At 50.0% G+C, this 70368-nt stretch overlaps 2 protein-coding genes and 1 long non-coding RNA gene across 3 annotated transcripts; all 3 read right to left on the bottom strand.

Annotated features, from left to right (window-relative positions):
* Positions 1–5659: 5659 nt before the first annotated feature.
* On the bottom strand, positions 5660–13673 carry LOC311593595. Its single transcript, XR_014777773.1, has 3 exons — positions 13598–13673; positions 11501–11691; positions 5660–6067 (listed from the first exon to the last, which is right to left on the bottom strand). It is a non-coding gene; the product is annotated as an uncharacterized lncRNA (long non-coding RNA).
* Positions 13674–26186: 12513 nt separating this feature from the next.
* On the bottom strand, positions 26187–51136 carry LOC311594628 (transcriptional repressor CTCFL-like). Its single transcript, XM_084776513.1, has 10 exons — positions 50526–51136; positions 48164–48383; positions 45664–45834; positions 44522–44655; positions 40538–40658; positions 39692–39841; positions 37946–38106; positions 34644–34826; positions 27904–28039; positions 26187–27366 (listed from the first exon to the last, which is right to left on the bottom strand). The coding sequence occupies exons 1-10, from the start codon at positions 50844–50846 to the stop codon at positions 27218–27220; spliced, it is 1746 nt and encodes a 581-aa protein (XP_084632639.1). The 5' UTR covers positions 50847–51136; the 3' UTR covers positions 26187–27217.
* On the bottom strand, positions 48425–50607 carry LOC311593229 (transcriptional repressor CTCFL-like; the record flags this gene model as incomplete). The annotated part of the gene is made up of 2 exons (XM_084774424.1): positions 49490–50607; positions 48425–48457 (listed from the first exon to the last, which is right to left on the bottom strand). The coding sequence occupies exons 1-2, from the start codon at positions 50015–50017 to the stop codon at positions 48425–48427; spliced, it is 561 nt and encodes a 186-aa protein (XP_084630550.1). The 5' UTR covers positions 50018–50607.
* Positions 51137–70368: the final 19232 nt, after the last annotated feature.

The raw sequence follows: 70368 nt of genomic DNA, 5'->3' as shown, positions 1-70368 counted from the left end.
ACAAAACAAAAAACCCCAAACCAGAAAATGTAGAGCCTCAAATTCAAGACAATTAGGAATTTCAAGAACTTCCCAGACAGCAGGAACTTCAGAGGGTAGAGTGCTTGCCCAGGATATAGCAAGCCCTTGGTTTGATGGCCAGCACCACACAAACAGGGTGTGCTGTCACATGGCTATAATCCCAGCACCTTGGTGGTGGGAGGGTTAGGAGTTCAACGTTATCCTCAGCTACAAATTGACTTCGAATCCAGCTTGGGCCACTTGAGAGCCTGTCTCCAAAAGTAATCCAGGGGCAGGAGAGATGGCTCAGAGGTTAAGAGCACTGACCGCTCTTCCAAAGGTCCTGAGTTCAATTCCCAGCAACCAAGTGGTGGCTCACAACCATCTATAATGTGATCTTATGCCCTCTTCTGGCCTGCAGGTGTACATGCAGGCAGAGAACTGTGTCAGCACAGAGGGGCCTGGGTTGGCAGAGCCTGGATCCGTTGTGGCTGTTGTCATTTAGCAGCTGTTTGCATCCAGGGAGAAGGTTCTGTCTGACCCCAGGCTCCTCCTCTATAGATATATAGGCCCCTGGCTAGCCACAGTGACTGTTAGAGTTTTGCATGATATGGAATGCAGGTGACCAGCAGTCTGTCTGTCTGGGCATTATGCAAATAAGCCACCTCAGGAAGTTCAGGCTTGAGGTGAGAAGTTAGGCTCTGGCTTCCTGTTCCCTTGTCACCCTGCCACCCCACCTCCTGCCCTCTCCAGTGACCGTGACAGGCTCCTTTTGCTTTGTCCCGAGGTACTCAGTCCTGGGACCGTCTCTAAACCTCCAGTGCTCACCCAGTTCCCAGCATCCCCCTGAAGCACAGCAGGGTGAGTGAAGAACACGGACAATTCACCAGTGGTCTGAGTGGGTGTGCCTGACTATGGGCCACTCTTTTCGCAGGCCACTGGAATCAGAGAGGTGCTGTGGTACATGGCAACTTGCTGTCTGATAATGGCTTTATCTCCAGTAGCCATCTGATGGCAACTTGGCTGTTCCCAGAGCTCCCTCCCCGCTCTCCGCCTGTCGCTTTCCACACTGCTGTGGGCCACTCTTGTGACCTTTAAATGTTTTGCACTTTGACCCAGGGAAGCCCTGGGAAGGCCGAGGGCTAGGCTGTTGCTGCTGCTGCTGCTGAAGATGTCTGTAGGAGCTTTTAGATTCTGTTCCGAAGGGGCAGGCCTGTGATGGGGGAGTTTGTGTCCTCTGAGGACAACTCTGGGGCAGAGGGGCTGGCTGCTCTGCTGATATTGTCAGTTCTCTCCAACAAAGTCCTCAAGCTTTGGTTCCCACCAGGCCCTGAGGAATGTGCAGGGGTTGCTCCCAAACCCTGGTGGGGTAGCACCCAGGGTATCCTGAAGGAATCCAGGAGTCCCCTCCTCTCCCAATAGGTGTCCCTGTGGAGGAACAGCATTCCTGGGATGGCTCATTGATTTTGGTCCCTCTGGGAGTCATCTCGGAATTCTCATTACTGTGTCACACCACCACTGCGGTTCACATCGGAAATGTCACCCGTGGACATGATCTCATGATCCCCCTCAAAACACTCAAAACACTCAGATGTGACACTGCCTTGGGAGGTCCTGGAAACGTATGTGGGACCTGGCTAGAGGAAGTGGGTTCCTGGAGGTGTGGACCTCCCCACTTCCTGTCTGCCCTGAGTCCCTGGACCGACCCTCCCTTCTGCACTTGGCCTTGAGGTGAAAAGCCACCTCAGCCACAAGCTTCTGTCTCCATGCTGCCTAGCCTCCATGAACTAATTCACCCCCCCCCCCCCGAAACCAGAAGCTTCTTTGTTTTGTCACACAGTTTTGTCACAGTGATGAGAAAGGTAGCCGACGCGGCCTCATGTTGGGTTTCACGCTCTGGGCCGTCTTCACAGTAGCTGGGGTGATGACAATGATCTGTCACACAGATAGAGTCCAGGCGGGAAGTACACACAGCGATGTGCCAATGCCGGGCTTGCGAGAGGCACAGATGCCCAGACTCTGGCTGCAAAGCTGGATCCTCACTGGTCCCACCGTGGTGAAGACTCCTGCATGTTCTGGGTCTACACCCTGATCCCTCACCCACAGGTTCCCTCGCTTGCTTTCTGTTCAAGAAGGCATAACTCCCGAGATCGTGTGGAAATCGGGCCCCCTGTGGGACCTCTTGTGGTTAGAACTTGGACTGGCCAGGCCTCTGTACAGTGGCTTTCTAGGGCCTGTTCCAGGCCACAAGAGGAAGAGGCCTATGAGGTAAATGGATGAGGCCAGAGGCCCAGGGTTCATGGCTGGTTCTGCCTGGCCCTTCCCTGTCCTCTGGAGTCAGTGGTCTAGGAGCTCTCAGGGGCCACAGGACTGTGCGGCCATCCACACCCAGGAACTGTTTTTAATGCACTTGACTCTGAGGCCATGCTTGCCCCGGCAGCTCCCACCTGTGCAGTGGCACCTGCAGTTCCCTGCTGCTTTGACACTTTGAGAGACAAGGCTGTCCAACCAGACCTGTCCTATAGACGGGGCTCAGAGGACAGCTGCCTGGGCTACTCAGAGCTTGTTTGGGCAGATTCCCAGGCTGCAGCTGATAGAAGAGGGTCTGCCAACCTCCCCAGCAAGCCTCTGGGGATTCTGTGCTTGCCCAGGAGTGCTGCTGACTTTGATCTCTCCTCTGGTGTCACGCTGGCAGAGCTTAGGAGCACTGGAGTGGGACTGCTGAGTCAAGGAAGAAGGCTTTTAAGCTCTGTTTCAGATACTGGTGGATATGTCGAGGGTCTCGAAGCCCCCACAGACTTAACCCCCACCCCCATTCCCTGAGACAGGGTCTAGGTATGGAATCAAGATTGTTCTATATACAGCCCAGGCTGGCCTCAAGCTCACGGCAGTTCTCTTGCCTCAGCTTCTCCAATGTTGGGATCCCAGGCATAAATCATCGTGCCTGCTTTGGTTTCCTCTTCAATGTAAGTTTCCACTTGCTGTGGTGTCATGAGAAGATGGGATCTGGGACCCAGGATGCTCAGGCCAGTGATGCCATTCAGCTTTCCAGAGAATCCCCATTCAGGACTCTTCCTCAGAGACGGTCTAGCATCAGGGATTCTTTCAAAAGATTCCCAGAAGAGGAAACACATCTCACAAGATGTGGGAAACGCATCCCACAAGATGGACTATAAGGGCTTCCAATCTCTGGGGCATGCTTGTGTGTGAGGTGTGTGTGTGTGTGTGTGTGTGTGTGTGTGTGTATGTGTGTGTGGTGTGGGGGATATGTATGGTGTATGTGTGGGGGTGTGTATGGGTGTGAGTGTCTGTTTGGTGTGTGTGTGTGTGTGGTATGTATGGTGTGGGGGGGGTGGTGTGTGGAGTGTGCATGTGTGTGTGGTGTGCTGTGTGTGTGTGTTTGGTGTGTGGTATGTGTATGGTGTGTGTGTGTGTCGTGTGTGTGTGGTGTGGTGTGTCTGTGTTTGATGTGTGTGTGGTGGGGTGTGTGTGTGGTGTGGGGGTATGTATAGTGTGTGTGTGTGGGGTGTATATGGGTGTGGGTGTCTGTGTTTGGTGTGGGGGTGGTATGTATGGTGTGTGTGTGTATGTGTGGTGTGAGTGTGGTGTGCTGGGTGTGTGTTTGGTGTGTGGTATGTGTATAGTGTGTGTGTGGTGTGGTGTGGTGTGTCTGTGTTTGATGTGTGTGTGGTGTGGTGTGTCTGTATTTGATGTGTGTATGTTGTTCTTGTGTCCTTGAACTTTGAAAGTTTCATCACCAGCAGAGGAAAACTGGGGAGAGCCCCTCCCTGGGTTTGGTGGTCATCTTCTGTTATCTTCCTGTATGACCAGGTACATTTGTGTCCCAGCCAAGAAATCACCATGAGCTCATGACTGGATATGGAGTTCCAGGACTAGCAAGATTGCTAGTGGATAAGGACACTTGCCCATAGCTTAGCAACCTGAGTTTGGTCCCCGGGACCTACATGGTGGAAAGAGAGAACTGACTCCCACAAGTTACCCTCTGACCTCCACAGTTCCATGGCATTGAGTACCCACCCATGTGTCACACACACACACACACACACACACACACACACACCAAAGTGTAATAAATGCTTAGAGATATCAGAGATGGAGTCCCAGGCTTGCAATAGCTTTTTTCTGTGGATCTCTGTCTCCTGTGCAGTCTGTGATGGCCGTTGCTGATGGCCACTTGGGAGGACACAGACTCTGAGTACAGCTGGGACAGAGTTTCTAGTCCATTTAGTTGAGGTGGGAAGACCCACCCTGAGTGTGGGCAGCACCGTTTTGTGGGCTGGGTTTCCCAGATGAAGAAAAGGGAAGGTAAGCAGAGCAGCCGTGTTCATCCCTCTCTGCTTCCTGACTGTGGTTGCCATGGGAGCAGCTGCCTCACGCTCCTGCTGCGGCACCTTCCCACTATAGCAGACTGGACCCTGGAGCTGTGGGCCAGAACTAACCCTTCCTCACTTAAGTCACCTGTGCCATCCAGCTGTCACCTGTCCCACCCTTCTAGGTCTCACTGTACTCTCTGCAAAGGGGATGATGTCACAGTCAGTTGCACTGGGTGTCAGGAAGAGCCAGTGAGACTCTCGGCTATTTTGGGGGGAGCACAGTTCAGGGAGTGACTTGCTTTACAAGCTATGACTGTCTGACGCCTTTTGGGAGCCCTAGAAGGCTTCAGGATTTGAAAAGAAGCAGGGAGAAGCGAGGGTCCAGCTTCACCTAATGTGATTTTAAACATTCAATGTGTGTGCATGCATACATGATCGCAACAGGGTCCGTGTACAGGTTAGCGACAACATGTGAGAATAAGTTCCGTCCTTCCGCAATGACAATTCCGGAATATTCAGGTTGTCAGGCCTGGTGGTAAAGTGCCTTTACAAGCTAAGCTGTCTCCCTGCCTGTGCCCCCTTCTCCCCACCCCCTTTTTTCTTTTGAGACAGGCTCTGTTGTGGCCCAGGCTGACATCAAACTTACTATGCACCCAAGGATGACGTTGCAATCCTGGTTCCCCTGCCTCCACCTCCCACGTGATGGGATTCTAGGTTGTGGTAGAGTTGCTACTGCTGTGATGAAACACCATGACCAAAAAGCAAGTGGTGGAGGAGAGGATTCATTCGGCTCACACTTCCTCACTGCAGTTCATCAAAGGAAGTCAGGACGGGAACCCAGGCAGGGTAGGGACCTGGAGGCAGGAGCTGATGCAGAGTCCACAGAGAAGTGGCTTGTTTCCCAAGGCTTGCTCAGCCTGTTTTTGTTCTTCTTTTTTCTTTTCTTTTCTTTTCTTTCTTTCTTTCTTTTTTTTTTTAAGATTTTTATGTATTTATTATTATGTACACAGTGCTCTGCCTGCATGTACTCCTGCAGGCCAGAAGAGGGCTCCATGCCACATTACAGATAGTTGTGAGCCACCATATGATTGCTAGGAATTGAACTCAGGACCTCTGGAAGAGCAGTCAGTTCTCTTAACCACTGAGCCCCCTCTCCAGCCCCTCAGCCCGTTTTCTTAGAGAACGCAGGACCACCAGGCCAAGGATGGCACCAGCCACATGGCCTAGACCTCCCCATCAATCACTAATTAAAAAAAAAAAAAAGCCCTACAAGCTTGTCTACAGCCTGATAGTATGGAGACATTTTCTGAGTTGAAGTTCCCTCCTCTCAGCTGACTTTAGCTTGTGTCAACTTCACATAAAACTACCCAGCACATAGATGTATGCTTTTATGTCCTCAGTGTCTTCCGTAGGATCCTGGCTTTCACAGGCGCCACACAGCAGCTTGGCCTCCATTGCTACATGATTTTTAAGGAAGCTTTTTCTTACATCTTCACTCTGACTTAACCAATTTCTTGCTGAAATCCACACTGGGTCACAACCCTGAGCTGCACACTGTGGTCTGACTTCCTTGAAGTCCCCTCCTCCCACAGGGCTGTGTAGAAAAACGCTGAGTTCAGATGGGTGAGCTGTCCTGAGCATTTGGTCTGGGTGCCTCCTTGCAGACACCATCCCCTCTCATAGGCAGGAGGAATCCATGGAGTGCGTGGGAGGTGTGTTCCAGAAGGATTCGGCTGAGAGAGAGAGAGAGAAAAGAAGACAGGTTAAGGAACTGCCTGGCGGGCAACAAACCAGGGCTGACCACTGATGTTGAACAAGCTGCCACCTGTCCCAACTCTCTGGGTCTCACTGTACTTAGAGCAAAGGGGATGACATTTCGGCCGACTGCACTGGGCACTGGGAAGAGCCAATGAGGTGGTGCTGGTGATGTGGTGACACCAGCATTGGGACCCTGGTGCTGGGCAGGGCAAGTTTCTCCAGACTGTCTGGGAAGCACCTTTTAGGCTCCCCTTGGGAGTGTGGGTGGCCCTACCCATCCTGGGAAAATCCGCAGCTGTGTCCCCCAGAGATCAGTTTGCAGAACCATCTAGAAGAGGCCTAGGCTCCTGAAGGTGGGGCCTCAGAAGCCGAATGTTCCTCAGGCATCGGCCACTGGCTCTGTCTCCCCTGAGCCCGCAGCCAGATCTTGTATGTGGCACTTTCTCCTGCATTTTGTGTAGGAAGGCCACAGTGAACTGTTGTCCCTCTGGGCCGGGACCCTAGGGAGCTCACATTCTTCTCTCCCGTTATTGCACAGTGTTGCATCTGTTGTGACTGTGTGCAGAACATCTCCTTCCTTTACCTTGCGTGTGTCCCCAGCTGCAGCTAATGCTGTTGTCACAGGTGTCCACCTGGGTCACAGTGACTTCAGACTCTAGTTTGTACACACTGAGCTCCAGTTGTGAGCTCTTCCCCTGCCTCTGTGCAGCAGTCTGGGGCCCAGCTGCCCCGTCAGTCTTGCCCCTGAGCTCGGCACTCTAAGGCACCCCTCACAGAAGGACTTTCCAGATCTCCTCTTCAGTGACCTGCTCAGCCCTTGTCACCTCTGCCTGGAGCTTCTTAGCATCTGTGGCATTGTTGGAACTTAGCCTTGCTCTCCAATAGAAGATAACTAAGCTCACAAGCTTCTATTTGTGTTATCTCCCCTAACTCCAATGGCATCTCTGTCAGATGGTTGTATTAGTGTTACTGAGACCCACTGTCTAGGGGAAACTGAGGCCCAGCACAGAGGGGAGGGGTTGCCTAAATCCACAAGACAGTGGGGGCAGTAATGATAGTTTTAAAAACTTAAATTAGCCAGGTGGTGGTGGCACATGCCTTTAATCCCAGCACTTGGGAGGCAGAGGCAAGTGAGTTCAAGGCCAGCCTGGTCTACAAAGTGAGTCCAGGGCAGCCAAGATAACATAGAGAAACTCTGTCTCGAAAAACAAAAAAACAAACAAACAAAAAACAAAAACAAAAACAAAAACAAAAAAACAAACTTAAATTGTTTTTCAAGTCAGGGTCTCACTATGTAGCTTTGTGTGTCCTGTAGACCAGACTGGCTTTGGATTCACAGAGATCTGCCTATCTCTGTCTCCTGAGTGCTGGGATTAAAGAAGTTCCGCCACCATGACTGACTTTAAACAAATATTTTTATTCTCTCTCTCAAAAATAATTCACTGAGTCTAGTGACTGTCCATGGGAGCACGGAGAGCCGACCAGTGACAACACCCCTACAGGAGACTCTTGCTCTCCTAGCACCCATCTCCTCTCAATATCTCCTCAGCTGGAGGTAGGGGCTTGGGTGACCCTCCTGCATCCGTGCTGAGATGTTGGCTGCCTTAATCTTGGACGGATGTCCACAGCTGCGAAGTCATGAGTTTCTGACATGCTCAGTGGATACTGCCCTCCCGGCCCTTCCTGATCTCTGGCTCCTATCTTTCCATTTCCTCTTCCTGGATGGTCCCTGGGCTTTGCAAGGGTCGGGGAGGTGACACAGATGTCTCACTTGTGCCTGAGTACTAAAGGCAGAGCCTAGGCTGGCCATCTGTTTCTGCCTCTTCAGCATGTCCTTCCAGCATGTAGCATCACAATCGGGTCGACCCCTACAACCCAGACCAGCCAGGTCTGATGTATCTCAGGCTGGCCTGGAACCAGCAGGTAGCTGAAAGATGATCCTCCTGCCTTACCTCTCTGAGTGCTTGGTACACGTTGTGCTCCCATGGCTGGACCCTGCGGTGCTGGAAAGCAAGCCTGCGGTTTAAGGTATGCTAGGCAAGCACCCCACCAGCACAGTGACATCCCCGGCCTGGAAGTGGGCTTTGGTGTAGGAGAGTGTCTTTGTGATCCAGGGTCTGTTACATCGGGTCTATAGCCTTTCTTGAGCCCTCAGGAGTTACGAGATGGTTAGGCTATTCCCTCAGTTGCTATAGCTCAAGATAAACACCATTTGAATTAAAAAAAAAAAAAAAAAAGCAAATAGCGGCTTGGCAAGATGGCCCAGTAGGTAAAATTGCTGAGTTTGATCCCCCTGACAACCCAGAGCTGAAGGGAAAAACTGACTTCTGAAAAGCTACCCTCCACACCTAACAATAACATTTAAAAAAAAAAAAAGAATAAAATAGTAGCATATGGGGGTATGGGCCTGCAAACTTCACACTCGGGAGGCTGAGGCAGTGGGATTGCTGTGAGTTCAAAGTCAACTGGGACTGCTTAGTAAGCTCTTGTCTCTAAAAACTAAACCAAACCAAACCAAGTAAAGAAAGAAAATACCGAAATGAAAAATTCCGAAGTTCTCAGCTCAAAACAGCAGGTGTTAAAGACAGCTCATAGCCCACAGCCCCTGTTGGTCAGGGCATGCCTTACTCTTCCTGTTCCCCAGCTTGGCTCACACAGAAAGCTGCTTATCAGAACGGACAGCTGGCCTGGCCTGGAAGTTCAGTATTTGACTTTCAAATCCAAGGTACATTGCTGGTCTTGCCAAGCCCCAGGTAAGCGGGAGAGGGGACAGATGGAGGACCACACGCAGCTGCCCGGGAGCTCGGTGTGCACAGAGGACAGAGGACCTGAGGGCATTGCTCCTTGGCCTACAGGACGAATCATGCAGACAGCGCCCCCTGCACATTCTTAGGAGCAGTCAAATCTGAGGCAGGCTTCCATGCCACAGGCCTCGCCAACACGGGACTTTATATAACCCTTTAGACAACCCAGTGGTGGCTATATCAGTGGCTGCTTTGGCTCATCAGGGGATAGCTCCAGCAATATTTGGGACATGCTTCCACTAAGTATTTATCTGAAATGCATTTTTCTTTTCTCTCACTGAGACAAGGTCTCACGTTAGCCCAGGATGGCCTTAAAGTCACTATGTAGTGAAGGGTAGCCTTGGACTCCTGATCCAGTGAACTGGCCCAACCATTTTTCAAATTCCAATTTAACCGAGTGACCACCATGTTACCTGCAACCTATAACTTGCTTCTTGCACACACTTCTCTATCCTCGGCCTTCTTGCTTTAGAATTATTTTTTGTTACATTTGTTCTCTCTCTGTTCCCTCCCTGCCTCCTTCTCTCCTCCCTCACTTCCTCCCCCTGACCCCCACCATGTGTGTGGTATGTGTGTAGGTATGCACGTGTGTATCTGAGTGCGTGCGTGCGTGTGTGCGTGCGTGCGTGCGGTGTCCCAGCACATGTGTGGAGGGCAGAGAACAACTTGGGAAAGTCTGATTTCTCCTACTATCACGTCTGTCCTGAGAACTAAAGCCCAGGTCATCAGGCTTGGCAGCAAGCACCTTTGACCCAGCGAGCCTTATGGCTTTATAACCGAGTCTATTGACGTATAAAAACAGACATACAGAAAAGTGTCTAATACTTAGCTTGCATGAGTTGCCACAAAGCGAACATACCCCCCAGGTAACCAGGGCCCAGATTGAAAGACAGAGACAAAATGTGACCCCAGAAGCCACCATGCCCCGTTGCTCTCCACTGTCCACCCTAGGGCAACCATGGTTCTCCTTCTGAACCCTTCTGAGTTCCTGCACTCACTTCAGATGCCCATGTGTAGAAGCTTATGGAAACTTCCGTGGCCGTGCAAACTGTGAAATCTCGTTCTGTCTACTCTCTGTGCTCATTGAGTCTCATACAGATGCTGCTGGTGAACATTTGATCAAGGCTATGCCAAATATACTGACAAGAACATTCTGGAACAATCTTCCTTTAAACGCCACCCCAGGACTTAGTGCTGTTCTTGTCACCATGGACAGACATCTAGGTGGTTCACATCGGCCTGGCATTGACAGCTGATAAGAAACCTGGGTTCTAAGCTGGCCGGTGGTGTCGCACACCTGTAATCCCAGCACTCGGGAGACAGAAGCAGGTGGCTATCTGAGTTCGAGGCCAGCCTGGTCTACAGAGTAAGTTCTAGAGCGGCCAGGGCTACACAGAGAGACCTATCCCCCAAACCAAAAAACAAAGCAAAACAAAACCAGTCACAGTTCTATCCCCTAGAAATGTGGCCCTGAACGTTGTCTGCAGACAGTAGAGAAGTCCTATGCATCTGGGAGAGGAAAGGCAGCGGCTCTCTCTCCTGGGCTGTCTCCATTAGGACTCTAAGGCCTGGGTTAATCCCAGGTGCAGCACTTGTCTTTGCATGTGCTTTGGCTAAGACCCCAGCAACGGCCAGGCAAATGTCAGGGAAATGGACTCTGGTCTCGAGGACCAGCCCATTGGTTGGGGGTGCTGGAGGGGTTGCCACCTCCCCAAAGACTGCCTGCCCTGCCCATCACCTGCACGGGATGTGCTATTTATAGCCGTCCACGCTACCCTGACTGCTCCCAGGCAGCCTCCAGCAAGGACATTCCTGGGGCTTTCCCAAAGCCTCCAGCCCCTCTTCTTGCAGTTCTGGGCTGGTTGCAGAAGGATTCCTGCCCTGTTCTGGCTCCTCAAGGCTTACTGTCAAAATCCTACAAGAACAGAGGGCTTCTGGCTGTCCTGCATCTTAGGCCACCACAGGGAGACAGGCTGCCCTAAAGGAGGTGAGAGAAGACCCAGGACAACCAGTCCAGAGGGGACACTGAGGCTTACAGCAGCCACAGAAGGGGTTTCCAGCAAGCATGGTGTTCCTGCTAACACAGGTATTCCATGTCAACAACCCAGACATTTCTGTTAGCCGGGCGTGGTGTTGCACTTCTTTAATCCCAGCACTCGGGAGGCAGAGGCAGGCGCATTGCTGTGAGTTTGAGGCCAGCCTGGTCTACAAAGCAAGTTCAGGACAGCCAAGGCTATACAGAGAAACCCTGTCTCGGAAAAAAAAAAACAAAAAAGAAAGAAAAGAAGGAAAGAAAAAGAAAAAGGAAAAAAAGAAAATCCTCAGACATTTCTGTTAGGCTGGCGGAGGAACCAGCACATGCCAAAGCATGTATCTTGGCAAGGACATGTGGACCCAGGTGGTTCCAGGTGGCCAGACATCTCACATGTGATGATGAATATGAATATTCATCAGGCCGTACTTTATTTCCTCCGTCTCATCCTCGTTCTCCATTTCGAGGGAGGGGGTACCTTGCCACACAACAGTGTGCTCACTGCTCTGGGTTGTCCAGGGCCCCTCAGTGTCTAGACAGGCACAGGCCTGAGGTGCACATGGCAATCACACCTGATTCTCGATGCTCCTGGACTTTGCTGACTGTGTGCTGGGTCACGGTCCTCTTTCTGCCCTCCATCTGTGGACCAGGATGATGCGTCCCTCCCAGGCGGCTGCACAGACGCCATGAAGGGCTTGTAGGAGGGCATTCCAGGGACATCCTGCCCCTCCCCTTCTTCTTATCTTCCCATCCAAACAGCTCACTTTAAAAACAAAAAAGGCCGGGCGTGGTGGCGCATGCCTTTAATCCCAGCACTCAGGAGGCAGAGGCAGGTGGATCTCTGTGAGTTCGAGGCCAGCCTGGTCTACAAAGTGAGTCCAGGACAGTCAAGGCTACACAGAGAAACCCTGTCTCAAAAAACGAAACGAAACAAAACAAAACAAACAAACAAACAAAAAACAAAAAACAAAAAACAAAAAAAAGAACAGAGCAGGGTCTCGTGTCCTTGTATAGCCGGGAATGACCTTGGACTCTTCATCCTCCTAGTACGCCCATCACACACGTTGTGCTGTGGCTGGAACCAGGACCCCGTGCATACCAGGCAAGCACTGTCGACAAGTGACATGCCTCCCCAGCTGTGAGACCCTCTTTTTCAGGTCCTCTTAAATGTTGCTTTGTAATGGTGACAGCCATGTAGCTCGGCCTCCCCCTTCCCCTCCCCCTGTTCCTCCCTCCCTCCTTTCTTGGACACCCCTCCCCCCCCTTTCCATCTTTCCTTCTCCTTCCCTCTGGCTCCATCTCCCTGCTGTCAGCTCCAAGGCAGTTGCCGCTGACAGTGCCCAGTGTCCCATAGGGGGAGTGGAAACCTCTGAACTCTCCACATCGACGTGTAGAATGGACAAGGTAGGACTCTGTCCCCCAGGGGGAGTGGGGGGTAACTGGACTGTCCTGTAGGTGAATGGTGATGTGACAAAGACTTGCATCTGTGGCTGACAGACCTTGGTCTCCATTGTTTTCACAGTGTGCTAGTGGCCAGGGCTGGCCATGAGGTCCCATGGGCAGGACAGGCCTATGGAGCCTGGCTGTGGCCACCTGTCTCTCAGGCCTTCTCTTATCTCTTATCACCAGAGGGGCTCCAGGATGGAGTGAAAGGGACACCCCAGGTTCCCATCAAAGTTAACCATTCAGATTTTGAGGCAGAAGGAAACAACACCCACACATTCCACTACCCATAATGCCTTGTTCCTGTGGGAGATTCTGGACCAGGTGGTAACTGGACAGTGGGGAGCCCCGATGTCTGTCCCTCCTGAAGGATAACAATGGAAAGCCTTGTGGCCTACCCAGGCTTCTAGTCCCCTCTTCCTGGACAGTGGCTCCGACATCCCCCCACCATGGGTCTATGGAGCTGGTGAGAAGCCAGCACTCATTATAACTGAGGGGCCGTGAGAGAACTGTTAACCTGGGGAGGGGCCTGGCTACACTCAGGGTAGGACAAATTGAAGCCGCCACAGCCTGGGCTTTGGCTTTTGTTCCAGACTGCCGTCTCCTAAACACCACAAGTTACTCAGCCTCCTGAGCCTCACCGTCTGTGAGGTCATCCTTCACCCACCCTTGACCTTAGGGTGCTGGGGTATTGTAAGCATCTCACCCGTTTTCACGAACCTTCACACAGGATGTTCCCCTGCTGGGTCCTCCTACCTCCTAATTCTATATTTTCTATAGGCACCTAATTTTTTGTTTTGTTTTGCTTTTCGAGATGGAGATTCTCAGTGTGATAGCTGTGGCTGTCTTGGACTTACTTTGTAGATCAGGGTGGCCTCGAACTTACAGGGATCCACCTGCCTCTGCCTCCTGAGCAGCCACCTATTCTTTTTTTTTTTTTTTTTTTTAAGATTTATTTACTTTATTTATTGCATGTGAGTGCTTTACAGAAGAGGGCAGTGGCAGATCTCATTATAGATGGCTGTGAGCCACCATGTGGTTGCTGGGAATTGAACTCAGGACCTCTGGAAGAGTAGGTGGTGCTCTTAACCACTGAGCCATCTCTCCAGCCCCAGCCACCTATTCTTATGTCACCCTGAAGCATACCCATTGCTCACTAGGCACTCTATGTATGTCTTTAGATCCTGTTTCTGTCAGGAGGCTGCGCAGGTCTGTGTCCTACTCACATGCTCCTTAGAATGTTACCAACACTGTCTCTGTCGCACCTGCCTGCACTGAATCCATGCCCACATTCACTGGCTGCGTGGCTTTTGCTCACCACTAGCAATGGAACCTAGTCGCAAGTTCTAGAACTTTCAAAGAGCAGAAAGGAATGAGGCCACTCAGACAGCCACAGAGGGTGTCACGTGTGCCCCTTTGTTCTGTGAAGCTGAGAGTCTAGAGAGCAGGGTGCTGTGTGTCCCCCACAGTGGCTAAGGAAACCCTTGCTTGCTACTGAACAGTCCGGTCTGAGTGCTGACAGCTTCTGGAGGGTCTAGCAGGCCTCAGGCACCTGCAGCAGGAAGCGGATGTGTGTGCACTGCCGCCAATGAGTTTCATTGATGGTTTTGCAATGTCTGGGCTCGCCTGTCTTCCTCTGTGGTGTGCCCCTCCCCCCTTCCCTACCCACTCCCTCCTTCCCTCTCCCTCCTCTCTTCCTTCCTCCCCCACCTCTCCTTTGGGACCTGAGCTAGGTCCCTGCGTGGTGCTCACCTGTAACCCCAGCCCTGAGGGAGGAAGGGAGGGAGACTAGGAGCTCAAGGGTCGCTTTGGCTACCTAAGAAGCTGGAGACTGTTTCAGAAAACCACAACCATGGGCTGGCAAGATGTTTCAGCAGGTAAAGGCCCTTGGTGCCAAGCCTGATGGCCGGAGTTCTATCCCTGGGATCCACATGGTGGAAGAAAAGAGGCCAAGCCGGGCACCGAGGCACACGCCTTTAATCCCAGTGCAGAAGCAGGTGGATCTCTGTGAGTTTGAGGCCAGCCTGTGAGTTCCAGGACAGCCAGTAATACTTAGTGTGATTTTGTCTTGAAGGAAAAAAAAAAAATGAAAGAGAACCCATTTCTACAAGCTGTCTTCTGACCTGCGTGTCACACACACACACACACACACACACACACACACACACACACACACGCACACACACACTTTTTTCTTTAACCTTCCCTGGGGGATTCTAACACCCACTCAAGCTTGCAGAGCACAGTGGCTTGTAGATACAGTAGGCTTTCAGCGAGTTGACATAGCCGGAAGCCCTTTATCAACTTTATCAGGCATCTTTCACTGGCTGGGAGCTCCCTCCAGGGGCCAGGAAGGGCAGGTCACTGAGGGAGCAGAGTAAGAGAGAAAAGGAAACAGGATGGGCTGTGCAGAAGTGGGGAGCCCCTCTGAGGTTGCATCGCTTTCTGGTTCACTGGCCCTTCTGACCCTGTGCACTGCCTGCTGCCTCTGCCCAGATCCATTCACTGATATGAATGAGAACGGCCCCTCCCATAGGCTCATGGCTTTGAGTATTTGGTCCCCAGTTGGTAGAACTGTTTAAGGTTAGGAGGTGTGGCCTCTGTTGGAGGAAGTGTCACTGAGGTGGACTTTGAGGTTTCAAAACCCCCCACCAGGGAGCTAGAGAGATAGCTCAGTGGTTAAGAGCACTGGCTGCTCTTCCAGAGGTCCTGAATTCAATTCCCAGCAACACATGGTGGTTCACAACCATCTGTAATGGGGTTTGATGCCCTCTACTAACTTTCAGGTGTACATGCGGACAGGCATTCATAAAAATCAATAAAAAAATTTAAAGCTCCCACCATTCTCAGTCATCAGTCTCCCTACCTCCCGCCCTGTCATCTACTTGTAGAAAAGAAGTAAGCTCTGAGCCAGGAGCTGCTGCACATGCCTTTAATCCCAGCCAGTGGGTGGAGTCAGGCAGATGTCTGAGTTCGAGGCCAGCCTGGTCTACAGAGTGAGTCCAGGACAGGCAGGCTCCGGGCCTCTGTTATACAGAAACCCGGTCTCCAAAAACCAAGGAGGAGGAGGAGGAGGAGGAGGAGGAGGAAAAGCTGGGTTTGGTGGTATACACCTTTAATCCTAGCACTTGGGATCACTGTGAGTTCCAGGACAGAAGCAAAAACAGAAGAAGAAGAAGAAGAAGAAGAAGAAGAAGAAGAAGAAGAAGAAGAAGAAGAAGAAGAAGAAGAAGAAGAAGGCGGCAAGTGCTTAGCTGCTGCTCCAGCACCCTGCCTACCTACCTGCTGCCATGTTCCCTGCCATGGTGGTCATGTATTCTCCACCTCAGGACATGGACTCCCAAATTAAATGCTGTCTTTTATACATTGCTTTGGCCGTGGTGTTGTGTCACAGAAATAGAGTGGTTGTGGAGAGTGGCTACCTGATGCCCATTGTAGACCCCGTGGAGACAGAAGAACTGCCTTCCAGAACAGTCACAGTCATGTGTGGGGCCTCGTAAACCATGTCATGCCACACAACCATGCTCTCTCCACATGGCCCTCAGGTGACCTGGCACTAGCTGTGGCTTGTTTTTTCATACAGTGGCATTTCTTAATTTTTTAAAAAATTAATTAATTTATTTATTTATTTTTATTTTTTAATTTTTTTTTTTACTTTTTATTTTTCATTTTTTCATTTTTATTTTTAGCATTTCTTAATCTTTTCTCACTCAAGATAATTTTTTTTGTCCAAGAAATTTTTATATGACTGGGATTATATAAATATATAAAATAGGTATACAAATAAACATTAACTGATAATGAATCATAAAGACATTTATTTTAAGGCAATTCTTTGGTATTCATGTAATTTTACACCCCTCCCCACCCCTGCCCCCATAAAGACAAGTCTGACTATGTTCTCCTGGGTGACCTGCTGCTCTCTGTAGGCCAGGCCTGCCTCAGCCTTCTCAAGTGCTGGGCCTAAAGGTGTGCACCACCACGCCCAGGGGTTACCAGTTACTCTTCATAATCAACTCAACCTCAGGCACCATCCTTTACTTACTGTTTGCCTTATTTTTGAGACTGAGTCTCTAGCTGGGGTTTGTAGTTTACCGAGTAGGCAAGTCTGCCTGGCCACCGGGCCCCAGGCATCTGCCCACTGCTGCCTCCCAGTGCTTGGATCACAAGCAAGATCAGCTTTTTTCCATGTGTGCAGTGGTCAAACTCAGGCCCTCACGCTTCAAGGCAGTCACATGCTGACAGCCATTCTCCAGGCCCTGTGAGCTTTGTAATGTGACAACAGAGGCCGAAGAGGATGTGGCTAATATGGCCTCACCCTCCCCATGCTGGCATGCCCAGGGAAAGCTCCCCCTACCCCTGCCAGGTGACTCAGTAAGGTGTGGATTGAGTACTGTGATGGCTGTGTTAGACTGGATCTTACATCTCCCTCAAAAGGCCCATGAAGTTAATGGCAGATGGTAGAACCTTCAAAAGACAGGGGCCCTTGGCCACACATGGTGCCTCATGCCTTTACTTGCAGTGCTTTGGAGGCAGAGGCAGGATGATCTCTGTGAGCTCAAGGCCAGCCTGGCCTATAGAGCAAGTTCTAAGCCACTCAGGAAGACTCTGTCTCAAATAAGGTAGAAGCCAGTGCTCACTGGGAGGTCTTTGGGACATTAAGGGTGTGCCCTTGAAGGGATGTGGATCCTGTTTCCTTCCTCAAGAGGCAGGGAGGGCAGGGGATTATACAGCTCAGGCTGGCCTCGAACTCACTATTTGGCTGATGATGACCTAGGCCTTGAAACCCTCCTTCCTCTGCCTCCCAGTGCTGTGGTTACAGGTGTGCACCACCACACCTGATTTTATGAGGCATGGGGGTCAAATCCAGTGCATCCTGAATGCTAGGCAAGCACTCTACCGATTTGCTCACATGCCCAGCCTGGGTTTTACTCAAGAGGAAAGCTAGTTTGCATATTAATGAGACGAATGTGCTTGTCTAGTACAGTGCAATCCAAAGACTGGGCCGAGTGAGCAAATGGAGAAAACACAGGAAGCAAGTTCAGGCTGAGCCACTTGGGGTGGGGCCTTTCCCTGAACATGCCAGGGCAAAGTGAGTGGTCCCTTCTTGACCACACCTTGAACCACCTCTGCTGTCCCAAGATTCATAGGAGCATGGAGAGATGGCACAGCCAGGAACCTGAGTGTCTTGCAAGCATGAAGGCATGACTTGGACCCCAGCACTAGTATACAAGCTTGTAATCCATCATCTGGAAGGCAGAGACAGATCCAGAGCCCTTGTCATTCTTGCAGAGGATCCAGGTTCAGTTCCCAGCACCTACCTCTGTGGGTAGCTCACAGCTGCCTGTAACTCCAGTCCTAGAGGATCATGGCACCTTTTCTGGCCTCCAGGGAATTTGTACACATGTGGTGCACATAAATTCATACACACACACACACACACTCACATATACCATCATAAATGAATAAATAAATCTGAAAATTAATAACTTAGTTTGTGAACCATTTAAAAAGAACCAACCAAAGCTGGGCGTGGCGGCGCACACCTTTAATCCTAGCAGTTGGGAGGCAGAGGCAGGTGGATCGCTGTGAGTTTGAGGCCAGCCTGGTCTACAAAGTGAGTCCAGGACATCCAAGGGTACACAGAGAAACCCTGTCTCAAGAAAACCAAAACCCAAAAACCAAAAAAACCCCAATCAATCAAACAAACAAAAAACCAACCACTACCACCGCCAACAAAAAAACTCAAAACAAAACCCAAAAGAACCAACCAACCAGCCAAAGGCAGAGAGCACAGGAGGAGACACGGAGGTTGACCTCTGGCCTCTTTTGTGCGCACCCACCCACCCACCCACCCACCCACATGCACACCCACCTACACGCACACCCAGACAAAGTGAGAGGGTGACAGGCTTGCAGGAGGCAGGGACACCATTGTGCCTCACTCATGGGTGAGGTCAGGGAGGTGACACTGCAGAGTTGCAAAAGCCCCTGGCCTAGAGAAATGCTCAGGCGTGCCAGTCACCACTAGCAATGACAACACTTATTAGCCCTGCTGCTCAAGTCATTATCTACCCAGCTGTTGTCCCTTCAGACAAATGACACTGGCTTTCCAAGCAGTGTTTGGTTGTACCATTTTATTTTTTGAGACAGGGTCTTTCTTGTGTTTCCCAGGCTGGTTTTGAACTTACTATGTAGTTGAGGACGACCTTGAACATCTGATGCCCCGGCCTTTACCTCCTGAGATTACAGGCCTGGCCACAACACTTGGTTTATGAGATGATTGGGATGGAGCTGGGGCTTTGTGCATGCCGGGCAAGCACTCCGTCAACTTGCTAATGTGTAGCTCGGGCTGTCCTCAGACTCACAATCGTCCTTCCTCATCCTCGTCAGCATTTACCTCCTGGGCTGCGATACAACCTACTGAGTTTGTTTGGGGTTTTCTTTCTTTCTTTCTTTCTTTTTTTTTTTTTAGACAGGGTTTCTCTGTGTGGCCTTGGTTGTCCTGGACTCACTTTGTAGACCAGGCTGGCCTCGAACTCACAGACTGAGTTATTTTTTAAAGAAACTAATTGAAGGTAAATCTCAGAGCTGGTGACCCCCAGGTACAGTTCAGATCTTGGAACTAAGCCGAGTGCCTGATCCTTAGCGAAGGCAGCTTCTGTGACCCACAGCTTGCCGCTTAAGGCAGTCATGGCCGGCCACTCACAGTGTAGGTGCCATTTAGACAGTGCAGGCTGTCGGGGAGAACAGGACACGCTGTCTGCATTCCGGAGATCCCCTCACCCGTCCCCCACCCGTGTTGTGTGCAGATTCCACCCAGACCTGCCTGGTATTTTTAGCTCACAGGCACCCTGCACAGCCCTGCACACTGACCAAATTTAGCAATCTCAAGAGTCTCATTTGGACGGTGCAATGAATGAACAGGCTCCAGTGAGTGAGCTGCAGCTGCCAGGATTGCTGCTGACGGTGGGGAGGCCTGGAGACCCTGAGCAGCCAGGAGAGAATCAAGACCCCCGTCGCCCCTGTGGTCCTGTCAGCCTTGAGTACAGCAAAGCTAACCCCATATGCGCGTGCACCAGAGCCTGGCAGGGGTAGAGATATGGGAGGTGATCTGACAGGGCGTGGGGTACTGGTGAGGCTGTAGGGCAGTGTGGGGGAAGATGGTAGGACATGGTGACGTTCAGCCCTCATGACACATTTTATGTTCACTTGTCAAAGTTAGTGTATATTATATCTGAAAGTAGAAAACTTGGGACTGGGACAGAAAAGGTTTAAATATCCCAAGACCACACACTAACACTCGCTCTCTCTCTCTCATTCTCTCTCTCTCTCTCTCTCTCTCCCTCTCTCTCTCTCTCTCTCTCTCTGTCTCTCTCTCTCTCTGTCTCTCTCTCTCCCTCCCTCCCTTCCTCCCTCCCTCTCCCTATCTCTCTGTCTTCCTCTCCCTCTCCCTCCTTCTCCCCTTCCCCTCCCCTCCCCCTCCCCTCCCTCACTCCCTCTCCTTCCCCTCCTAGATAGATAATACACAAATTACCTATCGAGCGGATAGATACCTTTAGCCCCCACATTGCCAATGCTCACAGACAGGCCAGTTACTTTTTGCTCCCTGATGATGCAGCTCCCAGTTGGAGAAGGGACTTTTCCACCAGGGCATGAGGTTCAAGGTTCAAGGGGTCCCCAGTGAAGAAGGCCTAGGGCTCCTCCCATTGTCTTCTGCCTCCATGGTTACTACTGTCGCTGGGGCTGGGGATGGCATAGCATATGCTAAGCTCGACCACTGAGCTACCCACACCCCCGCCCCCGTGCTATGTTACAGCTTTTCATAGTTCAGGCCTCAGAATATAGTTATAGTCACTGTCTTGGAAGTCTTAATTACTTTTGGATTGCTCTGCGCATGTACAGCCACCTCACAAGAGGTGACATCGCAGCAGGCCACCCTCGAAGCTCAGTTACCCCTAAGAGAGCTAGTTTTAAGTTTTTTATTTAGATTTATTTTTATTTTATGTGTGTCTTTTGTCTGCCTGTATGTCTGTGCATCATGCGTGTGCCTGGTGCCTGTGGAGGGCAGAGGAGGACATCAGACCCCTTGGAACTGGAGTTACAGACAGTTGTGAGCTGCTATGTGGGTGACGGGAATCGAACCCGGGTCCTCTGGAAGAGTAGCCAGTGGTCTTGACTGTGAGGCCATCTCTCCAGCCGCAAGAGAACTAGCTCACCAGAGCTGTTTGTATGATGTCTCTTGGCCAGTTCTTGTCCATAGGAGACCTTTGGGGCACTTTCTGCTGTGGCCAGCACAATGGGCCTCCTGCTCTGTCTTCAGCGCTGGGTGGGAGCAGGGGCAGGCACCCTTTGGAGACACTAGGTTGTGCGGCTTATAGTGACAGCCGCACCTTGGCCCTGGTGGGGCGACTGCTACAAGCATCTCACACCAGTCGCTCAGCTACAAAGCAGCTGCCATGAAAGCCTGGGGAGAGTGAGAGCCCCATGAGTGCCACACCCCGAGACGTCAGTCACTATGTTTAAGTAGCGGTAACAGGCTTCAGAGACTACACAGGACAACTGAGAGCGGCTGCCCGAGCCCTGTCAAGGGCATCAGAAGAGTGAAACACTTACCCTGAAGACAAGAGCTAGGAAAAAAGCCACTCTTGCCACTTTCTGAAAGTGGGCCATGAGGGCGTGGGTGCCCACAGCACTGCCTGCCACCAGTGGACCTCAGATCTCAGGCACAGCTGTTGTCGCCTTGTAACCATGTTTTCTCTAGGTCTCAGGGTTTTTGTTTTTTTGTTTTTTAATGGTCTTTGTGCCAGGTGGTGGTGGCACATGCCTTTAATCTCAGCATTCAGGAGGAAGAGGCAGGTGGAATTCTGAGTTCAAGCCAAGCCTGATCTACAGAGTGAGTTCCAGGACTGCCAGGTCTATATAGAGAAACCCTGTCTCAAGAAACCAAACCAAAGCAAACTAAATAAAATGTCTTTCTTTGTAGGGGAGAGCTGATGTCAACTGAAGTTGCCATTTAGGTACAGCCTCCTGGCAAAACAGGCATTAACTGGGGCAGAGGTGCCTTCCAGTCATGCTGCTGAACTTCCAAGCAACCCTTCCCAGGCAGCTCCCCTTCCTACCACCTTCACCAGCAGGTTCTCTGAACATCCTTAACTTACCAGCCACAACCTCATTTCTCCTTTGCCCTCTCTTTGGGCACAAAGTAAGGTGCCAAGACTTACTTAGGACTTGGTGTGTTTACCAAAGAGCCTGGAATCACCGGCAATGATACTGGAGAAAGGAGACGCCTGCCCTCTGGCGGGCACTGTGGGCACTGCCGCTACCTCAGAGCCTCAGGCGCTGAAATCTGCCACAGTTCTAGAGGCACCTGTGTTGACTGACTGTGTGATCCACACAGTGGAGGCAGTCAACACAAGCAACACATCCCTGGCAAACTTTGGTGCCTGATTTAAAAGTCTGTTTATAAGGAGATTTTTTTTGACTGCTCTTTAGAGATCTTCTAGGCTCGTTTTGTTTTGTTTTGTTTTGGTGTGTGTGTGTGTGTATGTGTGTGTGTGTGTGTGTGTGTGTGTGTGTGTGTGTGTGTGTGTTTTGAGACAAGGTAGTCCAAGTTGGCTTCGAACTCACTATGTATCTGAAGATGGTCTTGAACTCCTGAGTCTCTTGTCTCCACAATGCTGGGAGGCTCAATCTCAGGGCTTCGTGCTTGACAACCACTCTAATGAGTGACAGCCCCGCCCCAGCCCCAGCCTCATAGGCTAGCATTTTATTAATTAATTAATTAATTAGATTTACATCCTGGTCACTGCCCCCTCCTTCCCCTCCTTCCAGTTCCACCCTCCCCCCATTCCTCAGAAAAGGGGAGACCCCCTCACCCCAGCTCATCAAGTCACATCAGGACTGAGCTTGTCCTTCTCCCCTTTGGGCTGGCAAGGCAGTCATGCCAAGGGGAAGTGATAAAAAAGCAGGTAACAGAGTCCATGTCAGACACAGCCCCCGCTCCCCTCACTAGAGGACCCACATGAAGCCTGAGCTGCCCATCAGCTACATCTATGTAGAGGACCTGGGTCCAGTCCATGCATGGTCCTTGGTTGGTGCTTCAGACTTGACAAGCCCCCTTTGAGCCCTGTTTAGTTGGCTCTGTTGGTCTTCTTGTGGAGCTCTTGTCACCTCTAGGCCCTTTTATACTTTCCCCCATGTTTCCACTAGACTCCCTATGCATCGCCCAATGCTTGGCTGTGAGTCTCAGCATCTGTTTCAAGCTGCTGCTGGGTGGAGCCTCTCCGAGAACAACTCTGCGGGGCTCCCTGCAAGCACAGCCAAGAATCCTTAATAGTGTCTGGGGTTGGCTCTCTCCCATGGGGTGGGTCTTGGGTTGGGCCAGGCATTGGCTGGACAATTCCCTCCATCTCTGCTCTATCTTTATCCCTACATGTCTTATAGTCAGGGTAAGTTTTGGATCCAAGTTTTTGTGTGTGGGTTGGCGCTCTCCTTCCTCCACTGGGAGTCTTGTCTAGTTAGATGGTGTCTTCTTCAGTCTCCACGGCCCCTGCTACTAGGAGTCTCAGCTAGAGTTCCCCTCATATCCTCCCAGAGGCTTATCCAAACTTAGCTCTCTAGCTTGTCACAGAGAAGCCCCTGCTCAGTTTTTTTTTTTTTTCCTCTGCAGGCCCATAGGTGAACATCTTAAGAACACTTTTTTTGCCGGGTGTGGTGGCACACACCTTTAATCCCAGCACTCAGGAGGCAGAGGCAGGCGGATCGCTGTGAGTTCGAGGCCAGCCTGATATACAAAGCAAGTCTAGGGCAGCCAATGCTACACAGGGAAAACTTTTAAAAAATCCAAAACAAACAAACAAACAAACAAACAAAAACTTGAAAAAAGCCAAAAAAAAAAAAAAAAGAAAAGAAAGGAAAACCTTTTTTTTCCCTTGCATGTTATTTAAAAAGGTCTATTTTTATTTTATGTTAGTGTTTTGCCTGTATATGTGTCTATGTACCATGAGTGTACAATGTCTCTGAAGGCAAGAAGAGGGAGTTACTAATGGCTGTGAGCTGCCATGTGGGTGCTGGGAACTGGGTACCTCTGCATGAGCAGCCAGTGCTCTAACCACTGAGAACCTCTCCAGCCTTATTAGTTCTTAAGCTAAGAGCAGCAAGCTGCTGTAAAGTGCAGAAAAGAGTTTCCACTGTGAGAACTTCTCTAAAATAACAATTATTTGTGTGCACATACACACATTCATGTGATATACACATGGTGATTTGTGTGCACACACACATTCACATGTGCCATAATATACACGTGGTGAATTGTGTGCATATACACACACTAGTGTGTGCCATGATATACACATGATAATTTGTGTGCACATACACATACACACTAGTGTGTGCCATGATATACACAAGGTGATTTGTGTGCACACACGAGTGTGTGCCATGATATACACAGGGCACTCAGAGGACAGCTTTCAGGTTACCCTCTGTTCTTTCCCAGGGATTGAAGTCAAGTCATTAGGCTTTGGCAGCAAGCACCTTTGCCTGCTGACCCTTCTTGCTGGCCCCACGACAGCTATTTTACATGTACCATCCAGAGGTGTAGCCACCATGACCATTCTAAAGTCTTCATGCTGAAAAACTGTTCAGTGGGTGTTTAAATGTCCCCATTGAACACCATCTCTCTACGCTCCCCTCCTCTGCTGACCACTGTTCTCCTGTCCCTCTCTAGGACACTGACTCCCCTCGTGAGCTCCCATCATACCCCTCAGCAGAGCTCAATGTTCACCCAGGATGGTGCATACTTGCTTTTTAGGACTGCCTCATAGGTCACTGCATGTATGGACCACATTGTTTTTTCCTTCACCCACTGCTGGGATCTCGCTGCTGGGGTGCCACTTGAGTGTGGGTGCACACATCTCTCTCGGGAGGGAGCCCAGCGGTGAGCTGTGGAACCACGTGGAGATGTCACACTCTGAGGAACTGCTCATTCTCTTCACACGACACCATCTAGATGTTTCCACGCGTAGAGCACCAGGTCCTCCGAATCCTCATTGCACAGAGATGACACATTGTGTGCACGTGCTTCTGCGTGTGCATGAGTGTGGGTGTCAGAGGTCAACACTGAGTGCCTTCCTTACTCCTTTTCTCTCCACCTTACATGGCGCATCTCACCCTCCACTTGGGTATGGGGAGCTAAGGTGCCCGTGCTTGCACAGCGAGCACTCTACTTACTGAGCCTCCCTCATTAATCAAGAAGATACTAAGATGTTTTAAAAAATATTATGTCTGTGTGTATGTGAGTGTGTGTGTGTGTGTGTGTGTGTGTGTGTGTGTGTGTGTGTACCACACTACCATGTGCAAGTTACAGGACAACTTATCAGAAGTTGGTTTTCTTCTTGGACAATGTGGGCCCTGGGGATTGAACTCAGGTCATCAGGTTTGGTGACCAGCCATCTCACCGGCCCAACAAGACATTAAAAACAAAAGCAAAAACAAAAACAAACAAACAAAAACTTAAACTAGCTGGGCGTGGTGGTGCACCCCTTTAATCCCAGCACTTGGGAGGCAGAGGCAGGTGGATCTCTGAGTTTGAGGTCAGCCTGGTCCACAGAGAGCATTCCAGACCAGCCATGGCCACACCAAGAAACCCTGTCTCAAAACAACAACAACAACAATAAAAATAACAGCATAATAAATTAAACTGTATGTATGTGTATGTCTGTGTGGAGTTTGCACATGCAGTGCAGTACCTAACAAAGCCAGAAGAGGGAGTTAGATCCTCCAGAGTTGGAGTTGTGAGCTGCCTAGCATGTGTGCTGGGAACCTAATTCAGGTCCTCTGCAAGAGTGGCGTGTACTCTTAACTGCTGAGCCGTCTCTCCAGCTCCCCAGAACATTTTAAAGACCATTATTAGCTGGGTTTCTGGTGCAGATGTAACCCCAGTTACTCAAGGGGCTTAGGGCTGAGAATTCAAGATCTGAGCTACACAGAGTGAGGACAGGGCCAGTCTGGACAAGTTTGTTAAAATAGAAAATATAAAGATGGCTGTAGTGTACCCCGTGGTAGAGCCTTGCTTAGCAGGCCTGAGGCCCTGGGTCTAATCTCTAGTACAACAAAAATGAAAAAGACAGCCATTTGCATATAACAATGATAGTTTTTAAAATTAATTTCATTTTATTGAATAGTGCGAAAGTTCTTCCAACAGTCAAAAATCAGAAAATATAAAAATCAAAACATTACAGACCACAGAGTAAATCCTGTCACATGTCATGTATAAATGGAATTCATTTTCGGCAGGGAGGGAACACAGCGCCCCACACAGCTGGGGGCTGCTCTGGTGTCCACACCGCAATGGCATCACTCATGAAATGTTTTGAACAGATCAACACTTTGCAAAATTGAGCTTGTGGTCTACGGGTGACTCAGAGGCATGGCGGTGTGTAGGGGCCACAGCAGAAGGGCACTGAGTGAAGCTAGGAGCGTGGCTTCTGTGGCTGGGCCCTGGCTAACCTCGGCTGCACAGAGACGCCGCAGACACTGCGTGCCAGAACAAGGGCTGGATAAGGATATTCTCCCCAGCTAGTGAGAATTACAAACAAAACAAAACAAAACAAAAAACAAACAAACAAACAAACAAACAAAAACCTCAAATTCTTCACAAAATATACATTTCATTATCAGATTTTCAGGTTTCTTCTCATAGCCAATCATTTTAAATTATAAACAAATACTTTTAGCAAAACAAAAGGATCAGAAACGTAAATACTAAGAAGTCACACACACATACATACATACATATATATATATATATATATATATTTTTTTTTTTTTTTTTTTTGAGAGACAGTCTCATGTAGCCCAGGCTGGTCTGGTGTTTGATATGTAGTTGAGGATGACCTTGAACTCCCCATCCCTCCTGTCTCTACCTCCTGAATTCTGGGAAGACAGGTGTGAACCATCATACCTGGCTAAGGATCAAAAATAATGCTAGGAGCAATGCCAGGGCAATTTCATAGCTGGCAAGGGATATAATTAAAAGAGAATACAAGTGAGGCCTGGTGGCAAAGGCTAGTCATTTCCAGCTACTTGGAAGACTGAGGCAGGAGGATGGACAGTGTGGCAGGGGTACAAAATTAGTTCAAGTCCAGTCTGGATAAATTTAATGTTTTTTTAAAAAATTGTGTCGGAGCTGGGGGTGTAGTCTCATGGTGGAGCACTTGCCCATCTTGTGCCAGATCCTCAGTTCAATCTACAGGGGCCAAAACTTAAAGGTGAGCCTTGCTCTATGCCAAAGTAAATCTAGTATATATCTTTTCTAGTTAAACGAGCTATTTGCTGTTTTCTACAACTCCATCTTTTCATAGCATTAAGATCCTTGGGTTGGATTTAGAATTCATTAAAAGCATCAGGGTAGGTTTAAACATTGTGGAAAATTCATAGGTGTGAAAAAGGTATACAATTCATTTCAGTGTTTAAAATCATAGTAGCCGAAATATCAAGGGCAGACATAACAACTCAAAAGATTTCCTGTTCTAACCGCCTGAGGCGCTAACCAGTCTGAGCTCACGTGGAAGTAAGTATTACCTAAAAACTGTCCCTGGCTCATGGTGGGCCACCCTGCCAGTGCCCAGAAAATGAGCCCATGGGGTTGCGGTGTGCCCTTCACCCCAGGCTCTGACTCTAGCCCTTAGGGAAAGGCTGCAGTGTTGTTGTTGTTGTTGTTTCCCTTCAAACATTTCTACACACTACCTCAAACTGTGGGAACACGGAATCATCACGGCTGGGAACTCATTTCTAACTTGTCTCCCCCCCTCCCCCCAGAGGCCGCAGCATGGAGCGGCCGGTCACTTATCCATCATGTTAAAGATCATCTCGCAGGTCAGCTCTTCATCCTGGCTCTTGCTCCTGGCTGCACTTTCGCCTTGGTGGTCCTGAGCTGGCTCCCCAGGGCACTGTGCCTCCCGGAAGGTGGTGCCTTCCTGGGCAGCAGAGTCTTGGGAAAAAGATAGGGAGTGAGAAAACGTGAGAGAAAGCCAAGACATCCAGATGGGGGGGGGGGGACCAGAAAGTATACATCGCTGTCAACCAATGTGGTTTGAACCCAGCAGTAGCCACCCACGCCAGAGACACAACAGTTGTCACTCTCCTGTCTCTAGGCAGGACTGCTCAGCCCATGGCAGCCGAGTCAGGGGCTCCTTTGTGGGGACCCAGCAGGTACTATAGGAGACCAGCAGCTTCTCATCCATGAGATAGATGCCTGTGGCACACGTCTCTTCAGATGTGGCAAGCAAAAACGTCACCAGACATCACCCAGGAAATGGCTCAGCAGGTAAATACTGTAAGCCTGAGCCTGACGCTCTGAGAGGGGCGAGTGTGGGTGACCTTGCAGAGGTATAGCTGCACATAGCCACTTGGATAATGTTGACAATCCTCCAAGTGACCTGTCCCCTCCCTCACTGACTCTCTGGCTGGGGTTACTAATGGGACAAATGCTACCAAGATTAAAACTAAGTGGTCAAAAAGGACGTACCGTTGTCCGGTGCTGCTCCCCCCTCCACTGCCTGCATCTTCTGTTCCTGTCTTTGTTTTCTGGAGGTGGCCAACTTCTCAGTCTCCAACCGCTCAGTTTCTGGGTCACACTTCTTCCTGTGTCTCTGCAGGTTACTCTGTGGACGATGGCATGGGCTACATCAGTGTCCTCGTGTGCAGTTTATGTCTCAGAGTTGAGGCAACTCAGCAGGTAGAGGCACGTGTCACTAAGCCCGCTGGCCTAAGTGGGATCCTGGGGACCCACAGATGGAAGGAGAGAGCTGACTCCTGTAAGTCGTGCTCTGAGCTCTGCATGTGTGCTATGGAACGCTATGCCCCCGATACACCACAAAATATGTCAGTAATTGCACACACACACACACACACACACACACACACACACACACACAGGCTTCAGGAAGTCAGAAATGTACACCTTTTAGATTTTGGGCCAAACCCAAGAAACAAACCCAAACCAAAATGACTTTTGAAGTGTGTGTGTGTGTGTGTGTGTGTGTGTGTGTGTGTGTGTGTGTGTGTGTGTCTGCACCTGGGTGAAGGTGTCTCTGGGGGCCAGAAGGGGGCATCAGATACCCTGGACTGGAGTAGTGGATGGCTGTAAGCCATCGGATGTGGGTGCTGGGCACCTAAGTGAGGTCCTTTTGCAAGAGGAAAACATCCTCTTCACCGCTGTCTCTCCAGACCCCAAATGACCTTTTAAAAGGTGCCCTCCCTCTTACAATTAGCAAATAGCTAGCTTGTTTTCGTTTTAAAATAAGAGCTTTCAGGCCGGGTGTGGTGGCGCATGCCTTTAATCCCAGCACTCGGGAGGCAGAGGCAGGCAGATCTCTCTGAGTTCCAGGCCAACCTGGTCTACAAAGTGAGTCCAGGACAGCCAAGGCTACACAGAGAAACCCTGTCTCAAAAAACAAAAAACAAAAACAACAACAAAAGCTGTCACAGAGAAGATTGAATTTATCTTTCCACAAAGCTTCTACTCAGAAAAGAGAGGCCTGCCACTAAGCCAGACTCTCAAGGCATTGCCTATTTCTATGCCCAGCATCATGTAGAGACCTATCAGCCACTTGGTTACAGAGGCCTGTCACCTGGCTGCTCTGCTGAAAGCTGGGTTCAGGACCCAGGCAGTTAGTGTTTGCATCACCCTGGAGCTCAGAAAGGAAGGCTGGGTGTGGTGGCTCATGTCTGCAATGCTAGCTGAGGAGGGAAGCCAGAACTAAGATATCAGGTATAAAAGACGGGACCTGGGGGCTGGAGAGATGGCTCAGTGGTTAAGAGTACTGGCTGCTCTTCCAGAGGACCCAGGTTCAATTCCCAGTACCCACATGACAGCACACAACTGTCTGTAACTCCAATATCTGACGCCCTCACGCAGACATACATGCAGGCAAAACACCAAAGCACATAAAATAAAAATAAATAAATTATATGTATACAGGACCCACCCTGACTGAGTGTACTTGAGGCCCAGCTTGGGATTTGGTGACCTTTTACCAACAGAACCTGCCTTGCCAGGGTGTCTTAGTTTGTGTGTTCCTTTGTATGACACGGAAAACAATCTGGGGGCTCATCCAGGGCCTACTTGTGGAAGTGTCTAGATCCCCTGACTTGTGGGAGTACACCCTACTCCTACTGTGATGGCCCCTGGGTCTCTGGTGAACAACATCCTTTTGGCTCATGATCTCAGGAAATTAAGTTTCCTGGCAACAAAGGGAGGGCCAAGAAAATTCCACAGGGAGCCAGGAGGGAAATACAGAGAGTGGCAAAGTACTCCTTGGTGCTTGGGTAACCCTGGAGGTTGAGTAAGGGTGGACAGGACATCTTGCTGACCTACAGCTCCACGTGGTTCCTCAGTGGCTTTTTCCTTTTTTTTTTTTTTTTTTTGGTTTTTCGAGACAGGGTTTCTCTGTGTAGTCTTGGCTGTCCTAGACTCGCTTTGTAGTCCAGGCTGGCCTCGAACTCACAGCGATCTGCCTGCCTCTGCCTCCCGAGTGCTGGGATTAAAGGTGTGCGCCACCATGCCCGGCGGCTTCTTTTTTTTTTTTTTTTTTAAGTATTTTATTTAATTTTAATTTATGTGCATTGGTGTGAGGGTGTCAGATCTTGGAGTTACAGCCAATTGTGAGCTGCCATATGGGTGCTGGGAATTGAACCCGGGTCCTTTGGAAGAGCGGGCAGTGCTCTTAACCACTGAGCCATCTCTCCAGCCCTCCTCAGTGGCTTCTGATGGCGAGGACACACCTAACAGAGGGCCTGCCCCACAGGGGAAACAGCTGAAGGACTCAAAAGCAGAACACGGAGGTCTCCACTACCTGAGGCTGAGATTCGAGAAACCTCTATGTGTGGGGTTGAAACCAACAGATTAACACTCAGGAGTCCAGGATAGGAAACAATTAGGTCAAATAAGACTCTGAGGAAGCAGATCCCCTAGAAAGGGGGCAGCCATTTCCTTTAGTAAGGCCTGAGGCACCTTCACTCATTCAGTATTCACAGATCCATCTGATGCAGCCCGTCCCAAAGCCATTTCTCTTTCCCAGTTTCTCCCTGTGCTCCCAAAATCACAGTGCCACCTACGGACTCTGGGACACACTTCCTGTTTTCTCTACTTCACCTGGGGTTCCCTTCCTAGTGCCAGCTTGTGCTTACTAGGGAGATTAAACCAAGGCCCAGAGAGTGTCCGTTAGCATTCAGTTATGTCTGTGCAGTGAGAGCATGGGATGTCTTCCTTTGTTTAGTTGCGTTTTATTTTATTTTGTTTTAGGAGCCTGTGTGCCTTGGCCACAGGTACTGCCTCCTCTTATACCCATGTTGACCTAACTTGGCTCTTAAGGTTTTTCTATTGATGTGATAAAGAATATGACCAAAAACAACTTGGGGAGAAAAGAGTTAATTCCAGCTTACAACTCTGTGACCACACTTCATCACTGAGGCCAGTCAGGGCAGGGACACAGCAGGATCCTGGAGTCAGGAGCTGAGGCAGACGCACCATGGAGGAGTGCTGCTTACTGGCTCTGTATGGCTTGCTCAGCCTGCTTCCTTATACAACAGGACTGCCTGCTTAGCCCTTCTACAACAATCTAAGAAAATGGCCTCCAGACTTGCCTATAGGCAAACAGGTGGAGGCATTTCTTAACCGCAGTTCACCCTCCCAGATGACTCTAGTTTGTGTCAAGCTGACAAGCAAAGAAAAACAAAGCAACATCCAAGTGACTCCCATGGAGACTTGTGCCCCCGCCCCCATGAGGGATGGGCTAACTTTATCATGGAGCTGAGCACACCAGAAGTAAAAAAAAAAAAAAAACCAGGTTTCTCTGTTACTCTCTTGGCTGGTGACCTCATTAAGAGGGAGACAGCCATGTGACCTGGCCACCGTCAAGATTGTGGTGACCCCGAGACCTCACCACCATCTTAGTTAATCCATCTCAATGGCATAAGCCAAATTGGCAGCATCCATAAAACATCTGGGACCACTGCATCCCGGAGATTGGTCTTCCCGTCTGCATCCCTGGAGACCCACCCCTGGTCCACAGGCAAGCAGTCACACACCCCAGTCCTATTTCTTTCCTCTTTGTTTTCACTTTCTTAGATGCCTAACAGGATCATCGAAATGGGAGACTTGGAGGCTGCTGACTCCTCCTCACATAGACTGCACAGGGAGGTGGGAGGAGCCAAAGGTTCTTCTCTTCTCAGGCCCACGTGACCCCTGACAACACCTGAGGACAAAGCCTCTCTTGGCCTTAACAGTAAAAAGGAAGTGGTTACTTCTGGCCACTCTCAGGACCTTAAACACCTGTAAGAGAGTTGTAATCGACACTGAAATAAGACACATGCTTCCTCAACAGCCCTGTTATCCCACTCCCTAGACATCAGGCCCGGATGCAGACTTGGTACCATATAGACAATGATTTCTCACTAGTGCCTTTCTCCTTGATAAGTAAAACTGCCACCCCGGGATCGTACTGTAGACCTTGATTCGTGGCTACCTACAGCCAAGAGATGCAGGCTGCCCACTACTGTTTTAACCTAAATTTACCACTGGCTAGATTTCGTTTCTCTCCTTATCTAGGAGCCACTGGTGGGACCTCACAGCGATTCTAGGCAATGTCACCAAATAGCCTGAAAGCAGACCCTGTGACCAGCCTTTAGGCCAAAGGAGAAACAAGGAAGAACCCGACAGATGCGAAGCAAGTTCAGACATTTAATGATTATCCCCTACTCTGACTTCCCCTGGGGCCTGCTACTTATAATGCTATTCGGGGCTGCCCTCCCCTCTCCCTCATCTCTTTCCAGGGGCCAGTCAGGACTTCCTTCCCTCCACACACTGGACGTTACACAAATAAAACTACCGACGCACCTTTGTGGTCTTTCAGATAGGGCCGCTGAAGAGGTGACCCTAAATGCCATTACAGGATTGGGGTGACAACCAATCCAGTTCCTTCCAGCTGGAGAGGCTCTCTGAATATGGCACCTAGGGTGCTCCTTCCACCCATGGGGCGAGGTGCAATCACCACGTATGTCTGGGATAAAAGATGAGGCCATCTTGAATGAGTATGCTCACTATCCCAGTTTGGGTTCTGGCACACCCTTTTTACATAAAGAAATTCCCTTGTCAAGAGATTTTAACTAAAAAAAAAAAAGATTTTAACTTGGCTCATGTGTTCCTCTGGGGATGGGATACGCTGAGATTATTCTTTTCCCAACATAGTCGCTCATAAGTTGTCTGTCCATGTCTGCCATGAGGCTGCCTGAAGCTGGGAGTATTTATTCTACGTACGGCGCCTGGTTCTGCATAGCTTTGTATAAAGTAAAGCTTGATTTTAGTCATGGAGGTGGTAGGGTCAGGAACCCTCCAAGCATCCGAGACAAGTCATGGGCTGCTCCCACCTACCCCACCCTACCCTACCCTCCGCCAGCAGTGTAGGAAGCAGCAACTGACTTGCCTGCCCAGCATAAAGATTAGGGCTGGGTACATCTGGTATATAAGCTGAGTTAAAACACATGAACACAGATGTGCGAGCCTTCAAAAGGCAGCAGGCCAAGGATAGTAAGCACAGCACGCTTAGACCCGTTTATAAACAGAGACAGTGGCATGTGACAAATCCCTAAGCATCAGAGATGTCACCTGGGTCAGGATTAGGGCCTTCACTGGAAAGGGAGTCATGTTGCTGGCCGGTGACATTCTGATGCAAAGACAGAGTGATGTGTGTGTGCTAGCAAGCAGAAGTTTGTGAATGCTTTTAGATTAAGGTCAGGACGAATCAGGGCGCACTTGCCTGTGGCCTTCTGCCTTGGATCAGCATCCTGTCAGAGAGCAACCTGTGACCCTATAATGGGCTTCTGGTGCCAGGGCTCCAGGGAAGAAATGTTAGCTCCCAGATGAGGCAGCTGCTTAGGTCGCCCATCTACAGTTCTTCATCCTCATCCTCATCCTGGACTCCCTACTGCCCCAGAGACAGACAGACACCCTACAGAGAGCCTGACACCAAAAGGCCACCAGTGGGTGGGCACAATTAGACAATGCCCCTCCTCCCCACATTAGAGAAAACTGGCACAGGCTGTGACACTTCCCCTTCCTCCGACTCCTGTAAGAAGGGGCTCCACTCTTTTATTATCAGACCCCCCACCATGCTGTCTGTCTGTCTGTCTGCCCATGGCATTAACAACTCTTCAAATAAACTTCTTATCCAAAATCCCAAGACTGTTCTCTTAGCCTGAAGGTAAATAGGATTCACGTCTCCAGCTGCGCTTTCATTTTTAACAACCAGAACCACCCAGCCACGCCGCTCCCCAGTTCCAGACTCACATATGCTGTGATGTGATACTTGTTTGTTAAAGCCTGACATTTTTGAAGTCATTCGTTATGCAGAAATAGAAGATGAATACACCAACTGACAGCATATAAAGTGAGTGTGACTCGCTGCTCGGTTTTACACCCTGGAAGCGCCTGAGAATGGAAATCGCTCTGTGAAGATGCCTGCGTTTAGCTCACAGGACAGTTGTCAACTACCACGCTTTGAAAACCAGGTCCCGCCCAACATGAGGCCTACAAACCTTTAATCCCTACACTCAGGAGGCAGAGGCAGATGGATCTCTATGGGGTTGAGGCCAGCCTGGTCTACATAGCAAGTCCCAAGACTAGCCAGAGCTACATACTGCGATCCTGTCTCAAAAATGAAACCAGAAAACTAGGTTCTCTCAGGAGTCAGAGAACTCCCAAACTGTTTTCAATACATTGTGTGGACAATCTGCCTCAGGGTCCTCCAGAGCTGGGCCTGGTGGGGCAGTAGTTTTACCTAGATGTAAAAATAAAGGTTAGAAACAGAAAATGCTCTTAAGTAACTGCCACACAGCAATTTCTTACCCACCAAAGAATACAGCTAACAGACCATAGAGCCTGGCCTGGTGGTCCAGACCTGCCTTCCCAGCTACTCTGGACACTAACACAGGAGGAGCACAAGTTCAAGGCCAGAGTGGACAATTTAGCTAGAGTTGGTCTCAAAATAAACAAATAAATAGGGGGCCTGGTGGAGTGCTTGCCTGGCATGCACCTGGCCCGGATTCGATCCCCCAAAGGCTGTGTGTATGGGCTTCCCTTTTGCCTGCCAAGGGAGAGTGTTTATAAAAATGCTTGAGTTTTCTGGATCCAAAGACTAGCAAAACCTTCCTCAGAGGAGGTGGCGGCTGTTTGAAGTCCTGGTAACCTTTGAGGCAGAGGGTGCTTACCCAGCGGGAAAAGCATTTGCCACACTTGAGGCACAGGTGCACATCCGGGGTGACGCTTGCATCATGGTACTTCCGCAGGTGCAGGGTAAGCAGCTGCTTCTGCTGGAAGTGCTGGTCGCAGGCAAGGCAGGAGAAGAGCTTCTCTCCTGTGTGCATGCGCATGTGCGCTGTCAGGCACCGCTCCTGAGGGAAAGCAGGGACACAGCTGACACAGGAAGGTTCCTCAGAACTGTGTGCTAAGGGACCAGGGGCATCCTTGGCTGCACGTGGAGCTCTGAGCCAGCCTGGGTTACAAGAGACCTACTCAAGAAACCAAAACAAAAATTTTCTACGCTCACACTTTGAAGATTTATTTTATTTTTGTTTATGTGTGTGTGAGTGAGTGAGTGAGTGTGTGTGTGTGTGTACACGTGGGTGGGGCTACCAGAGGAAGCTAGAAGAAGGTGTTGGATCCCCCTGGAGCTAGAGTTAGGGTCAATTGTAAGTCACCTTATGTGGGTTCTGGGAACCAAACTCTGGTCCTCTGTAAGAGCAGCCAGCACACTTAACCACTGGTCGTCTCTCAGCCCTGAGCTGGCCTACACTCCGAAAGGCAGTGTGTGTGAGACCCTGCCTCTTATGTCCACTGATGAGGCAGTCACAGAGCGCTGAGGCACAATGAGGTCGCTGCACACTCCACAGGGCTTTTGTATATGTGGGTGAGGCGTAGCAGTATTTATTTCGAGAAACCCAAAGTGAGTGATTGGCGAAACCTTTTTGAAAAGTTAAGAAGAAAACCAATACATTAAAAACCAACACTACATCCTAATGTTACAATATGTATTGGGGCTGGAACTATGAGTTAATTGCCCCGTAATTCTTCTGCCGAGTCTGAAAACCCACTTCAGGGAACTCAGGAGAAGCCTCCCTCTGTTTCTCCCTGATCTATGGGGTGTTTGTTAAATATACAAGAACCCAGGAGTGCAGACACATTGTTAAAAAAAAAAAAAAACCCAGAGGTTCCCGGGGAGAAAGCTCAGTGTGCTTCCCGGCAAGCACAAATGTCTCAGCGTTGGGTCCCCAGCACTCCCATATAAGCTATGTGTGGTGGCGCATCTCAGCTCTGGGAGGAGACAGTCAGGTTCCTGGGGCTTTCTGTCCCCCTAACCTAATCATGGGGCTCCCAGATCTGCAGGAGAGTAATGAGGAAAACGCTGGGTGCTGAGCGCCGGATGTGGGCTCATCCCACAGCCGAATGAAAGCCTGCTTCCCAGAGCGCCCGATCCTATCCGATCAGGAAGCAGCAAAATTTGATGCAGTGACGACAGTGTTTCCAAAATCCGAACTCTAATGTTCTTCTGGAAGGTGCAGTTTTATCAGTGGCAACATGACTCCCCTAGATCGCCCACCGTGCCATCCATTTGTCAAGAGAATGTCCCCCGGGGCGCTCATCACTACATGCAGAATCTGTCGCCCAGTATTGTTCAAATGAAAGTGATGACCACGGGAAAGTGGCTAGTAGGCCTGGCAACTCAAACTACCCCTACTCCCTGGACTACAGAAGACAGGGGAGGTGCCATTTACAGCATCCATCTCCCCCAACCGGACATTAGAAACTGTTGGGTTAAGGTTTACTATGACGACAACCTTGACTGTATCACTGAGGACACTTAAAATCATTTGTGTGTGTGTGTGTGTGTGTGTGTGTGTGTGTGTGTGTGTGTAGTGTGGGGGCTGTGTCTGTGTGTGTGGGGGGGGCTGTGTCTGTGTGTGTGTGGTGTGGGGGCTGTGTGTATATACTATGTGGGAGCTGTGTGTGTGTGTGTGTGTGTGTGTGTGTGTAGTGTGGGGGCTGTGTGTATATACTATGTGGGAGCTGTGTGTGTGTATGTGTGTGTGTGGTATGGGGGCTGTGTGTGTATGTGTGGTCTTTGTAGGCTGTGTGTGTGGTGTGAGGGTAGTGGGGGCTGTGTGTGTGGTGTGGTGTGTGTGTGTAATGTGGAGGATGTGTCTGTATGTATGTGTGGTGTGTGTGGGCTGTGTGTGTATGTGTGTATGTGGGGCTGTGTATGTGTGTGTGTGGTATGGGGGCTGTGGTGTTTGTGGGCTCTGTGTGTGTAGTGTGGGAGTATTGTGTGGTGTGGGAGTAATGTGGGGGCAGCTGTGTGTGGTGTGGTGTGTGTATGTGTGTGTGTGTGTGGTGCATGTATGTGTGGTGGTGGTGGGATGTGTGTGTGTGTGTGTGTGTGTATGTGGTGTGGGGTTAATGTGGGGGGTGCCTGTGTGTGTGTGGTGTGTGTATGTGTGGTGTGGTGGTGGTGGTGGTGTGTGTGTGTGTGTGTGTGTGTGTGTGTGTGTGTGTGTGTGTGTGTGTGATGTGAGAAGTTGGAAGACGTCTTTGTGGAAGTGGTTCTCTCCTTTCACTTTACAGTGCTCTGGGGATGGAGCTAAGGTTGTCAAGCTTGCTGGAATGCCTCACTGACTGGCAGAGGTAGCATTTAACTGCCGAGCCATCTCACAGGGCCCTTCAGACATTCTGAGCAATTTGCCCTTTGTTTGGGCTTCCTGGCAGGAAGTTCACATCCATAGCCAATCCAGCCTTGCAGGGTGTCCCTGCCGAAGACACACCACTGCTCTGACATCAGACGTCCACACAGGGGCGAAGTGGACCACCCTGGCACTATTTTGATGGAGGCCTGGCTTGTGTGGGCCCCCCGAGTGTGGGGAAGATCTCGGTCCTCTCTGCAGCTTCAGCTGATGGCCTGAGGCTCCTCTGAGCTGGCTGCTGGGTCAAGCCCAACTCTTCTGAGGTTATCAGCGGGAGGTGGTCTCTTTTCTTTACGTGTGTGTATGTATGCGCATAAGTGCACAGAGCTCTGATCCCCTGGAGCTGGAGTTACAGGCGGCTGTCTGCCTCTCAGCATGGGTGCTGGGGTTTAAACTCAGGTGGGACAGCAATCACTCTTAACTGGCGGCTTCCCGCACTCTAGCTTCCTTCCCATTTTTATTTAAATTTGTGTTTATTGTTTTCTTTTAATATGTATGAGTGTTTTTGCTTGCTTTCGTGTACGTGTACCCTGGTGCCCAGGGAAATCCAAAGAAAGGCGTGTCAGATCCCTTAGAACTGGAGTTACTTTGAGCTATGGATACTTGGGTACCACCACGTGGGTCAGATTAGCAGCAACTGCTCTCAAGAGCCTAGCCATCTCTCCAGCCCCTAGCCTCTTTCTTAGGAAGGACTACTTCCCCGTTTCCCCCGCGCACTCACACACCTGACTCACACACACACCTTACCTGCATGCGTGAGGAGTCACACACAGTACCTGCTTGCACGCGTAATCACACTGCTCACACTTGAACTTCTTCTTATTCTTATGGGTCCTCTGGTGCTGAATGAGGGCGTAGCGCTCATGGAAGCCGGCGGGACAGTAGCGGCACTTGATCTCCTCGGGGCTGTGGCTGTGCATGTTGCGCAGATGGACGCCTGTAAGAGCCGCAGGAGGCACGGTGCTCACCGGTGGCAGCGTGAATGTCCAGGGACTTCTCAGGTGGGGAGTTCTGGGTATTATAGACTCTTCTTTGGCACTCAAGGGCTCCCCCACTAGTTTGCTTCCCTCAGAGATGGCAGACTGCCTCCATATGCCAGGTAGGGCATGAATGTCCCCTCTCCCCCAGCACGATGTGAAGGAGCTAAGCAGAAGTTTCCGTCTAAAACCTGCTCAACGGGGAGATCAAAGCTAGAGAAAATTGGCCATGCATGGACATTGAGAAACTTAGCACAGTGCAGGGGCGTCGGAGCAGGGCTGTGCAGTTTTCTGTAACCGAACTGTGACTGCTGTCCTGCTGGGAGTCCAGGTCCCCTTTGTCCCCATGACCTGAGTGAGGTGCACATTGGTCATGCTATCTAGGAAGCTCTTTACTTGGGTAAGCCTTAGGCTTGGTGGCCATGTGACACTCTGTGAGGCTGTCCAAAAGACACAAGTATAGTGGAGGAGGGCCCTGTACCTCCTGACTCAGAGAGGGCTGATCACCTCATTCTTACAGGGAGATGAAGAGCCAGTGTCCCCACAGCACCCCTACAGGGGCTGCAGAGTGTCACCTATGGCCTGTGGCAAGCAGGCTGTTTTGGTAACTGGCTAACAATTCTTTTTCCTAACAGGTCTTCTTAGTGGGCAGTGCTTTGCAGTACCTCAGGAACCATAGCAGCATTGGCAGAATGTTCCAGATGAAAGATAAGGTTGGTCAAATGCCTTACCCCTACAGGAATATTTCCAAAATCTCTGGGGTCTTCCAAGGCAATTGGGAGGACTTTTGATTTTTTTTTTCTCTGACACTTTTACTGTCTCTTGTAACATCATAATTTTGGGAAAGAGGGCAGGGAGGACCGGTTGGGAGACTAAGGCTCTCTTGCCAGCTCTTTGGACTTGAAAGTTCCTTGCGCTAAATAGATTCTGTCCTCCACGGCTCCCTCCTCCTATGCCAAAGCCCCCCACCCCACCCTCTCACTGAAGGCTCCTAAGTGCAAGCATGCAGGGTCGCCCATGCAAATCTCGTCCTTTTCCAGGGAACTTCCTGTCACAAGGGCTCACCACAGGAGAAGGGAGACTTGTGTCACAGGCTGCCTCTTACTGAAGCAAGTTCCTTAGAGAGACCCTGTTTCAGCGTCTCTTCTATACCCTCAGCTCCCAGCAGGATGTGCAAAGGGCAGGCTGAGGAGGGAACAGGGGCTGAGCCGAACTTCTAGCGCAGCTGCCTTTTGATACCCCAGATCATCAGGACGACTGCTCCTGGCAAAAAATTTCTCTGTTTCCTTCATACTCAGTGTTCTATATGTAAAAGTAAGTCTAACATGAGATAAAACAACACCTGTGGAAATGATCATGCATGTATGTGCACTGGGCCACACCAGGACTAGGCTGGCCAGCCTCTGAACTGCACTTACTCAGATCAGCCACCAGAGGGTGGTGCAGGACCTGTTTAAAACTTATTTGCGCTTCGGGAGCTGGGTGGACTTTGCAGCGTTGCAGGCCCAGGGAGGCCAAAGGGACACAGTTAAGCCAGACACTCACGCAGGTCGCTCTTTCTCCCAATGGTGGTGGCGCAGTGGGGACACTCGTATTTGGGCACATTGTCGCTATGCTTCTGTACCATGTGGATTTTCATGGTCCCACTCTGGGTGAACCGGGCATGGCAGGTGGGGCACTCATAAGGCTTCTCGCCTGTAACAAGAACAGCAAGTGACACCATGGAGTACGGCTCCCCTGTGAGCCCCAGCCCTTCCCAAGGGACGTGACATGTCCTGTGCTGGCGTGTCCTCTCCAGGCAACTCCTTTCTGTAGGTTTTAGCCTCAGTGGCTTGGGACTGGGAAGGCAAGCCACACAGCACGGTCACAGGGCCCAGATGTGAAATTCTCTGACACTGGTGACCCCTCACCAGCTCACGACAGCTGCATGAGACTGTGCGTGCATAGTCTCTACCTAAGAAACCAACTGAACAGCTGCATGGCTCTCACCTGGGTGTGTGCATATGGCTCTCACCTGGGTGTGTGCATATGACTCTCATCTGGGTGTGTATATATGGCTCTCACCTGGGTGTGTATACATGGCTCTCACCTGGGTGTGTATACATGGCTCTCACCTGGGTGTGTGCGCATAGCTCTCACCTGAGTGTGTGCACATGGCTCTTACCTGGCTGGGTGCTCATGGCTCTTATCTGGGTGTGTGCACATGGCTCTCACCTGGCTGGGTGCACATAGCTCTCACCTGAGTGTGTGCACTTGGTTCTCAAATGAGTGTGTGCACATGGCTTTTCACCTGGGTGTGTGCACATGGCTCTCACCTGGGTGTGTGCATATATGGCTTTTACCTGATGTGTGCACATGGCTCTCACCTGGCTGTGGGCACATGGCTCTCACCTGAATGGGTCCGCATATGGCGCTTCAGCTTGTAGGTGTCCTTGCTGGCATAAGCACACTGGAGGCACTGGAAGGGACGCTCGCCTGTGTGTGAGCGCATGTGGCGCTTCAGCTTGCTCGCCTAGGACATGTAGGGGAGGGTCATTGTGATGGGAGCCTGAAAGTGGCCAGGGCTTCAGTTAACCAGCTTCTTATGACAGGATGTGAAGCTTGCAGGGGAGCTCATGCCTGCAACCCTAGCACTCAGGAAGCTGAGGCAGGAGGATTGCTGTAGTTCAAGAGGCCCATTAAAACTACATCAGTCTTATATTGACTCCCCCCACGCAAACAAACAAACAAACAAACAACCCAGACATGAGAGAAAGAAAAAAAAAAAAAGCAAACCCAGGCATGGCAGTACACACTCACAATTCCAACTTTGAAGAAGCTAAGGCAGGAGGATTGCTGCAAGTTTGAGAACATCCTGGGTCATATAGTGAACCCAAAGCTAACCTATCTAGAGAGACCCTGTCTCAAAATGCAAAAGTAAAAATTTAAGTTAACCAGACCTCAGTATTACAGCACCCCATAAAACAGAGCTACCCTATTTGCTGGTGACTCTTAAGTTTTTTTCACTGGCTGTATGCACAAGGTCCCTTGGGGTTAATGAGCCCCGGGTGGAAGACTTCCACACTAAATTTCACTTTACAAATAGAGCAGAGCACTTTACTCAGTGTTTCTCTCTTTATTTCTAAGACCTTTCCTGCTCACAGCAGTAAAGTTTAAGTCGCTTGTAAACACAGAAGCCGGAAAAGCTTTCCAAAGTGGGGGAACCTGCGCCATTAGCGAGATGGAGAGCCACCTGCGAGATGCCTGGAGTTCAGAGTCCTCATGGGTCCCCTGCTAACTGTGTTCAAGACAGAGATGGCCCCCTTGCCACGAAGTGTGGTTTTGTGGGCTCTTGGCTTCTTTTAAAACGTGTTTTGTTGTTTTCGAGACAGGGACTCACTTTGTAGTTCAGGATGGCCTCGGACGTGCAGCAAGCTTGCTGCCTTACCCTCCTCCGTGCTGGTCTCACTTCCCTTACACAGGAGGCACAGGCAAGGATGTCTGTGAACTTGAGGCCAGCCTGGTCTACATAGTGAGTTCCAGGCCATCCATGGCTACAGTGAGTACTGGACCAGCCAGGGCCACATTATGAGACGCCTGTCTCAAACACAAATAAAAGTAACAAAGAGGGAAGTTTTAAGTGGAAGGGAATGGACTCTGTTAGGTTTTGGAGTCCATTAAATAGGAAATAGCATGCAACCTCTCCTTTGCCCTGGCAGTGTCCTCTAGGAATTCTGAGACCAGACTTTGACCGAGAACCCTTCTTGGTGTTTGCTTCCTGGGGAGCAGAGTCATCAGGCATACTGGGCTGGAGGCTTGGGGACCAACACCAAGCCTGCTTACAAACTCAGAAAGGCAGCATGGACCTGTTTGCCTGAAATGCAGAAGGCACGCCTGGGCCAGAAGAATACCCAAGACCAGAGGAAGCCTTCAAGTGAAAAACAGGACCCACGATGGGCAGCTCAGCCTGGATGTATTGTTCTGAGGAAGAAATACGGAAGCCAGGCTGCTGTGGTGCACGTCTCTAATCCCAGCACTTGAGAGGCAGAGGCAGGTGAGTATCTGTGAGTTTGAGGCCAGCCTGGTCTACAGAGTGAATTCCAGGAAAGCTAGGGCTACAAAGAGAACTGCTATCTAGAAAAAACAAAGAAGAGGAGGAGGAAGAAGTGGAGGAGGAAGAGGAGGAAGAGGAGGAAGAGGAGGAAGTAATAATATGGGAATAGTGGAAAGAAAAAGAAATATATTTTTATTTGAGACAGGGTTTCTCTGTGTAGCCTTGGCTGTGCTGGACTCGCTTTGAAGACCAGGCTGGCCTCGAACTCACAGGGATCCCCCGCCTCTGCCACCTGAGTGCTGGGATTAAAGGTGTGCACCACCACGCCCAGCTCTAGAAAAAGAATTCTTAACACTGCAGTGTGGGAGGGTTCAGGGTTCAGTGAGGAAGTGGAGGAGGCCAAAGGCGGCAACATAGGACCTCCCTGCCTGGCTTTTCTGGGTAGGCAAATGCTCTACCACTGAGCCCCATCTCCAGCCCTCTTTTAACTTTTTACTTTGAGACCATGTCTAAGTTGTGCTGGCTGGCTTTGAACTCACGATGCAGCCCAGCCAGGCCTTGAACTTGCCTCCCAGGGGCTCAAAAAAAAAATGCAAAAGCATAAGAAACAGGTATGTCTAATTCTCTTTCTTGCTCACGAATAAAAGGATGGAGCAGGAAGGAGCATCACCTCCTCTCAGTGCTAGCCAGCAAGCAGCAGCAAATGGTGGCGGCAGGGTAGTGGTCAGCGCCCCATGGGGTCATCATCCCTGGGCGCATGGGCGCTCTGCCACTGGGCAGGATTTCTGAGCTTTGGTGTCTCCTTGTCAGACACCTTCTGCTCCCTCACATTGCTGCCACAACCCTTGCCTCAGATAGAAAAGCTCCTTTTAAAAATAGCCACAGTGGAAAGAGGTTCTTGGAATCGAATTCTGACCCGTCTGTGAAATCCCCCATTTTATGAAACACACTTGCGTCACTGCCAAGTTTAAGCGTTCGCTGTCCCCTTTAGCTTAGTTCCTGTTAGAACTTCCTGCTTAACCCTCCTCATGCCAGGCTCACCGCCAGGATGCAGCCAGCTTCCTCACACCTTGGACATGGACTGCTGGGAAAGTGGACCTGAAAAGGAGACGCCAAACATGGCCTTTGTTTTGCTGAGGTAGGAGCATCCCAAGTTCAAGGCCTGTTTGGGCTGCAGAGCGAGTTCAAAGCCAGCCTGAGCAACCTAGGGATGCCATGTCTCAAAATAAAAGACATAGCTGAGGGCATAGCTCAGAGTTAGAGTGGTTCAAGGCCCAAAGTACCACATTCAAGACACGCATACACATACACACATGCACGCACGCATGCACGCATGCACACACACACACACACACACACACACACACACACACACACACCCCACCTAGTTGCCATGAGCAGAGCATGCAGCTAAATCCCATCAGAATTGCTGGTGTGCAGTGTGTGTGGACAGGGTTACATCTTCAAGCCGATAGCTCTGTCTGTCCAGGTGGGGTTGAAGCAAAGCTCAAAAGCCTCAGGAGGCAAAATCTCCTAGTTCTCTGCTAGGGGAGCGCTCTCTCTCTCTCTCTCTCTCTCTCTCTCTCTCTGAGTGTTTTGCTTGTAAGCATTTCTGGGCACTACACACATGTCAGAGGCCGGAGAGGGCATCAGATCCCTTGGAACTGGAGCTACAGACACCCGGTTGTGAGCCAGTATGTGGGTGCTGGGAATCGAACCCAGGTTCTCTGCAAGAGCAGCCAGTGCTCATAACTGCTGACTCCAGCCCCAGGGTTATTTCTTGACCATAGATAATATCTAGAATCTATACACCTTTAAATGTTACTGGGGGTGGGAAACAAGATGGCTGAGCACTAAGCATGTGTAAACTTTGCAGAGGACCCAGGGTCTGTTCCCAGCGCTCCTGTCAAATGGCTTCCAACTACTGTAACTCCAGACCCAGGGCATCTGATATCTCTTTTGGTTTCCTTGGGGACCTGAACTCACATGCACATACCACCTCCATCCCCAATTAAAAATTAATAAAGTTAAATATAAGTAAATATTGTTTGCAGGCGGGGGTAGGGGGGGAGCAGCAGCAGGACGGCTTCTGCCACCCAAGCCTGGCAGTCTGAGTTTAATCCACTAGAAGGGCAGAACTGACATCATCAAGTTGTCCTCTGATGCTCACTATGTAGACCTTGAACTCTCAGCAATCCTCCTGCCTCCATGATGGGATGAAAAGTGTGAGTCTAGCATAGGTTTTAAAACATGTCTTCGGTATGTAGTTGGGTAACAGACTGGTGTCCCCTCAGAGTGGTTGTATCTCGCTGTTGTACAGGCCTGACTGCGAGGGAGCTCACCTCAACACTGGCATACTTGCATATGGAGCACTTGAAGGGTTTCTCGTGAGTGTGTTTGTAACGCCTGTGCCGGACCAGTTCCCCGCTGGTGACAAATGCCATGTCGCAGTCCCCGCACTTGTAGGGCCTGGTTCCTGAAAAATCATGTGGTTTTACACTTTTCAAATGAGACTTAACTGCAAAACTTCCAGTGACTTTCTAGTTTTGAAATGGCAGTCTGAAAAGCTTCGACAATTAAGAAGTTCTTTGAACTATAAATATCACAGATGTACGAGACGGCGTTCTGGGTAACAGTTAGTGCTTTTAACTGAAATTCAAGAAGGCGTTGGGGTGGGGGAGAGCAAAATTAAGCTGAGAATGGTGTGGCAGGCTTGGAACCCCAGCACTCAGAAGGCTAAGGCGGGGAGATTGGTGGTTAGACAGTATCAGCCTGAGCTACAAGTGAGACCCTATTTCCAAAACAAAACAAAACTTGAAAAAAAAAAAAAGAGAAGAGGAGGCAAAACTAAGCATAAATTCACACACAGTGGAACCCCTTTCTTATTTGAGGGCAAGGTCCAAATGCTCCCTGGATGCTTATGATAAGGTTTAATAAAAACCAGAACCAACAACAATAAGAAATTGACAGATCAATGAGCTGGGCCTTACGTGGTCCTGGCCCATCATCCTATTCACTTAGGGGGCTGAGACCGAAGGAGCACAAGTTCCGGGCTAGCCTGGGCAACTTAGACCTCTCAAAATAAAAAGCACAGGGCTGGAGATGTAGCCCAGTGGTGGCGCCCTTGCCTAGTGAGCTTAAGACCACTTCAGTAGTCCTCGGAGCCAATGAAATCGCACTTAGAGGACATAAGAGGATACCGACGAAAACTGCTTAAACCTCAGGCCGAAAGGAAAACCATTTAAACGTCTGAGTTGCTTCTTCGGCAATTTTCCTGTACGTCTGTAGTGCCGAGGGTGGACCCTGGACCCCTGCCTGTGCTAGGCAAGTGCTGTGCTACGGAGCTCCACCCTAAGGCTGACCATCAGTGACAAAAATGGCAGACGGGGGAGCCCGGGTGAAGAGAGAACTCATTGGATTTCCCCTGCACCTCACTGAGATTTATGGTGCACCTGTGAAAGAAGGCCACCCAGGGGTGCCTCACCTGTGTGGGTGTTGACATGGTTCCGAAGGAGAGTGACGGTGCGGAAAGCCTTCAGGCACAGGTGGCACAGGTGTGGCCTCTCGTCACTGTGAATTTTTAGGTGACGAGTGAAAGTCGACAATTTGGAAGAAGTGAACGGGCAGGCATCACACTGGAAGCTTCGAGGTTTTCCTATAGGGAGAAGACACATGGTGATAGATCTAGAAAGGCTTCCCTTGAGCAGTCCCAGCAAAAGCCAATGTAACTTCTTTAGCCTCATGCTGTTTGGGATTATGAGATTTCTCAGAACCTCAGGACACCCCATTCTCGATAGAGAGCATCTTGTCAGAAAATACACAGCTTCTGTTTCCTGCCACAGGGCTGCCTAGGTCTCTAACCCATTTTCCCTGTTGTGTAGAATGGACAGACACTTGTGACTCCTGTTCCAGAGGATCTGGGGCCCCCTTCTGGCCTCCATGGGTACTACACACAGGCACTGCACAGAAATACATGCATATATACACATACATTAAACATAAACCGATATTATCCGGGCAGTAGTGATGCATGCCTTTAATCCCAGCGCCCTCCCAGAATCAGGTAGAGCTCTGTGAGTTCGAGGACAGCCTGGTCTACAGAGCAAGTTCTATGACAGCCAGGGCTGTACAGAGAAACCCAGTCTTGAAAAACAAGAAACAAGCCAGTCAATCTTATAGAAATATCACCTAGAGTGTGGCTTGGATTAGGGAGGACAGATTCTAGCTTCTAGCACTGTGGGGGATCACATCTGCTGTTAAGACACCAAGAGAAAGCCAGGCATGGTGATGCACACCTGTATCTGCTGTTAAGACACCAAGAGAAAGCCAGGCATGGTGGTGCACACCTATATCTGCTGTTAAGACACCGAGAGAAAGCCGGGTGTGGTGGCGCACACCTGTATCTGCTGTTAAGACACTGAGAGAAAGCCGGGCGTGGTGGTGCACACCTGTAATCCCAGCACCCAGCAGGCAAAGGCAGGCAGATTGCTGTGAGTTTGAGGCCAGCCTGGTCTACAAAGTGAGTCTAGGACAGCCAAGGCTACATAGAGAAACCCTGTGTGGAAAAACAAAAACAAGCAAGCAAAAAAGACACCGAGAGAGTGACTGGTGCTTGGTGACAACAGCCATCAGAGCCAAAGCTGTAAGGACATTTCTCTGTATGTGCAAAGCAAAAAATGGTATATTGGTGGCTCCCGGGGCCTGGAGGCCAGGGATGAAAAGTAATGATAGGGATAGAGAGGGTGATAAAAAAAAAAGTCTTGAAATTAGAGCGGTGATAGCTACGTGGGGTTACAAATGTATTAAAAGTCATAAAATAAACCAGGAGAGAAATTGGGGGCTTCAGCCTCATGACCGAATGAGAAGTTACCACAAGGCGAAGAGCCAAGGCTCCACCTTCAGAGGCAGGAACGACCCTGGCCACAAACAAGGGAACTGAAGTGTTGGCAGTGTGGCTGGTCCCTTTGTAAACCGAGTCACCTCCTTCCTTTCCCTAGCCATGGGCTACTAGAAGAGAAAGATACTGTCAGAGAATGGCTTTTTAGTCGTTTGTTTTTGTTCTTTATTCTTTCCCGACTGGGGAAGGAAGCCAAGGTCTCATGCATGCTGAGAAAGTACCCAGCCACATGCCAGTCAGACAGAACTTTTTAAAGTCAGCTAGAAATTGAGATAATGGGGTAAAATGTCTTGATTTAAATAAGTGAGAAATTACTTTGAAACAGCAGCTCATTAAGTCCCTGTGAGAGGCAAATTCTTCCTGTGGGCTGCTAGGATGCTGTCTACTGCAATATTATTATGAGGCCTCCACAGAGCGTCGCAGGCCCCTGCCTCAGTGAGTACCCATCACTGAGACTTCGAGAAGGCCGTGGCTGTACACACACGAACGCCACTCTTTCTGCTGTCTTGACCCTCCCTCCCAGCTCCTAGCCTGGCTTCACACAGTAGTCCCCGCCTGGCTCTCCTTCTTCCTGGTCCCCAACTTTGCCTGGTCCCCTTTCCCAGACTCTAACCTTCTGCAAGAAAGGTTCCCTGGTCCCATTCCTTATGTGCTTGCTCTATATAGGGCTCACTGCCCTGCTCCGTAACTACCTGCCCCCCCCACCCCTACACTCACTCAACCCCGCCAAGAAACTTCAAGCTAGAAAGCAGAGCCCGGGGCCAGCCTATGATTTCCGTGCTTAATGCTTTTTGGAACATTTTAAAACAGCCTTTAAAATGTCTGTGTGAGAAATGAAAAAAACAAACAAACAAAAAACCAAAACCAAAAACCAACAAACAAACAAAACAACAACAACAACAAAAAAGCAAAACACTTGGATTTGATTTACAATATAGAACAATCCTGTAACTGTTAAAATTTCTTCCATCTCCTGATGGTTCTGAGAGTAACGTTTACACATCAACACTTCAGACTTCTGTAACTGCCACCTTCCCACAAGAGAAACAGGGGTTTCTCAGTGTGTCAAGCAAGCTGGCCAGCCTACCCTTGGTCTTCCTTCGAGGCTTGGTGGCATCATCTTTTGGCACACTGGTCTGCTCTGGCTCTGGCTGGCTTTGCTCTTCTTCGAGGCTTAGATGGGAAATAGGCAGAAGGAGTTCGTCGCTTCCTTTGTCTTCCGGTTTCATTTCCACAAAGAGGAAACCGTCTTCTCCGTTCCTGTCCGGCCCTCCCTCTGGTGGCAGCTGGTCCTTTTCATCTTCAGACTGGTAAGTAACAAATGAACAATTAGAGGAGACCCTGGTGGTTACAATCTGATGAAATTCTTCATGCCGGCACACTGAGGAACACAGAAAGAAAAGCAAACACGCAGGGCGGCTCATGGTCATGGCCATTGTTAACTTAGCATCAGGGGTCCTGTGGTGACTCGAGCTTTGTTGTTTTATTTGTTATTTTTATTTTTTGGTGGGGGACAACAGGGTCTCAGGCAGTAGAGCCAGTTTCAAACTCACAATGTACCCAAAGGTAAGCCTGAACTTCTAATCCTCCTGCCTCCATCTCCCGAATGCCAGAATCACCACAGTGTACCAGCAAGCCAGTTCACACCAAGCCAGTTCACACCAAGCCAGTTCATAATGTATGGTTGATGAAACCCAGACTGCATGCATCTAGCAAGCACCATACCAAGTGAGCTATATCTCCAGGCCATAATATTTCTCTTCCCACTTCCTCTTTCTTTCTTTCTTTCTTTCTTTCTTTCCTTCTTGGTTTTTCCAGGCAAGGTTTCTCTGTTACCAGAGCCCTGGCTGTCCCAGACTTGAATTGTAGACCAGGCTGGCTTCTAACTCACAAAGATCCGCCTGCCTCTTCCTCCCCAAGTGCTGGAATTACAGGAGTGTGCCACAATGCCTGGCACATAATATTTCTTCTTTAAAAACACAATGTGAGCCGGGTGTGGGTGGCGCACACTTTTAATCCCAGCACTCAGGAGGCAGAGGCAGGTGGATCACTATGAGTTCAAGGCCAGCCTGGTCTACAAATCGAGTTCAGGACAGCCAGGGCTACACAGAGAGACCCTGCTTTGAAAAACAAACAAACAAGCAAAATAAAAATAAAAACAATATACTTTACATTATTAGCATCATTTCCAGTAACTTTTATAATTCTTTACACAAACACACACATACACACACTTGTGTGTGTTTATATATGGTAAGGGGTGTGTGTGTGTGAAGGTGTTATTTTACTGTATTTTATTTTCCAACTTCAAAATATGTCTATACCTAATATCACACAATGCCTCAATGTTAGAAAAACCAGTTTTACTTTTTTTCTCTCCCATAAGGCACTGGTGTGTAAAACTGAAGCATACCTCCCTCAGGGCTGTGCTTTCCCCCAAGTTTGGCATTAACTCTTGGTCCTCCTCAGCCACCAGCACATTTTCCCACCGCAGGTGAAAATGCATCAGCTCTTCCGGGATGCTGACGGTCATGCAATGTTGAAGACTGAGCTCGGGCTCTTGGTCCAGCAACAGCACGGATGGCAACTGCAGGACGCTTTCTGCCTGTGGTATTAGCACTGAAAGCTCCTCAGAGTGTGGCATGCTCATCCATCCCAGCCCCTGTAGGTGCACGTCCTGGGACTCCAAGTGCGCGGTCTGCAGGGTCGGGATCCGCCTATCGCTCTCTCCTGGGACCCACAAAGGCAGCTCAGGCTCATCTTTCTGGGACTCAGCATCCAAAAGCTCACAGCTGTTTTCGGCCTCCGCCTCGACAGCATCCTCCTGGGCTTCCACTCTTTGGACCTCACCCGCTTCGTTTTCCTCCTCTAGGTCTCCAGACTTCAACTTCTGCTCTTTGATTTGGGTGAAGTGCTCAGAAGAGACAGGGACGGCTGCCATGGTGACAACCCCCTAATGGAAAGAGAGCATGCAGTCTTTATGGGGTACAGAGGACCCGGCTTTTGAGCAAGAGACACCAGCCGGGGCCAACGTTGCAGGCCAACTTGGGCTCCGTACTGAGACCATGTCTCAACCATACCCCAAATCCCTGCAAAAGTCTCAAGCGGGACTTAGGTTATAATCCAACATTCTAAGTCCCAGGCTGGGCTCAGGATGGTGAAGGGTAGTGGTCTTTGCTGGCATGGTCCAGGGCTGAGCAAAACCGGGGTCAGTGCACAGGTTCCCACAGGCGCACCCTCACCAACCCCGTGAAACGCTCGAGGCCTTCAGGACAGAGCAACTTCTCATTGGGCCTCATGGCTTTTGGCAGCCATATGCAACAGGGCGCACCCAGCTCCATGCCGCCTCCCACACTAGCGCCCCGCCCGTCTTGCCCCACCCAGCCTCACCCCACCCATGCCCATGCCCGTTGGTGCTCTCCAGGAGGCCGAGGCACCCAGGGTCTCACCACAGAGGCAGGGTAGTCGACCGCGTGGCCGCCACCTTGCCACCTCGTGCAAAATGGCTTTTTTCGTGCTGCCGCCGCTGCCACCACCTCCCCTTGGAGAGCCTTGCGCAGGCGCTGGTGGGGGAAGTGGGTGGAGCCAAAGAGAGGAAGATCTTGGAGATGGGGGAGTGGAGTAAGCGGGCACAGGACCCCAAGGGGGCGCTGAAGTCCTGGAGGGGATGATGGACAGAGAGGAAAAGATGGAGTCCTAAAGGGGGCGCTGGAGATGCATGGGGAGTGATGGACAGAAAGGAGAAGTCCTGAAGGGGGCGCTGGAGACATGGCGGGAATGATGGACAAAGAGGAAAAGATGGAGTCCTAAAGGGGGCGCTGGAGATGCATGGGGAGCGATGGACAGAAAGAAGAAGTCCTGAAGGGGGCGCTGGAGACATGGCGGGAATGATGGACAAAGAGGAAAAGATGGAGTCCTAAAGGGGGCACTGGAGTCCTGGGTGGGAGTGGAAGATGGTCAGAGAGGAAAAGATGGAGTCCTAAAGGGGGCGCTGGAGTCACATGTGGGGGCAGGTGATAGAAAGGAGTGGTACTGAAGGGGGCGCTGGAGGCGTAATGAGAATAATGAACAGAGAGGAAAAGATGGAGGCCTAAAGGGGGAGCTGGAATTGTGGTGCTGGGGGTTGGTTGGGGTAGGGGTAGGGGGGATTCGGGGGTGCGGGGTGGGTAGAGGGTGGGGGGGAGCTGAGGGTTGAGGGGTGGGTGTGGGGGATGGGAGGCAGAGGGAGTGAGGTAGGGGTGGAGATGATGAACGGGGAGGAGTGGGTCCTGAAGAGGGCGCTGGAGGCGTGGTGGTCGATGATGGATAAAAAGATGGAGAAGTCTAGAGGGGGTGCTGAAGTAACAAAGGACCAAGTGGAGGGGAACAGGCCTGGAGACTATGGGAGAACCGACAAGGTAAGAGTGCTGGAGAACTCGGGGAGGCAGAGGCAGGCGGATCTCAGTGAATTCGAGGCCAGCCTGGTCTATAAAGAGAGTCCAGGACAGTCAAGGCTACACAGAGAAGCCCTGTGTGTGTGTGTGTCCTCGCGGGTGGCGCGGGGGCAGTGCTGGAGAGGAGGGTCTAGCAAGAGGGGAGGAGGATTGTGTGTGTAGGGGGTGTGCTGGGTGGTAGAATGGAGTTTAGAAGGAATCTTGCGTTGTAAAATGGAGGGTCACAAACCTCATGGGCACAGGCGTGATAAAGGCGCTGTGAGGCGGGAAGACAGAAGGGATTAGGGAGGCCAGAGGGAGAAGGATGGAAACAAGAAAATTCCTTTGAAAATTTGGAATATTGGAAACTTGTAAAATATATTTTTATAAAATCAGGAAGCCTTAACTGCGTTGTCTTCGGCCTAGTGTTTATCGTCGACCTACCCGCTGCAGCCTTTTCTGAAACAGCTCCGGGCACCATCACAGAGGTGGGGTCAGGTGCTGAGATCGAAGGCAGGAAGCAGCTGTCAGGAGGCCTGGACCACCGTGGGTCCCTTTCAGCTCTTTCTGTTTGCTAATTCTCCCAGCAGAAGCCTTCCTTGTGGGCAGGTGGCTGGTAAAACCCGATTGCATCCGGTTCTCTTTTTTGCTTTTGAGAGTGTAGCCTAGGCTAGAAAGCCTGGAGCTCGCTATGTAGCTCAGGCTGAACTGTTTTTATTTATTTATTTATTTATTTATTCATTCATTCTTTCTTTCTTTCTTTTTTTTATGTTCTCAAAGTTTTAACGTTTTTATTTACTCATTTTGAGTCAGGGTCTCCTAGTGAAGGGAAGAGCCTTTAATTCCAGCACTCAGAAGGCAGGGGCAGGCAGGTCTCTGTGATTTCCAGGCCAGCCTGGTCTACAAAGAGAGTCCAGGACACCCAAGGCTGTCTCAAAAAAACTAAAAATAAATAAATAAATAAATAAATATAAAAAAAAGAAAAGACTGTGAAAACCAACTACGTAACTTATTTCTTTTAAAGTCTGTTCTTCAAACTACGTGCTCTCCTTTGAAATTTATCCCAACATACAGATATATTTATTCACAACAAGCAAACTAGCTTACATTTTTGAAATGTGTTAGATGTTGAGTGCTGGGATTAAAGGCATGCGCCACCATTCCTGGCTGTTTTCACAGTCTTGATTCAAACACAGTCCCCAATACCTGGGGGCAGATCTCCCACCTATCTGTAGCCAGGGAATTTTTCGCTGTCCACACGGATGCCTTCTCCCCTAGCCTGTTCTCCAGGCACTTTTTTCATAGCTCTTTGTCTCTTATTTGCATATATGCAAAGATTTAAAAAAATTTAATAGTGCAACTTGATAGAACTCAAGTCAAGTTTTACAGAAACTCTCATACCATTAGTGAGTTAGATCCTTGGGCCATTGGTTTTCTCCTCATGTCTGAGAGAGAGAGAGAGAGAGAGAGAGAGAGAGAGAGAGAGAGAGTTGGAACTTGAGCTGGGAAGATAAATATTTGGAGGTCCCAGTGAAAAAAGTGCTATAAAAATTTCAAAAAAAAAAAAAAAGGAATTAAAAACCCCACTGCAAACCAGGTGGTGGCACAGGCCTGTAATCCCAGCACTTGGGAGGCAGATGCAGGCGGATCTCTGTGAGTTCGAGGCCAGCCTGATCTACCAAATGAGTCCAGGACAGTCAAGGCTACACAGAGAAACCCTTAAACTGCTGATCCTCCTGTCTTCACTTTTTGAGTGGTGAAAGTACCAGTTTCTGCCAGTGTACCCAGCTCAAGCGCAGATGTAGGCATAGATAGATACACATGTATGGATGAGACATAGGCCAGGGGAAGGAGGGTAGAGGTGGAGGAGCAGGCCTCTCTCTTCTGATTTTACTTGTAGTTCTAAAGACCACATCTGGAGGGAAGATACCTCCAAAAGCTGTGCTGGTTTCCTGCTGAGAGGCCTGAGAACTCAGGCACTTTGGCACACTGAGATGTGAGCCCAGTTTGTACTCAAACCCCCATATAACCCTGGCTGTCCTCGAACTCGCTCTGTAGAGGAGGCTGTCCTCGAACTCACAGAGATCCGCCTGCCTCTGCCTCCCTTAGACACTCCCATGACATCTTTGTCTTATTTCTTGTTTCTGGCTGCCAAGAATATTGTATGAGGATATTTTAAATGTCTAAACATTATATTTAGTTTAACATGCTCATTTTAGGATGCATTGTAATTAAGATACGAAAAATATACTCCTGATATGCAAACACAGCTGCACATGATATCCAAAAGTATACCTGCATGTGAAAATTCAAGTGTACATTTGCATATGTTATGCAAATATATCTATATTTGCATGTGATAGCCATGTGTATACATGCACGTATGGTCTCCATCTATGCTGTGTGGGATGGGTAGAAAACTCTAGGTGGACAAGGATCTCTGTCCCTTTGACCAGACTGGTCCTGGCAGCTATTGGTGGGGAAATTTGGCACTACAGACAGTCCTCTAGCCTTTTGAGATTCTTTCTTGCCACCTTGCTGACATCTGATTCTCATCTAATCTGCCTGTCCTACAGGGTTACAGGATGTCATGGCGGGTATGCGCCCAGTACCATATAGCAGTGAGAACTTCCAGAGCTTCTGACTTTGTCCAACAGCTGTTTGCTCGTGCTCCAGGCGTTGGTAATGACCCTGCAGGTATGCTTTAAGGAACTTTATTGTTGGGAAGTGGGTACCCAGAACGCTTTTATGAGGTGAGTGCTGGCATCTAGCACTTCCAATTTGGACCTGTGTGCCTCAAGATGGACTTAGGATATGTAGAAGCTAGAAACAATTTAACACATGAGGAGGCAGCTGTCAGGGCTGGGCTTCACTTGGGCTGTCTTGACTGCACGGCCTTCAGCACTTCCTGGTGTCTACAGAGAGTCAATGTGCTGGCTGTTGCTTTGTCACACAAAAACTGGACACCAGATGCCCTGATTTTCTTCTGTGTGCTCAGTCACTTCTGCATTATTTCTTGTTGCTCCAAAGCTGAACTCGCACTGTGTGTGAGAATTATTATCTAATCTATGTTTCCATGGAAAAGTTGGTCTTTGTCAGTGTTGAAGATAATCTTTTTTTTTTAACCAAAAAAGCAAATAGCTTTTGTCCAAAATGTTCCTCAGGTCACTCTGATTTCAGCCAATAGGTGGCCCAGGAGTGACTGTGTTGGCACGTGTCAGTGGCCTGTTGGGCAAGCATTGTTTTTTTTATACCTGTCACTGTCCTTTGAACTTTGACATGAACATAGAGAGAATATACTGACTTCCTGAGCGACTGAGCAGTGCCTTGGACTTGGACACTCATGGCGACTTTGGGGACAAATGAGGCAAAAGATTCTCAAAACTGCAAAGTTCATGAGCGGGAGAGGCAGGGCACAGGAGGAACTGTTACATAAAAGTGTTCCTGGTTTTTCCAGAACACTCTAGATCCTTATTGGTAATGCCTCCATGTCAGACTGCTGATAGTGGAGCTAGTGAGTGGAGGAAGGCTGTGCCACGTTCTGTCTAATAGACCCTGATAATCAGATGAGCAGCCTTGAAGGGTGTTTCTAGCCCACAGCTGGTAAATAGTTGCAGTGCTGGGGTGCTGAAGCACGCCCATTCTCTTTCACATAGACTGGTGCAAAGGAAAAAGTGGGGCGTGTCCTAGAGGCTTTGAGATGAGATGATCTCGAATTGGCCTGCTGTCATCGGAGGGAGATGGGGTACGGGTGGGGTGTCATGGTCAGAAGATGGAACCAAGGAAATGGAAAAAAAGCAATTCAACAAAATGTGCAGCAGGCTTTGGAGGTGGAGGGATGGGATGAAAGCAAGGAAAGAGGAAGACTCTAGAAACTTCACAAAGGCAAAGGAGAGACTGTCCCCAGAGCCTGGAGGAAGGATGCAACCCGGCTCACCAACTCTCTAATATTCGGAAGAGACGCTAATGCTCCCAAGCCACCTGGTCTGAGCAAGAAGACACACGTGCAGCTTGCATCTGAGTGCCCTATGCCCCTGGTTCCCTCCTTGGGGCTATCCCAGTCTCCCACCTGCCTCCTGCTTTCCTTGCCAGCCCCCAGCACTTGGCGGGACCCATGGTTTGCTCCTCGGCTTGGCCCCCACAGCCTCTCCCTTGGGAATCCCAGTGTCTTGGTGCTTTCAGTGAACCATGTGGGTGGCTCCAAAATCCCGGGCTTGCTCACATCCTCTACGGTGCAAGCACAACCTGTCCAAAGCAGAGTTCTTTGTCCCCACCACACCGAATCCTGCCTTCTGGCTTCTACTGAATTCAATGAAAGTCCTTATAGATGCTTCTAGATGCTTCTGGAAAACATCGGAGATTCTTCCTTCCCTTACAACAGTGTCCACGCCTTCAGCAAATGGACCTACCTCACTAGTCTCTCCAGACTTGGGCCCCGCAACCTCACCTCCTTAACTCCCACCCAGATCTGGCCAGCACCATGCTACGCCTCCACATTCCATCATGTCCCGGGGCAGAACACCTAGGTGGCTTCAGGGCTCATGAGAGCTGATGCCCACCCTCTGATCTCCATTTGGACCTCATGATTGCCACATGGTCAGCCCTTCCACATGGCCCCCTGTTTCTCCTGAAGCCTACAGGCCTGCTGTGCCCTGGAGGACCCCACTTCAGGCCTGCTGTGCCCTGGAGGACCCTACTTCAGGCCTGCTGTGTCCTAGAGGACCCCACTTCAGGCCTGCTGTGTCCTGAAGGACCTGGCTTCAGATTCTCCTTCCAACATGGAATAGTTTGGTCCCCAGGGCACCAAGACGGGCCCTTTCTCCTTCTGTAAATCTTTGACAACCTGTCTCTTCTCCAAGGCCTTCTCAAAGCCCCCCTCCCCCGAAATAAAGTAGAGACCCCCACCCACTCTGTTGTTTGCAGCCTCAGTGCTTCAGGGACAGCAAGTGGCATGGCCCAAGAAGACGGAATTTTCCTACTCTGTTGGCAGTAATCTCTGGGTGACATGTGTGCCACTCCCGTGTTAGGTCAGTGTCCAAGCACAGGAGACAGCCCTTCGATGTTTACTAAGTGAGCACGCCCAGGAATAGAGAGGTACAACCACTCTTTTTTTTTTTTTTGTGAGTCAGGATCTTGCTCTGTAGTCCAGGCTGGCTTTGAACACCTAATTCTTCTGCCTCAGCCTCCCTTATGCTGGGATCACAGGGGTAAAACCAGCTCAGGGATGCAGCTATCTGGAGTCATTTAACCTGCTTCTGGGTAGCTTTTCTTACCCGGCTCCCTCAGCACTAGGGAGCAAGCCTAGGACTTTTCACTTGGTAGGTAAATGCTCTACCAGTGAGCTACTCCACCGGCTTATCCTGGTTCGGAGGCTTTGGTCTGGCTTATCTGTACTCTCAGTCATGGATATTATACTAGTCGAGTGTAATATGCATCTTAAAATGTTAACTGCCAGGCTTGTAAAAGGAATAAGACTGTATACTGTAATCAAACAGTGTGAAATCCAGTTCCCAGGAAGAAGTTGCCAGGAGGACACTCCTGGCCCACCTCTCCTACTGAAAGCACCTTGTGTGTGTGTGTGTGTGTGTGTGTGTGTGTGTGTGTGTGTGCGCGCGCGCGCGCGCAGCATGGCAGGTAGCTATATTACCCACAGACAACTAACACGCTGCTCTGGTAGGCTTCTGATATAGTGGCCCTCTGCTGACACACAGGCTCGGGGTGTGCTACGAGGTGTGTGCGTGTACACACATGCCTCTGTGCAAGGATCTCTGGCACTCAGAACGCAGAACAGTCCCCAAAGCACACTTGGTGCTGCGCTGCCCACCTACCTCCTTTCTCCTCCTCTACCCTAGGGAAGGACACAAGGATCTGAGCTTCCAGGACCTGGCTGGGTCTGAGGAAGAACACTGGGTGCTTTCACAGACTCACCGGGGAGGCCCACACCTGTCTTATCAGGGCCCCGAGGGCCTGGGGCACCCGTACTAGTAGCCTAGCACATGCTGGTGTGGCTGGAGACAGCGCTGATTCGAATCCCCAGAACACTTGCTCCAAAGTCCTTCTGCCTCTGCTCCACACAGCCACTGGGGCCCCAGCTTCCACAGCGGGCAGACACTGTCCGAGGCCCCACTCATGCCCTGGGCTCCCTCTGGTCTGATCCTCTTCCCATTGCAGCACGGGGCCCTCAGTGCTTAGTTGCGTTGCTTCGTTAAACGTCACACCACTGGGAGCCTGTGCTGTGGATAAATGATGTATTTCTAAATCTAAGATAAAGGTTTTGAAGTAGCTTCCCTGGAGGGAGCAGGCAAGCCACTGTCTTTGGATGGAGGGGGACAGAGTTTTGTCCAGGGCAACGCTCGTTCTTGGGTCCAGCAGACTTCGGCAGGAGAGGGGGGTCTTCAGCCGGTTCTGGCTGCCTAAGCCAAGTCTCCCCAGGTTAAAAACTGGTGACAAATTAAAAGAATGTCAGATTTTCTTGCCAACCGAGCAAAAGAGACGTGTGGAGCAGATCCGGTGTGAGCCGGTGGGTGAACCGTACTCTGGATGCTTGTCCACTGAACCCTATTTTTCCCTTTTAGGTCTCAGAGCGAGAAGAGCCGGAGGAAGCTGGGTGGCGATACTTGGGAACTCTTTAGTCATTCATTAAATCTTTGCTCTTCTCAAGTGTGAGTTCTGGAAAGCTTAATGATTAACAGCGTGCAGGGCAGTGCTCTGCAACCTACCGTGGGGATGCTGGGGTCTGCTGCTTTCGTTTACCCCCTGGGCGTATGGGGTGGGTATAGTGTGGTCAAGGCCTGGGGTCTGGGTAGCAAATGGCATTACCTGGGCTCAACCCAGGGCAACTTTAGAGCTTAGTCACGGCCCAGCACTGTGTACAGTGTTCTCACCACCCGGCCCTCTCCAGGCCAGCACTGTGGAACTGTCTGTAGGCCATCTTGATCAACCCTGAGGACCTAGGTCATTGTCCCTCTAACTGCCCACTCCCATCATTGCATAAATTTGGGGACAGGAACAACAACACAGTCTCTGGCAGTTTCTGTTCCAAGTACTACACTGGTGGTTGTGCTGTTCTTAGGGGCACACGAGCGTGAAGGGCAGATCACAACCCGGATGTTCTCAGGAACACTCTCCACACACGACTCTTGCTGGCTGGGAAGTAGTGTAGGCTGGGAGAACCACAGAGCCCTAGGGATCTACTTGTCTACCTACCCTATGCTGAGATTACAAGGCTGCCACCACACCTGCCCTTTAAAACGTGGCTGTGGGTTTGAACTCAGCTCCTCCTGCTTGCATGCCGAGCATTTTATTGACTGAGCCAATATTGATTAAATATTCTATTTAATCCCCTAAGGCATCTGATTATAGCCATCCTTCTCCAGTGCTCAGGGATAGACATTAGTATGTATGTGAGTGTGTGCACGCACGCGCATGCACACACACTCATACACACACACACACACACACACACACACACACACACACACACACACACACAATGTGGGGGCTACTCCTTGGATAACCACCTCTTTCTTTTTATGAGTCAACCTTTAAAGCTACTTTAAGGACCCCCCCCCATAAACCTTCCTCCCGTGTCTGCCTGAACATCTGAGGGTGTTGCGTTCACTCCTCTGCCTCCTTCCCACCTTGGTGCCTGCAGGAAGTTGGAGGAGACACAGGTCCAGCTCCTGCAAGCAAGACACTGCCCTTAGGAAAGGCTAGGGTCTGGCAGGAGGACACTGGAGGAACGTGGGTCAGGGGAGCGAGCATTTTAGAAACTTCTTTGGGCAGAAGAGATGGGTCAGTGCTTAAGAGTACGTACTGCTCTCCTAGTAGATGCTAGGGCCCATGGTGGATGCCTCATGGCCGTCTATGACTCCTGGACCAGGGCATCCAACACCCCCTTTTGGACTCTGCAAGCATCTACACTCACATGTGTGTATACCCACACAGACATATACGCATAGTTAAAAAATTAAAATAAATAAAAAAAAATTGGGAGGGAAACTTCGCTGCCAGCCTAGGCTGTGTAGTGAGTGCAGAGCCAGCCGGCCCTCATTTTCGACACAGCCAAGGCTGATGCAAAGGAAGCCGTTCTTTGCATGTTGGATGTGAGACTCTGACCTGTGAGGAGGCCGGATGCCAACTCTGCCTGTCCCGTTGTGCCATTTCATTCTGGCTCCCAGGTGTAAGTAACCCAGTGAATGGGCCTTGTTCTTTCTTGCCACTGCAACCCTCTGGCCCTTTTCCTTGCTCAGAGATGTCACTCGTAGGCCCACTTCTGGAATGGACCCTTCCCTAAGTTGGTAGCCAAGGACACCTGACCGCCCAGGTCATGTATTTCCAGCCCACTGCCTTCCCAGTCAGACCTCTACTACACCAGTGCTGTGTGTTCCTTTGCCCTGACAGGTCCTGGCTCTTGTCTCATCCTCCACCCCCACCCCTAAGAGGTATCTGACGGACATTCATTGGTGGAACACACTCCTCCAGAGTTGAGGGCCTCGGGCAGCATCCAGCAACCACACAGCCAACAGGAAGTCTAGCTTCCTAATGCGGCCTCCCAGCCACTGGTTGAGGCACTGTACAGCCTTGGCTGTTCCAGAACCTCTAGGGGGCAGACATGAGGATAAAGGACTCTGGCCTCCATTGCCAATGTACTCCCACACACCTTTGATCTACTCTAGAACTTTCTATCAGGCCTGCACCCTTCTGAGGAATACTCCTCTCTGGCTTCTTGCCAGCAGTCTTTCATGACACCGTGGACTAAACTGCCCGTTAGCAATTAGCCTGGACTTTAGTTTGTTTTTTGAAAGATGAATTTAGAAGTAATTTTCTAATTAACAGTGGTTGTCAAATAAAGGGGGACAAAGTCTCCCGTCTGGGCCCAGACAAGACCACAGCGTGGCAGGCTGGAGCCTCTTGAGGGACCTGGGTGACAAATGTGAGGGCCTGGTGGTACAGAAACCAATTAGCTTGTGGCTTCTGTTGCTAATGGGGAACAGTGCAGAGCAGAGCAGGCCGGCTGTGAGAGTGGAGTTCAGATGGGCTGAGCTACGGCAGTTGAGCTAGCAGAACTGATGAAGGGACACGCTTCAAGGACTCCCATGTTCTTAGCGCCGTCACGTTGTTTATCTCCGTGTGATGGAACACTTCTGAGTCTGCATTGTTGGTGCCTGGGTTAAAGATGTAATGGCTACCGGTGTCTGTTCTAGACAATAAAGCCTGAAGGCAAGGGGATGAGGGGGCATTTGTCATGGGGCTTATAGCCACAGGGGGACGTTTGTTAGAATAGTTACTCTCTGCAAAGCTGTCAGATTTAAGCCCGGCGATATTTATAAGGCAGCTTTTGTGTTATTGTTTGTGTGACTCTTGGCTCCTTTTCCCTCCCCCTGCACCGAGGACTAAACCTAGGTTCTCGTATAAGATGGGCAAGCCTACTGCCCCCAAGCTGGTTCCCAGCCCTCTTTTAACTGTTGCTTTGAAACAGGAGCTCACGGGCCACAAACTCAAGATCCCTCTTTCTTCTGCTTCTGGGTAGCTTGGATGACAGGACAGGTCTGCGCCCCTGAGCCTGGCTGTGATTCTGCTTCCTTAGTGGTCTCCTGTGGTCCTGTGTTGGCTGTCATGGGCAACCAGTGTCACAGAGGGCCTGGGGGAGGGGGTCATCTTGGTGGTGACTCTTTGGCTCATGGCCTGGCTGGCAGCTCCGGGCTCCACATGCCTGCTCCTTTTAGATCTCTGTGGGGAGGTAACCAGACACAGAGGGCACTGGGGCATCCAGAAAGAGCCAGTTTCTTACTTGACAACAAAAAGCACCATGTCTCTAAGGTGATAGATCCTACTCTGCCACCCGAGATGCCCTGCCCCTTGCAGTTATTGCTGAAGATCCTTTCAAAGCAGTCCCAGCACGGCTGGGGGATGAGGGCTAGACTGGGAAGGCTTGTCCCAACTCCACTCCAGTCTTGAACCTGGGAGTATCTCTTGGGTGTTCATTGTGTAGCCCTGGCTGTCCTGAAACTTGCTCTGTAGACCAGGCTGGTCTCAAACTCAGAGATTTGCCTGCCTCTGCCTCCTAAATGCTAGGATTAAAGATGTGTGCTACCACTGCCTGGCTAATGGCTTTTTGTTTGTTTGGGACTCTCTCTCTCTCTCTCTCTCTCTCTCTCTCTCTCTCTCTCCCTCCCTCTCTTGGCTTTTTGAGACATGGCTTCTCTGTGTAGTCTTGGCTGTCCTGGAACTTGCTCTGTAGATCAGGCTGGCCTCAAACTCACAGAAATCCACCTGCCTCTGCCCACCCCCAAGTGCTGTGGTTAAAGCTGTGTGCCACCAGCACCCAGCTGTGTCTCTTAGTACTTGTCCCTTTGAAGGAAAGAACTCTCTTTACTTAGTAAAGTTAAAGAAATAAACAGAGAGCTCGGAGTATGCTTCCCCAACGCAGGTCGCAGCCCAGGGAATTACGAAGTAGTTATTAAACAATGAGTTATTAAGTTGTAAATTGCAAAGAAGGTTTTGGGAATATTGCTGAGGTAGACGGAATCTTCTGGGGGTAAGGTGTTGACTCTAACTAGGCAGATCCCTTCCTGCTTCGTGTTCTTCAGTTTTCCCTCCTCCAGACTCAATCTACACTTTTTTTATCCACTTGTGTGACTCTTTTCTGGGATGATGTGAACACTTAAATGTTCCCTCACTCCAATAAAGGATCAAGACAAGTCAAAGAAAAGACTCCATTCAAGTCAGCTCAGTTTGTCACACATCTATAGAGTGTGGGTGATGGTTGATTTCCAGGGTCATGGATGACTCAAGACACTCATGTAAGCTGCAACCCTGGAGCTCTCGAAAAGTTCCCTCCACTGCAGTCCTTACTCTTATGTAACTCTGGGAAAGGAGGGACCTTGCGGATCCTGTTCGTTTCAGGGCTGCCCTAAGACTTATGAGTTGCTTACTTCAGGTGCTTAAGGAGCCTCCCTCCAGGATGGAACTCTTTAAACTGGGAGAATATTCCAGCATCTCAACCACCTAGCCCTTTAGTGTCCTCTCCTGTTTTCCACATGTGTCTGTGTGTGTGTACACATATAGGACAAGCCCTGTGACACACATGTGACACAAGCACAGTGGCACATGTAAAGATCAGAGAGGACAACTTGCAAAAGTTGGTCCTCTCCTCCCACCATGGAGGTTCTTGGGATGGAACTAGGTTACCAGACTTGGCAGCAAGTGCCTTTACCTGGTGGGCCATCTCACTGACTCCTAGTGTCCCCCCCTTCATCATGTGGGCACCGTGCCACAGAGCAGGAGACAGCCCTCTGGTCATGCATCTTCCGTAGCAGGGCGCTGCTTGCTCACATTGTGGTAAGACATCTAACGGAGGCAGAACTTTCGTGGGGTGGGGCGGTGAGTGAGTCCCGCTGAACCTCAGCTTGATGTGCACATGAGGGTGGTGATGTGCCTTGATGTGCTACTAGAAAGGGACCAAGACCGAGCTCTTGTTCCTTTTTCTCCTCTCAGTGACAACTTGATTTCAGAGGCACCTCTCAGAAGTCACCGAAGAGCGTTTGAAGGACAGCTCTTTCCCGCACGTGTATGTCTAGACTCGGCGTTTCGCTCCGGCAGCTCGGTGGCTATATCTGTCTGCGTTACTGTCCAATTTGAAATGTTGAGTCTTTTACCAACAGAGTTCAGTGGCCTGGAAAGCTCTCCATCATGACAGGACCTTTCATTTCATTTCATTATCATTTGGACTGATGTCGGAGAAGGCTTAGCTGACTGGGTAAGAAGTTTAAGTGACTTTGCAATTTAAAAAAAAAGTAGTGTGTGTGTGGGGGGGGGGCGGGGAAGGTGTTTGGTTACTTTCAAAGCCGACAAGAACAGGGCTAGGAAAACTTCCAGGAGATGGGAAAAGGAGGGGGTGGTACAGTTCAGAACCTTTTCTTCAAGGTCAGCACTGATCATGCCCTGGGCAGTCTCCACGGAAAATCTGTAGCTCTAATCCCAGCTCCATCCAATGCACTTGAAACCGCCCCATGCCTTTTAGCGCACTTTCATCAGGCACCAGAAAGCTTGTTGACAACATTAACTTGCTTAGCAAAGCCTTTCGTGAAGAAGATTTGAGAGGATAAACTTTAACCTGGCCTCTATCAGGATGACTATAAATGAGAGGCCTCCAGAACTGATGAGGTTTGCATGGCTCACATCCACCGTGGCTTGTTAATAAAGACATAAAAGCACAGCCGGGCGGCTGGCTCAGTCAGTAAGGTGTACAGACGCGAGGAAACCCAGAACCCACATAAAAACCAGGGCACGGCGGTGTGTGTCTAGAATCCTAGCAGTGGGGAGGCGGAGAGAGGAGGGTCTCTGAGACTCACTCACCAGCCAGCCTGGCTAAACTGGTGAGCTCTGGGTTCCGTGAGAGAGTCACAGAATAATGGTGGAAAGGTAAAGAGTGACTGGGGAAGATAGATATCTAACCCCAACTTCCGGATTCCACATGCGCACGCGCAGACACACATACACGTACAAAAGAAAAAAAAAGACGTATGAGAAGTACATGCTGTTGACACATGAAGGTCTTCTGTTTTTCACTTCAAGACAAGGTTTCTCTGTGTAGTCCCGGATGATTCTCTGGAACTGACTCTGTAGACCAGGCTTTGCCTCAAACTCAGAGATCTGCCTGCCTCTGCCTCTCCGGTTCTGGGACCCCCTGGCTACAACATGATTTCTATAGGTGCCTTGCGCATTATTAACTTAAATACATCAGGATTTACATTTTATCTATCTATCTATCTATCTATCTATCTATCTATCTATCTATCTATCTATCCATTTATTTATTTATTTACTTAGTGTGTGTGTGTGTATGTGTGTGTGTACACACACACCATGCCTTGTATGTAGAAGTCAGAGGAATCTCCTTCCACTCTGTGGACCTTAAGCTGGAATGCTAGGCCAGGTAGCAAGTGGCCCATTGCTCTGGCCAGACATCTGATTTCTTTTGTTTTGCTTTTCGAGACAAGATCTCTCTGTGTTAGTGTTGGCTGTCCTGGACTTGCTTTGTAGACCAGGCTGGCCTTGAACTCATAGCGATCTGCCTGCCTCTGCCTCCTGAGTGCTGGGATTAAAGGCATGTGCACTACCACACCCGGCCAGACATCTGATTTTAATTGCCTTGTTCAGCTGTGGATTTTCAACTGATCAACCAATGATTTTTAAAGGAGCTTTTGGTCATTGTCACCTACACCAGTTCTTACAGAAGGTGCTGGACAAGGCAGTGACCGATCTGGATTTTCTTTCAGGTTCTGCTTCTGATGAGACGTGTGAATTTCCCTGGTGTTTGGCTCCATTTTTATCTTGAGTAATCCTCTATTTTTCCACATCTCAGAATTGTGAAGACTGAATTTAAAGGCAGGCTGTAGACAGGCTTCCTATGGAAACTGAGACGCAGGGCCTCTCGGATGGGGCATGAAGAGTGATGGGTGGGTGGGTTAATCCAGAAACCTGAAGGCTCTTCTTAAGAGGGGACAGAAAAGCAGACACAGAGAGAATTGGAAATGTTACAGGGACATTTAGTATGACCGGTTGCCTTTTAGATAGTAGCAAGGCTTAGGCAGAGCACCAGGCTCCTAAGGAAGATGGGTTGCTCAGCAGAGCTTGATCTGGACTGGCCCGCTGCGGGGCTTACACTCAGGCAATGGAGATTAGGGTAAACAAAAGCTGGCAGCAGCTACCAGGTGAGTGGTATCCACAAAGCCCTGTTAAACAAGAGGGCAGCCAGTGGTACTGTGAACAGCAGCACCCAAATGGAGGCAGCCCAAGTGCTTACTACCTAACACGTGGGAAAGGCATAGCAGCACAGCCACGTGGTGGAATATCACTCAGCCATGAAAACTCCTGATATATGTTGCAATGTGAACAAACCAAAGGAAAGGAGCCCGTTACAAAAGACCACAAGGCAACTGTATGATTCTACGCATGTGGAGCCTCCTATCAGGAAGAAGTACAAGGGTGGAGCGGGCCGGTGCTTGCTAAGGAGCTTAGTCCGTGGTGTGTATGGATGGGACCGTGTGGTTAGGGGAGAGAAGATGGAGACGAGGTGTTCTGAAGGAGTCGGGGGGGGGTGTCTGCACACGTCTGTGATTACACCAGGAGCCCCTGCATTGTACATTTTAAAAGGTGAATTTAACCAATTGTTAATGGGATACGAGGAGAGAATCCATGACCAGTGGGGAAGACAGAGTTGAAGACTGTACTGGCAAGACGCTCTGGCCACGAGCTGGGAAACTGAAGACCTTTAGAGTTATGTTTCTTTTTTAAATTATGTTTGTGTGTGGGTAGGTGCTGCATGCATTGCTCTCAGAAGAGGTATGGGGTTCCCTGTAACTGTCTTTACAGACAACTGTTGTGCTTCCGATGTGGGTGCCGGGATCTGAACCTTGGCCCTCTGCAAGGGCAGCACAAGCTCTTAACCCCTGAGCTGTCTCCGCAGCCCAGGCGGACTGCCTGAGTCCTGAGTTCTCATCACTGAGATTTCAGCTCCATGGCTGTGCCAGTGTTGGTTTCCATGACTGCTTGATTGGGGCGCGGTGACCATGGGTGGGGCTAGCTGGCCTGCACTTGACTGTCTCACTCCTCATGCATGTGTGCTACGAAGCCTTTCTCTGATCTATATTCTCCTCTGAACCTCAGGCTGATCAGGTCACATGGGTGCTGGGAAGGGCTTGGGGGTCTGGAGCCCAAAACCATGCTCCAGTCTTAGCCAAATCTATTTTCTTCTGTAAACACTAATGCCTGGCAAGAGGCCCGTGGCTTTCTCCAGGTCTCAGACCCTCCTCCTTAGGATTCACCTTCAGGTCTCCCGTGTTAGCATCTTCAGAGACAACCCCATGCCAGCTCCCATAGAGAGAATTTCTTACATGACTCTTGGTGTTCAGGTCTTTTCAAAAAGGCACACCCTGGCCAGAGAGATGACTCAGACGGTAAACGTTCTGCCGCCAATCATAAGGATCTGAGTTCAGTCCCCTGGGACTCACGTAGTGGAAAGAGAGAGTGACTCCTACAAATTATTGCTTGACCTCCACTTATGCTCACAGCTCTCCCCCTTCTGCCCCCCCCACCCTCCCCAACCACCACAGTAAATAGATTAAAATCATTTTCAAATAAAGAGTGTGAGAGTTGCCTCTGGTTCTGTTAGGACTGTTAACTTGAAAACACCCAGGAGCCCCACGCCTTGCTGTCTGGGCTGGACGTTAGCCTCGTTTCTGTAATCTGGCAATGCGGTCATGGAGTGAGGTGCCTTGCCTTGTCTTGGTCCAAGGTCTGCCCGAGGGACCAATGTATCACTTTCCTGTCCTTCTTAAGTCCTGTTTATCATTCCTGTTTGTGATCCTCAGAGACCTGAAAACACAGAGTACAGCACCTCGTCTGTCCGAGCCAATCGCTTGGGTGGAAAACAAGGCCATGGGCTCAGAGCCACAGATAAGGCCGTTCCGTCTCACGGTGGTGACACGGGTTGGAACGGATAGTGACTTCTGGGAGTTATGGGGCGAGGGGGCTGTCGAAGAGGAAGGAAAGTAGAAGAGGAGTTTGTTACAGCCAGAAAGGTTAAGCGATGACTCAACAGCTCAGGGTGGGAAACCAGGTAATAAAGTAAGTGTGTAATTGTGGGCTGCCAGGCAGACAGTGGGCTAATACCAGAGTGACAGCTGAACGCAGCGAGGAGACTGAGCAACAGGGAAGAGTGGGCGAGATGGAAAAATAAAGAAAGAAAGAATAAAAGCCAACACAGAGGGGGAGCACTCGGGATCCTGTCACTTTGTCTTAGGAGGAATTAAGCAGCCAGACAAATTGCCAGGGTACTGTTTGGGAAACAAGATCAGACAGTCTGGGAGCAGAGCTGTGGGGATGGGGTTCCTGGCTGGAGGCTTGTCCTGTGGGTGCTCTGCGCCGACTTGGCCTTGGTAAAGTTTGCAGGTGTTGTTGGTGCGCAGGGCTGAGGTGATGTTTGGAGGGTGTGCCTGGGTCTCCTTGATGCCCCTGTTCAGAAAGAAAACAGAAGCTTCGAATACGCTTCCAAGGGTCCCTAGGTGCTTAGATATCTGTTTCAGGTGGAGAAACTGAGGCAAGCTGTTTGCTCCACGTCATACACGTGATGCGATTCTTGCTTCTGACCTCCCTGCCAGCTTCCTCCTCAGCCTCCTTCCAAGCCGCTGAGGTGATTCACATACCAGGCTCCACACGACAGTTCCAGGGTGGGGTTTCAAGGCAGCTGCACACCGGAAGGGGGCACTGTGTCATTAGCATTCGGTGGCTCTCTTCCTTCTCCGTTAGGAGGGGCTCCAACGGGCTCTTCCCCACTGCCCAAGGAAAGCCCGTGTTTCCATGCATTTCAAGAATGAAGCAAGCTCAGACGAAGATGCAGTTCAGACGAATGTCAAGTTCACCTGGCAGCTCACCTCTGGGGTTATGGAGAGACAGCTAGAGGAAGGTCTTCCTGTCCCAGACCTGCTATGGATCCTGTGCCCTTTATAGGACCTCCTCGGCCACAGTAGTGTACTCAGTGGTTAGGACATTTTTCTTCTGGAAGGTTCTGTTCACATCTCACAGGTTCTTATAAAAAAAAGAATTTTTTTTAAAAAAAGAGATGTTTCCTTTGAAATTAACAAGCGAAGAGGGGCTGGCACAGTGAGAGATGGCCTCTCTGCTTCCTCGATGGAGGACCTTGAAGTCTTTTGACCCTCTGACCTGCTAGAAACAAGGGCTTGGAAGGCAAGCAGGCCCAGCAGGCCCTGATGAAAGAAACACCTGGCAAAACAAGGGAAGTTTCTAGAGCACTGTCCAGGCCTAGATAATATTTCATGAAGACAAAAGAAGTCATAATTTGTTTTCAGAGAGTAATTTTATTATCTCTTAATGCAAAAAAGGTGAGATAAATTCCCTATTATTTTATAATAACCATATCAATTTTATAATACTACAATATTGTAATAAGCACTTCATAGCAAGTGATGAATGTGTAATTGCCTTTCTTATGTATTAGCATATTGTAATTTACCACCACAATTTTGGTGGGTTTTTTTTTCTTCCTTCATTTTGGTACTTCCAGTATTGAAAAACTTATTCTAAAGTGCCTCGTTCAGGCTTCCGTTGTAGCGTTCTGCCACAAGCCCATGCTCCTGCCATCCCCTCTCTTTTCAGATGGCAAATTACTCTGAAAGGTTTAATGAATAAATGAATAAATTAATTAATAATGACCAGAGAAGGGGCTCAGCCAGCACCTGGGGAATGGTGACTGATTAACTTCTATGAAAGATGAACCTAAACAGTCCCCAGCCAGCACGCCCTTCCTGACTCCTAACACGGTCTTTTGGCATGGTTGGCCAGTGGTGGGACAAGCACATCAATGACTCATAAGATGAGCTGCATGCCAGCCTCATGCTTGGGTACTGGAGCTGACTAGTGGTGGGTACCGAACTCTGATGGGATGGAGTTAGGTAACTCTGCATAATTTGTGGAGGCCTATGTCCTCTTTCCAGGTACCAAAGGGACAGAAGATTTCTGTCCTGGCACCAGCACTCCCAGCATCCCCCAAACAGTTCAAAGGTGCAGAAATTTCAAGAGGCTCTCTAGTGCTGGGGACAGCCTTCTGTGGCTAGTCCATTCTCCGCAGGGGTCAGAACACCCTTGACCCTTGCCCTCTAAGGACGCACAGCAGCTCCACTGTTTCCATAACAACTAACCCCAGAATCATGGGCAAGGTGTGTGTGTTGGCAGAGGGTGGGGCTGGGGTGGGAGGTGGGTGTGGGTAGCAATCGCTTTAGTTAGTGTTGTTGATAAGCCAGGCAAGTGGAGAAGAAGCTAATGTCAGGGCTGGGCTCAGTAAGTAAAGGCACTTGTCAGCAAGCATGACAACCTTAGATTGATCTCTGGGACCTACGTAGTAGAGAGAGAGAGCTGACTTCCTCCAGTAGTCCCCTGACTTCCACACACGTACCCACCACCATGTGTCTGTGTGTCTGTGTGTCTGTGTGTCTGTGTGTCTATGTGTCTGTCTGTCTGTATCTCTCTCTCTCTTTCTCTCTCTCCCTCCCACCCCTCTCTCTTTCTCTCTCTCTCTCTCTCTCTCTCTCTCTCTCTCTCTCTCTCTCTCGCTCTCACACACACACCCAAATAAATGTAAAAGTTTTAAGCAGAAGCTAGTGGCTGAAAGATGGCACAGCAGTCATGCGTGCAGCACTGCTATTGCAGAGGACTTGTGTGCTTGGTTCTCAGCAGACACATTGTTCACATCTGCCCGTTAACTGTAGTTCCTCTGAGGGCATTTGCATCCGTGTACACAAACCTGTGTCCACAGACATACACATATCATTAAAAATAAAGATTAAAAAGCTATAGAAAGAAGCTCAGAAAAGAAAGGAAAAGGTAGAACAGTAGAGTGCAGTATGCTGGAGGGGCTGGGAGGGGCTGGAATGGCAGTGCCCCTCCATAGAGAAACCATGGCTCCAGGCAGAAAGCCGGCCAGTTGCAAAGGCCCTGAGAGGGTACACGGCTGGCTCAAGTACATGGCCAATTCACAAAGGGGAAGTTGACTCTGAAGTTCTGAGCTCTTTGCAGCTCCCAAGGGAGGGATGGCCACTGAAAGATAAAGGGGGAGCGTGCCCCCAAGCTGTGCTGAGGGGCAACCAAGATTCATTTGGCCAGTCTGTCTCCGAGCTTGCTTTCCTGTGGTTACCTCAGCCTGAGGAGCCTGTGTCCCAGTGCCTGGCGAGCGAGCAAGTAGCCAGGATCCTGTAGGAAGTGGGATCCTGATGGACACATCTGTGGCCAGCCTGTTCCACACGCCAGGACACTGTGGCCCCCATGTTCACCAAATCCCTGCCGGGACTCAACTCCCCGC

This window comes from Acomys minous (assembly GCF_964271855.1).
Source record: "Acomys minous genome assembly, chromosome: 3".
Classification (NCBI taxonomy): domain Eukaryota; kingdom Metazoa; phylum Chordata; class Mammalia; order Rodentia; family Muridae; genus Acomys; species Acomys minous.
The sequence above is the reverse complement of the archived record's forward strand: the minus strand, read 5'-3'. Positions and strand labels throughout refer to the sequence as shown.

Excerpts from the sequence above, each read along its gene's own strand:
- LOC311594628 (XM_084776513.1), bottom strand. The coding sequence starts at position 50,846 with ATGTCTCCAGCGCCCCCTTCAGGACTTCTCCTTTCTGTCCATCACTCC. Across the intron at positions 39,842-40,537 it reads CCATATGCGGACCCATTCAG|GCGAGAAGCCTTATGAGTGC; the intron begins GTGAGAGCCATG and ends TTCTTGTTACAG. Across the intron at positions 34,827-37,945 it reads GTGATTACGCGTGCAAGCAG|GAGCGGTGCCTGACAGCGCA; the intron begins GTACTGTGTGTG and ends GCTTTCCCTCAG.